We start from the raw sequence: 72089 nt of genomic DNA on the forward strand, positions 1-72089 counted from the left end.
ACGACATACTAATGGATTGTGGGGGGTGAGGAAGCAAAAGATTAGATGTCTGTCTCAGGGAATGGTAGAATTTTAGATCAATGATCTACTAAAGACAGGTACAAAACAGAAACCTACTAATGAAAAGAATGGACTGGGGAGATGGCTTAGTTGCGGAGCTCATGCCTTGTATGTATAAAGTTCTATCCCATCACCACACAAGGAAAGACAAAAATTCATACAAATTCATAAATAACAGATCAGTGACTTGATTTCTCTTTTCTTTTTTTTTAAATATTTATTTATTTATTCATTCCCTTTTGTTGCCCTTGTTGTTTTATTGTTGTAGTTGTTGTTGATGTCGTTGTTGTTGGATAGGACAGAGAGAAATGGAGAGAGGAGGGGAAGACAAAGAGGAGGAGAGAAAGATAGACACCTGCAGTCCTGTTTCACCACTTGTGAAGCTATTCCCCTGCAGGTGGGGAGCCGGGGGCTCAAACCAGGATCCTTACACTGGTCCTTGTGCTTAGCGCCACCTGCGCTTAACCTGCTGTGCTACCGCCCAACTCCCTGATTTCTCTTTTCATCTATCTCTATATCTGTATCTATATTCACAATAGCAAATGGTAACAGTAAATCTGCTGTAGGTATCAGAGAATCTGGGTGAACCTAGACAATGGAATTATTTTTTACCCCTGGGGTATTTGCTAATTGAGAAGAACTAACTGCTAGGTAAAGCAGTGTTTTGATTGTTTCTTGGGGAGGGTAAAGAAAACCTCTTGCATAATCTGCAGCATAGTTTGAGGTATCTATTGGCCTAAAAAAATCTGCCCATTGAACTGTACCAAAATGAACTCAGATTACTCATGTTGACTGCTTTCCAGTAGGTATAAATGAAAATTCTCTCTAGAGAAATATCAAATTACATAGGGCTGCAGTTTTATTTCTTACTATTTAAAAAACAAAACATAAAGAAATGACACATGAAGAAATCAGACTTCTTGGGGCAAGGTGGTGGTGCACCTGCTTGAGCATATATGTTAGAATGTGCAAAGATGGATGACTTCTGGAGGCGGGGTTATGGAGTAGTAGCAGCTGTTTCTCTCCTCTCCTCTCCCCGGTCAACTAGGAATACCAAAGGAGACCTGTTGCTAAAATTTGTTGGCTCTGGCCGGGCTGGCTTGCTTCACGTGGGTAACAGAGACGCGGAGACAACGGCTGGGCAGGGAAGCTGTATTTCTTTATTCAGGAACAACGATTCACAAACTAAGACAAACTAATCACCAAACAGAACTCTGCTGTCTCTTTGCAGCGGCGCAAGCACTCTTTCTTTTTCTCTGGAACTCAGGAACCCTCTCCCTTACTCTCGAACTCAGGAACTCTCTCTTACTCTGGCACTCTGGAACTCTCGTACTGGGGAACCCTCTGAAAACTCTGGCACTCTCGAACTCAGGAACCCTCTCCCTTACTCTCGAACTCAGAAACTCTCGCACTCTCGAACTCAGGAACTCAGGAACTCTGTCTCTCTGGCACTCTCTCTTACTCTGAAACCCTGAAACTCTCGAACTCAGGAACTCAGGAACTCTCGGACTCAGGAACCCTCTCTCGGGGTTTCTTGGGGCGGGGCCAAGCAGGCCCACGAAATTAACAGGACTCATCCAATTCTCTTGGCGGGGGAGGGCTAGAACAAACCAATGTAAAGCATACGACAATTCCCCCTTTTCTTTTTAACTAAATGACTATAGTATCAAGGGTGTGGGGTGAACAGAAACATATATAACAAAAACCAGCATGTTGCCAAGGGAAGGCCTGAGGGGGCCATATCTGAAAAAAAAAACATTTCTTGCCTCTGGGGGGCTACTTGCCTCGATGGGCAATTGCATGGGGGTGAGGAATGGCCTAGAGTCCCACAGGCAGCTGGCTGCAACTTACTTACTATGAAACAAAACTTGTTATTAGCATATCTACTGCACGATCCAACGTTTTTAATAGAGAAGGAATTTGAGACTTTTACATATCAACAACGTCTTTTAACCTTTTGTTACACCCATTCAAGATGGAGACACACCCTAGGTGTGGGCCGGAGAGGAAACCTCAGGCATGAGAATAATTAGCATAGCCATTGTGCGATCTACCATTTCTAATAGAGAAGGTAATGGAGAGTTTTACATATAAACAAGTCTATTTAACCTTTTGTTTAGCCTAACTTAGTCTTAACTAATTTTTACCTCAGACTTTAAATGTAAGTTAATTTTATCTTTATGAGAATTACATTGAAAACCTTTTTCATTTAACTTTGACTAGTAAGAATTTAGCCTTAAAGCTACTGTTTACCAAACTTTAAACATACACATAAACATGGTCATTAATACACAAGGAGAGAAACCTTTGTTACGAAGACATGTCATTTTAAACACAAATTTAAATCTATACTGTCTTAGTTGTTGGGGGGGGGGGTTCACCATCTTGAGGTGGCTTCCCGCGCAGCTTCACTTCTAGGAATTGCAGGTTGCGATCTCTGCACGAATCTCTGCGTACTCCAGCTTGTCTGTCTTCAGACCGGACCGGCAGCTGGAGATCTCGTGTGCCCAGTTTCGGCGGGGAGCCCGGGGGTCCGGGAGGCCCGGGATGGTTCCAGAATTCATAGAAAGAGGGCAGGCAGGCCATCTTTGTAGAAGGCGTGGGCCTAGGTGCCCAGGGGTGGCGGCCATGATAGGCCGCCGCGGTCCTGCCCCATGGCCCTGCCATGTCTGCTGCCCTGCTCGCAGTGGCCGAGCAGCGTGGAGGGATCACACGTCCAGTGCCCTGCTCCACGTGGTGGAGAGCCGGCTCCTGTGGGCTGGCCTCGGGCTCTAGCGTGTTGGCCTCGGGCTCCAGGGGCTCTTGTGTGCTGGCATAGGCCTCCTGCGGGCTGCAGGGCTGCGGGCTGCGGGGCTGCGGGCGCGGTGCACAGGGTTGTCTGGGCGCAGCCGGCTGGCTGGCTGTTTAACCAGGTGGAAACGGCAGCTCCGTGCCTTGCCTCCCACCCGCTGGCTCTTGCTGCTGGCTGTTCTGAGTTCGCCTGAGCGAGTGGAAATCACAGAGTGGTCCAGAGATAAATGTTCCAGAAACAGCAAAACAGTCTCATGAAGAAAGAGCAGAGGCCTTTGGAGATCTCTTCACAAGCAGAAGAGAAGGCCATAGTGCATAGGTAGCCAAATTGTCTTTACTTATCTGAGAGATGCGCAGGTCAGGTCCACGTGGGCGCCATTTGTTGTTAAAATTCCGAAGGCTCTTGCCGGGCCAGCTAGCTTCACGGGTGGGTAACAGAGACGCGGAGACAGTGGCTGGGCAGGGCAGCTGTATTTCTTTATTCAGGAACAAAGATTCACAAACTAAGACAAACTAATCACCAAACAGAACTCTGCTGTCTCTTTGCGGCGGCGCAAGCACTCTTTCTTTTACTCTTGAACCCAGGAACTCTCCCACTCTAGAACTCAGGAACTCAAGAACTCTCTGACTCAGGAACCCTCTCTCGGGGTTCCTTGGGACGGGGCCAAGCAGGCCCACGAAATTAACAGGACTCATCCAATTCTCTTGGCGGGGGAGGGCTAGAACAAACCAATGTAAAGCATACGACAGAGACCACTTGGGACCGCAACAAGACAGGACTAGAACAACTTCAGTAGCCCACCAAATCACCTGTGAGTGCACACATGTGTGGCTTGTGGACAGAGAGGAGCCTAGGGAGAGATTAAGTGGCTGGCATCCGTCCGGCAGTTTACCAGTTGAGACACCACCTCCAGTCTGTTTCAGCAACAAGACGGCTGAAGGGAGGAGAGGACTCCCCTGAGACTCACCAGATGCCACTATGAGTCTCCATTGCTATTGATCTCAGAATCTGGAGCAGTGGGGGAAGGCCCTGTGCTGAAACCAGGGGACAAGAACTAATGAGGAAACTCAGGAGAAGATCTATACCTTGGCCTAGCGGTGGGACTGTGAAAGTCTCTTTGCATAACCACTGGATTATCTCTGCCCCACCCTGCTTTATATTTTGGTCAGGAGGCAGTGATTAAGCTAAGAAGCCTACTTATAGTTAAAAGCCCTCAGGTTTCCATACCCTACAGGGAAGAAAAAGAACAAAAGGGGCTTTTAAGCCACTGAGCTCCAATTTAGGGATTAAAATACTATTGAAACAACTGTCAACTTCAACAACTGTGAACCCTTCAATTACCTTACTTAGACACAAGTCAATCCAGGCAAGAATGAACAATAATTTGAAAAGTACTGAGAGAGGGCCCTCATAACATACTATATAAAATGGTTAAACCAACAAGAAGAAATATTGGAGAAATGAACCAGGACAAGAGTCCAGCAAAAAGCCCCCAAAGGTTGAAGCACAAAATAATGAGGTCAACATCCAAACACTAGTTAAGGAAATAATCACAGGAGTGAGTAAAGAGTTTGAAAGAATTGTCATCAGAAATGCAGAAACAACAAATGAGACCCTGGAAGAAAACACTCATTCTCTCAAGGTTATTAGAGAGCTGAAAGCTGAAATAGCTGAGCTAAGAACACAACTAGCTGAATAAGCTAGCACAGTATCAGAACAGGATAACAAAACAGATGAACAGAGACAACTAAAAAAGAAGTAAGAGATCTCAAAAAGAGATTAAGAGATACTGAAAACAACAACAGAGACCTATGGGATGACTTCAAAAGAAATAATACACACATTATTGGCTTACCAGAGGAAGAAAGAGAGGGAGGATAAGAAAGTATTCTTCAGAATGCGCAAGGACCCAGGTTCAAGCCCCTGCCCCCACCTGTAGGGGGAAAGCTTTGCGAGTGGTGAAGCAGGCCTGCAGATGTCTCTCTGTCTCTCTCCCTATCACTCCCTTCCCTCTCGATTTCTGACAGTCTCTATCCAATAAATAAATATAATAAAATTTTTTAAAAAAAGAAATGACTTCTCAATCAGATTCCATAGAAAAATAGGCATTATTTTACACACAGTTCCTCTAAATATTGGAATTGTTAGACAAAGACTTTCCATTATTCTTTTTGTGTTCAAAGAGACAAAGTTTGGTTGGAGAACTAAAAATTTTAACAAAGACAATACTTTTAAAAACAATAATGTAGTCTGAACATAAGAAAATAGCTTTTCAGACTTCTCAGTATAATTCTGTATTATTCTGGACTTTGCAGCTATTACTCAGATGAAAATAACCTAATTGTATATAAAATAGGAAACATCTCAAAGTAGAGTGCCTTCATGTTTAAAATGTCAACAGCATTTCTATTTATTAATTTGATTTCACAGGAATGAAAGACAGTTGGTTACCTGGAAGATCACTTTATCTGAATTAGTTTACTTTATTGATCCACACAGCAGATATTGTGAGGACTTATTCACTGAAGTATTCCCTCAATGAATAGACACCAATAAAGGACCTTTCCAGGTCCGTGTTAGTAGAGTTTTAGGGATCTGCTTAGGAAAGGTTACCTAGGAGTGGTAATGTGTGAGCATGGCTCAGAAAGGAAGTGAAGGCAGGGAGTTAGAAGTTCATGAAAATCGACATTATGGATGTTATCTCTCTATCTGAGAGCTTCACCATGTAAGCTTCATCTCTCTCTCTCTCTCTCTCTCTCTCTCTCTCTCTCTCTCTCTCGTGTGCTCTCACTTTTCCAGAATAAAGCTTAAAACACTTGGAAATCATGCTTTCCTCCTTAATTCTTTGATTTAAGTATGATGAATCTATAATCATCGGGGAACTATCTTGGCCTTCTCTCCCCCCCAATACAGTGATGCTGGCAATTCAGAAGTCAGCCCATTTATAGGTTCCTTACCTTAGGTTATGCTTCTTCCTGGAGTTATAGCTAATGATGGATAGGTACAAGAATATAAAGCAAGGCCATTTCAGTCCAACAAACTGTAGGATTGTTAAAACAGTTTTAAAGGGGCCACATGGTGGCACACCTGGTTAAGCATTCATATTACAGTGCACAAGGACCTGGGTTCAAGTCCCTGGTCCCCACCTGCAGGGGAAAAACTTCATGAGTGGTGAAGCAGGGTTACAGGTGTCTGTCTCTCCCTTTCTCTTTCCCCCACCCCATTTCAATTATCTTTTTCTATATACAATAATAAATAAAAAATAAAGATATTAAAAGTTTTAAAAACTCTAAAAGTAATTTAAGCTCCGGTGTTCTTCACGAGGTCACCAGAACTTGATGTACGTCTACCATATAGTTCCATTCCCTCTAGAACTCTTCATTTGAAGACAGTGGAATAAACATTCTTCTTGAGTCCACATAAAACATTCTCAAGGACAGACCTTTTATGAAGCCACAGAGATTGCATCAATAAAGTCAGAAGCATGGAAATCATTCCAAGCAACTTCTCTGATTACAGTGGAATCGAATAATCAGCCATCACATGAAAGCCACAGGAACAACCCCCTCCCCAAATAAGAAGACTCAAAAGTATGATTCTTAACAACTATTGGTTCTAATAGGAAATTAAAAATGTTCTGCTCTGCAAGAAGTTCTAAAGGGATTTTAATGAAACAAACAAACATAAGTCCACTTCTACACTTACTAGCTTCTGTTCATTCACTTTCACAAGTGACAATCCAAGGTTACACCTTAAACAGTCTTCAAGCTAGACATGATTTTAGGATTTTTTTTTTTTCATTGTACTAAATCAGATTTCCTGGACTGAGGCACAGAATATATTTTATGCATGCCTCTCTCTTTTTTCTCCCTATTCCCATCTATCTCTTTGCAGTACTTTTTTTTTTATTAAGCCATCCTATCATCTTAAAATAGTCATTCTTTTCCTCCCCAAAATTTAAAACTCAGGTTTATCACTGGTTTATAGTATCATAATATTTTAGAAATGTAGCTATATAGATATTACACTGTACATGTGTTTATATATAACTCTCTGCTCCCACCACCAAAATTTCTGTACCTCCTGATCATGGAGAAACCTCCACCTCTACACTCTTCAATAACATTTCTTTTGTTTATACTAATGATACCATCATGTGCCTATTTGCTGTAATTAACTAGTTTCCAAAAGATGTAAGTAAGTGTGCATTGTTTAGCATGCTAGCATATTTTGTGATCAGCATCTCAAAATGCAGCCATTATAGAACTTGCTAATTAAGTTTATTGTAGTATAAGCTTTGGTTTCACCAAATTACCGCCAGGAGGCAGCAAAGAGTGCTAGTAATCAGATGGTTTGAATCAGCAGTCTATAGCTCTCAGTTTCTCCAAAAAAAAAAACTAGTGCTTTTAATGGCAGCACCTAAGGTGCAGAGAAGTTTACATGGTCTCTGTGTAAGGATGACATGCACATTCTGAAGCATTTTGTATATTAAAGCAGAGACAACAACAACAATAAAACAGATTTGGGAGTTATAGGAATATCCAATTGAAAGAGTAAGTGAACAGGTAAACTGATTTAAGAAAGGAGAAGAGTATGAAAGAAGCATTTGAGTCAGGAGAGAGAGTTTAAATATCAGTACTACAGGAATTAGTCCAATACTAGACCAATATGGAGTGAGTTTTCATGACACTGTCCTTTTGCCTATATGAAACTGTTACATATTAGTTCTTTGGCAGTAATAGGGCAAGGTAGAAGGATTTGGATCTAAGTGTCTACCTAGTGTGTTTGTGTGAGTATGCACATGAATGTGTGTGTACACTTGAGCATATGTGTATATGTGTACACACATAGGGAAGAGAATGTCATGTCACATATCTAAGCCAGAAAGTTCACAAAAAGTAAAAGTGACAAGGCAAGTAAGTATTGATCCATTATTACAAGGGCAGAGAGAGAACTCAACCAAGATAAGAGGGTCAGGTAGATAACCCGAGTTCTGAAACAGTCAAAACTCAAATCCAAAGGGTGAAAGAGCAGTCAATGAAGATGAAGAGGCCAGAAAAAGGGATCATGGCAATCTGTGCAGTAAGCATTCAAGAGTCATGCTGAGTTTTCACAGAATGAGGAGGAGCTCCAATGGGAAACTGGTTTTTATCTTCTTCCTAACTGGTTTCAGGTTGATTAAATCTGAGTCTGACACTGACAACAAAGACATACATGCAACTGGGAGAGGTTTGATTCTAAAGTACTTACAAACACAACTTATTATTATTATTATTATTTTACTAAATCAACAGTATAGGTTTGGAAACATGTTTCATGTTTCTCTAATTTATTAAAACTTTCGTAAAACCTTTTTAAATTGCAGAGTTTATGGTGGTACTGGTGATTGAATCTGGGGACTCAAAGCCTCAGGCATGCAAGTTGTTTTACATAATTATTGCTCTGTCTTCCCAACACTATCCCATAACTTCTTTATCCAGCTGATGGGCATTTAGGCTACTTCTACTTCTCAGCAATTGTGAGTAAAGTAACCCTTATGAACATAGGGGTGTGTTCTCTTTAAATTAGTGCTTTAATGTTCTTTGGATAAGTACATAAGAGTGTAGTGTAGGATCATAAGGTAATGCCATTTTTATTTGTTTGAGGAGTCTCCATACTACTTTTTTTTTTAATAGGGGCTAATTGTGGTTATCTAAGTAAGTAAGAAGGTGGAAGACAACTACTGAATGGTTTTGCTTATATGTGAAGTATAGAGAATTTAAATAAACTTGCAAAAAAAAAAGTTGCCAAACTGTCACTAAGACTGTGAAAACTATGGTGATAATCTTTGGGTTAGGGTAGGGTGGAGCTTGGGGGGGCACAGAATTGTGGTGTTGGGTGTAGTGTGGAACTATAGTAATCTTAGGATCCTGTAAACTATTATTAAATCACTAAAACGAACAAACAAAAACCACACTATTCTGTTGATCTTTCTCTTTTTAAATTCCTTCCTTTCTTTTTTTTTTTTTTTTTTTTCTTCCAGGTTTATCACTGGGGCTTGGTGCCTGCACTAGGAATCCAATGCTCCTGGAGGCTATTTTTCCCCCTTTTGTTGTCCTTGTTGTTTATCATTGTTGTTATTATTATTGTTGTTGTCATTGTTGTTGGATAGGGCAGAGAGAAATAGAGAGGGGAGGGGAAGACAGAGAGGGGGAGAGAAAGATAGATAGACACCTGCAGGCCTGCTTCACAGCTTGTGAAGCGACCCCCCCTGCAGGTGGGGAGCCAGGGGCTGGAACCAGGATCCTTAGCTGATTTTTGCGCTTTGTATGGTGTGTGCTACTGCCCAGCCCCCAAATGTTGGTTTTTCTTTCTTTTTTTTTTTTTTTTGAGGGGGGATAATTGACACATGGGTACAACTTACCGTCCTGTTGGTCTCTTGTGTGCACTGATTCTCAGTAGAATTGAAGAAGAGTTTGAAGTAGAAGGTGGAATAGGAGGCATAGGTTTCTGAGCTGAACTACCCCTCACTCCTTTTCTTGGTCTGCCATTGTCACATAGCTCATGTCTTCAAGCAGTCCATGCCCTTGAAGCACCTGATTCATTGCTTTAGTAAAACTGATTCACAGTAAGGAAAGTTTGAGGAGGGGAAGGGTGACTATAAATACACACAGATAGGTTGGCAAAAGGGAAGACAGAATTGCTAACTATGAAAAAAAAAATGCATGTTGTTTAATCTTTTTCCTGTTTGCACTATTTTCTTCCCCTTCCTGGAGGGTTTTTGCCTTGTGGTAGAAAATTCTTAGCACATAGTGAATTTTCCTCCCAAAACATAAACCAAATGTTTATGAGCTAGTCACATGAAGGCAGATTTTTTATTTTTTATTTTTGCTAAGTCTAAATACCATATGTGCAACAAAGATGGTTGTTTCTTTGTAATTTTGTTCAAGAAATCAGTTGAACTCTCTTCAATGGTGAAAATGAATAGAAACAAGTACTGAGATGTGATGGAATAACTGTTCTCCATTTGGGAGGGAAATATTATAGCATTCTACACAACAGACGTTTATGCCTGAGACTCAGAAGTCCCAGGTTCAATCCTTTGCACTACCATGAGCCAGAGGTGAACAGTGCTCTGGTAAACAAACAAACAAGGAAAAAGAAAAAAAATTGTGCTCAAATGTTCATGAAATTTGTAAATATGTAAATTTACTAGGGCAATGAATCTTTATAGATGTGGTTTAAGTTATGGGTTTTGAGATGGATAGAGTGTCCTGGATGGATTATCTGAAGTATTCCAGTGTAATCACAAGGGTCTTTATTGAGAAAGGAGGGCTACATTCCCAGAGGGAACAAAGTAGGAATTGATACAGCCAAAAACCACCGTTTTGTAGTGGGCTCTAGAAACTGGAAAAGGCAACCAACAGATTCTTTTCTTATGTCCAGAAAGAGCAGAGTCTTACATAAGCATTGATTTTTTAGCTCTATCAGATCTGTTTTTGGAGTTTTGACCACTAGAAGTGAAAGATAACTGTGTGCTATCTTACTGTCATTAGGTCTGTGAGAATGGTTATGAGAGCAATCACAAAGTATACACTTATAATGCTTCTAGAGTTGCAGACATTGTGGACAGTAACTTTACAGAAGAATTTGCAAGGGTAATATTTTATTCCAACTTTCTCTACTGAGATCTAAACCTCTTTGGGAAAGCTTTTACACATAATCATAACTGGGCAATTTAAAGGGATATGTCAAAAATAGACAAGTGTTCTGTTCTACCTTTTAATCCAACTACACACAAATCAGTTAATCTTGGGCAAATTCAGTGCCTTACTGTAAAACTTATCTGTGTACAACAGAAGTAAGAGGAGGGCCAATGAGCTGAAAGATAATCAATCTGCTTCCTCCGTCTTTGCTTCAGCGCTTCATACAGGAAATCTATTGCTGTGTCAAGTTCCAGAGAAGAGTTGCTTTTGTCCCAAGTTACTAACCGGGCGAAACCACACAAGGTTGAAGGGCTAGGCTAAGAAAAAAGAAGCAGTACGTAACTGATGGATTAAGAGAACCCCACACAGAGAAGTCAACTAGAGAGTTTCACCATGTCTACAGTTCCTTGTACACCTGTGTGGAGGGAAAGTACTGACTGAAGCGTAAGAAAAAAAAGAAAGAAAGAAAGAAAGAAAAGAAAAGAAAAAGAAAACCAGAAATGCCCTGCCATTGGAGAACTTCTGACCTACAGCTACTACTGACGATGACTGTCTTCTTAGTGCTTGGTAAGTTTAAATTGTCTTTGGGGCAATGAGACCGGTGAGAAACCTGGTCTCAGCTTTGCCCAAGTTCTTTTTCTTTTTTTTCCGGAGTGAGGCAAGTAGATTGTAGTTACAGTTGGGGGGGGGGGGAGGGTCGTGGTGGGAGGGGACTAATTCTAGTTTTATTTCAGTTTGTTAGCATTATTTTCCTCTTACTTATTTTGTCCTACTGTGGCGTACACATCTTTATAATTTGCTGCTCTGACCACTTCCTTATTTCCCCCTCCCCCTTATTTGAACGAGGCAGAATACAATAAATCATTTCCAGTAGCAATCCAAGTCATCTTGATTCTTGTTATCTTGTCATTTAGAAATAATCCCAACCAATTTTCATAGTGTAGATTCGAGAGTTTATTGCTTTTTTAAATTATCGATTGCACTTAACAACTGTAATATATTTATTTATAGCTTGGTGGTACATCTGTGGTGCATGTCTGTATTATTATCAAGATGTGTGGACTGGAAGAGACATGTTCTGGGTTAGATAACACATTCTTCAACATCCAGGTTCCTGTAGGAGTTGTAGAGATCGTGAGGTATTGTGGGGGTGTCCTGGTTTCATTGTTCAGAGTTGGTAGGAGTTGATGTAGGAGGTAGTTTTCAGGTTTCATTTTTAGTAACTGGGAGCAGCTGCAAGGGAACAAGGTCGTTGGTTTTAAATTTTATGGTTTGATAATTGAAGGAAGAAAAATCTATTTTCTCATACAAACAACTTTAAAATCTTGTCTGTCTTCTAGCAGAAATTCCAGTTTCCACATATTAATACTGTTATTGAACATATATAAAATAATCCTCCTATATTACTGTACCTGTATATGGAGAATTTTCACATACTTTCCCCCCTTTGATCTGTATAGCAGTGAAGTAGGTCTGGAAGATAGTTTTTCATTTCACGAAGATAGAAACTTGAGGCTTAGAGATTTGTTCAGGAGTATAACTACTACACGCAGACTCATATCAGTAACAATACACCTCAGTAAGCATCACTAAATATTTTAGTAGGTGATTTTCACTAGTCACTGTCCTTTTAAATGAGGAGCGCACACACTTTGTCATGTGCAAGGATCTGGGTTTGAGCCCCAGCTTCCTATCTGTAGGGGGGATTGTAGTGGGGAAAGCATGTCTACTGGTGTCTTTCTCTTTCTACCTCTCTGTCCCCTCTATCAAATAATAAAAATAGAAAGAAAGGAAAGAAGGGATAAAGGAAGAAAGAAAGAAAGAGAGAAAGAAAGAAAGAAAGAAAGAAAGAAAGAAAGAAAGAAAGAAAGAAAGGAAGAGAGAAAAGGAAAAATATAGCCACTGGGAGTGGTGGAATCATCATGCAGGCACAGAGCCTCAGCGATAAACTTGATGGTAAAAAAAAAAAAAAGAAAGAAAAGAAAAGAAAAAGAAAGAAAGCAAAGCAAAGCAAAGAAAATCAAATGATACAAATCTTTCTGCAGTTGAGATCTTATTGTAGAAAGTTCTCACAGAAATCTGTGTAGGACTCAGTGCGGTAGGAAAACCAGGCTGGCTAGGGGCTATGTATGTCAAGTTGCATTATGACTTTTAGGTTAAAAAAAAACAACAACCAAGATTAAAACAGTTGATAATTTTGAATTTGAGTGACTTAAAGATTTGAATTCCTCATTACAGTGTGCAAAGACCTGAATTCAAGTCTCTGGCCCCCACCTATAGGGGAAAAGCTTCACAAGTGGTGAAGTCGGGCTGCAGGTGTCTCTCTGTCTCTTTCCTTATCTATATCCCCCTCCTTCTCAGATTCTTTCTGTCTCTACCCAATAATAAATTAAAAAAATTAAAAAATATTTGAATCTTAAAATTGTTTATAAACACAGCTAGGAGATGCCACACATATCAAACCTCTGAAATGTGTGTTTGACAGCTATTAAAATGTTTAGATTGAGATAAAAAGGCAAATTATTTTATATGTTATGATTTGGCATGATAAATTATCCACTAAATAATTCAGATTCTTCTTAAGATAAATTTACAAATGCACAAGAGAGCAAATGACTTCAATGCTAAGCATGACTTTTGAAAAATCTTCATTTTTTTGTTTACTTGAATATAAATTTAAATGATGTTATAGTGTGCAGACAAGGTTTATTTTATTTTATTATTTATTATTCATTTTTTTAAACCAGATAACTACTCAGTTCTGGTTTATGATGCTGTGGGGGATTGAATCTGGGACTTTAGAGCCTTGGGTATGAAAGTCTTTACCATAGCTATTCTGCTATTTTTTCCCTCCCAAGGTTTATTTTTTTTAACTAATTTTTTTGCCTGTTCCCTACATGACTCCATCTCCCATCAGATTTTTGTTATCTTCCTTTCTGTTTCAGATAGAGCAAGGGAGAGAGGGGGAGGGAGCAAGAAAAGGAACTCCCCTGCTGCAGAGGCTCCTGTGGTGGTGGGGCTCTAACCTGGGTCTTTGAACATGGCTAAAGTGTGCATTCTATTGGTGAGCTATTTCCTGATCATCAGACAAAATTTATTAAAAGAACACACAAGGAGGGGGCTGGACGGTGGTGCACAGGGTTAAGCGTACATAGTTTGAAGCACAAGGACCTGCTCAAGGATCCGGGTTTGAGCCCTCAGCTCCCCACCTGCAGGGGGGTCGTTTTGCAAGTGGTGAAACAGGTCTGCAGAAGTCTATCTTTCTCTCTCCTTCTCTGTCTTCTCCTCGAGTCTCAATTTCTTTCTGCCCTATCAAAAAACAAACAAACAAACAAACAAACAAAACACAAGGGAAAAAAATAGAAATGCCTCAAACCTTCTAGTGCAGACCTAAGTTGTCCTACCCTACTCTTGGTCTTCATGTTTCACACTCCTTTCTCCCTGTGCCACTCATCTTTCCTATTTTTAATTTAGTCTGCCAGATTTTTCTTGTACTCAGATTATATTTTAATGTTTCAACTGTAATGATTCTATGTTTTATAAAAGTTACTGATGTTAAAATTATGAGTTACTGAAAAGGCATTCTCTACTTTTTCTCTTCTTAAGGCTGATTTTTTTTCTCACCACTTAGTATTATCTTCCCTCTAGGGGGCAGACAGTAACAAGAAGAGATAAAAATAAAGACAGGGTAATCTTGGTAACTTCAGCAGGTTTGCAAAAGATGGAAAAGGAGATTAGAAGCAATTGTGGAAAAAAAAAAAAAAGAAAAGAAAGAAGGTTTATGCTCAGTAATTTCAGTCCTGTTCTCCTTTTTTAGTTGTGATAGTTGTGGATTCAGATACAGTATTCTAGATGTATTATCCTCTTGTCTATGCTTATGCAATTAATAAATTAATCAAAACTCTGCCAGGAACACTGAATGTGTACTATGTATGTACATGTGTGAGTAAAGCATAAATTTATTATTGACCTAAATTAGACTGCTAAATCTAAAATCAAACATCTAGAGAATGTTTTAAGTCACTAATATGACATAATCTATGAATTAAATAAAAATCCAAAAATGGGATAAATTATAGTAGGTTGGAGTAGTTGCAGTCTTTAAGGCTCTTAAGCTGGACCTTGAATGACAGGCTTGCATAGATATGGGGAAGGTAAAGATATGAATTGGGAATGTGCAGCATCGACAAAAGTGAGGTAGTCTGGGCACAGAAGGAATTCCAGCTTGATGGAGCAGAAATTGTATGAATGTAGAAAACAAGTCAGGTTGAATTTTAGGAGTCCTTGATAGCTATTCCTGTGTAGTAGTCAGTGAGGGACCATCTGTGTTTTTTTTTGTTTTGTTTTGTTTTTTGTGAACAGGAAAACAACACAGTAACGCATTGATTTTGGAAAATGAAAATAGTAGCACCCCACTAAGTGCATTGGAAGTTAGCACAATATTTATTTTGAAGAAAGAGTCAAGGAGTCTTACATTAGGGCTTTCACTTTAAGAAGTCCCAGGGTACTATGAGAGACAGGTGGCAGAGAAGGGAAAAGAAGATGGGGAGTTCATTTTTTTTGTTCTCTCTCTCTGAGAGAAGACACACAGAAGGAAAATTTCTGTGTTTGGAATTATAGCACATAATCCAGGACTTGTGAGTCAGTCATGAAGTGGAAGGCCCTGAAGAGTTTATGGAAGAGAAACTTTGAATAAGTTCTTAAGGTCTTTCTTTCTTTCTTTCTTTCTTTCTTTCTTTCTTTCTTTCTTTCTTTCTTTTTTTCTTTCTCTTTCTCTCCCTTCCTTCCTTCCTTCCTTCCTTCCTTCCTTCCTTCCTTCCTTCCTTTTCTTTTTTGTCTTGGGTGCCAGGGACAATAATTATCTCTTTCCTCTCTATAGCAGAAAGCAAGATCCCCAAAGAGATACCAAGAGATACCAAGAGAGACAATCTCAGGAAACTACAAATATGAGGAGGAATCACCCTGAAACTGAGGGTTTAGATGAAAAAAAAAAAAAAAGAGAGATAGAAATGCTAATAGTGGGCGGGAGAGATAGCATAATAGTTACGCAAACAAACTCATGCCTGAGGCTCCTAAATCCCAAGTTCAATCCCCCACACCACCATAAGCCAAAGCTGAGCAGTGCTCTGGTGTTTCTCTCTGTCTCTCTCTCTTTCTGAATCTCTCTCTGTCAAAACAAACAAACAAACAAACAAAAAAGAAATGCTAATAGTTTGAACAAAGCAGTTAGGAGCTAGGAACAAATAAGGTAGTTCAATGTAAATAAATTGTCTTCTAGTAGAGAAGTCATGAGTACTTCAGTTAACGGTGCTAGTTAACTCAGTTGTCATTTGTTTTTACATTATATGTGAAAAGTCAATCCACAGAGTGATTAAAGTGCAGTGACTATGCGTATACATTTGCCTGTCTCCTCTTATAGTCCCACTCACACAGCTGACAACTCCTGAGGAGTTAGACAGAATGTGTGATGTTTATAGCTCCAAAGAATCAAATCTACCATCCTTACTTTAACAATTACGAAAACCAACAAAATATATAATTATAAAAAACAAATTTATATATGTACAATATCTATAATTCATAGCTTATTGTTTTCAGGGGAAAAAACCATCCTTCATGTGGTACCACTGAATAAACAACTTTGCAGTTTTCCTAGCTAGGATTTATATTCCTTGTCTGTGTAGAAAACAGACATCATCCTATGAAATCTTATTGCGTTTAGGAAAACAGTATAAGAACTGCTGGAGGATGTGAGGGCGATCTTGCTGCGACATCTGTCACCTAATTGATTGCCAGGGTTGATTCGGCTGATCTGGCTGGCTAGGTGGGTGTCCCCTTCCTCCCTCACCGCTCCATGTGTGACCCTCCAGAAACTGCGTGATCAGTGGAAGAGGACGGCCTTCCCCAAAAGAGACGGACCAGTCTTCAGTCGAGAGTAGCTGCGCTCCTCTGCTAGAACCTCCAAACAAGCTCTCAAGAACTCCTAGAAGCAGGACTGAAAGATTTTAGAAGCAGACGTTTTACTGAAAAATCCTCCATCCCTTTGAATACTGAGACTGTGGGTATTTTCTATACGACTCACATTCTGATAAGTGAGTCTTGAATGAAAAAATGTTTATTAGGGAAGACCCTTGGAAGAAATACCTGGAAGAAAGGGAGCAGGAGAAATTCATTATCAGTCTCAGCCATTAGTACTCTCACTCAACCCCATGGGAAGCTCTGGAGTTGAATTTCCTTAGAGAGGTTCTGGATTGAATCAAAAAGTCTGGTGGTTATAACTCTTTCTCATTTATTGAGTGTGAGTTGCCGTGGGGAGGTCTGACTTCGGACACAGTAACTCAAGTAATCGCTAATAGTGCTGAGAAATGAAGACTGTCAATAGTGTTGCTGTTAGCAGGAAAGACATTCTACGAAGGTGTTCCTGGTGCATATACTATGTCTATCACAGCTTCCATTCTTAATGCTCTCCACTTCTTCCTGAATTTATGAGTTTCTATGTAGTATTACATGGAAATAATGTCTTTTACCTTCAACTAGTAGTGTTGAAGAATTCTTTTATCTGAATATGCTTTTTCTATTATCTGAATATGCTTCATTCTTTTTTTTTTCTTCCATTGTTGTTGCTGCTGTTGTTGTTGGATAGGACAGAGAGAAATGGAGAGGAGGGGAAGACAGAGAGGGGGAAAGAAAGACACCTATAGCCCTGCTTCACTGCTTGCAAAGTGACCCCCCCCTGCGGGTGGGGGATCCTTAATCCTTTTCAAAACCCTTTTTTTTTTTCCTATAGTATAGACATATACACATATACATGTCTCCATTTTTTATTTTTAAACCTAACTTCAATGGAACATTGATACATGTCTAGATGTACCTTATGGCTTATCATATGCAATATAAAATACATCTATAATAATTTATCAAAGATTTTAAAATATTTATTTATTAATTTTTCTTTTTAAATATTTATTTATTTATTTCCTTTTGTTGTCCTTATTGTTTTTATTGTTGTTGTAGTTATTATTGTTGATGTCATTGTTGATTAGGATAGAGAGAAATGGAGAGAGGAGGGGGAGAGAAAGACAGACACCTGCAGACCTGCTTCTCCGCTTGTAAAGGGACTCCCCTGCAAGTGGGGAGCTCAAACCGGGATACTTATGCCAGTCCTTGTGCTTTGCACCACGTGTGCTTAACCCACTGTGCTACCACTCAACTCCCATTTTATTTATTTATTAATGAGAAAGATAGGAGGAGAGGAAGAACCAGACATCATTCTGGTACATGTACTGCCAGGGACTGAACTTCTCATGCTTGAGAGTCTAATGTTTTACTCACTGTGCCATCTCCAGGACCACATCAAAGATTTTTTTGAAGTACTTTACATTCTAAGTCAAACTCTTTATCCTTTGGGCATAGTTACTAAAGTTTTTTTTTTTTTTTTTTTTAATCTTAACAGTATCATACAGTGCTCTCAAGAACATCAGTGATGTGGATTTCTTAAAGAACTTTCCACCATTATCATTATTATATTTATTTATTTATTGCCATTAGGGTTATCACTGGGACTTGGTGCCAGCATAACCAATCCACTGCTCCAGATGGCTATTTTTTTTCTTTGATAGGACAGAGAAAAATTGAGGGGGGGGGAGATAGATAGATAAATAGATAGATAGACAGACATACACCTGTAACACTGCTTCAAAGCTCATGAAGCTCCCCTCCTGTAGGTAGGGATATGGGACTTAAACCTGAGATCTTACCCATGGAAATGTGTGCACTTAACCAGGAATGCTGCAAACTAGTCTCTTCACTTTTTTTGGGGGGGGGGATTTTATTTCAACCTATTGACACACACTTTGAAAAATCTAAAAATATTTACTTATGATGGGGGGGTATGGAGAGGGAGAGGTGGAAGAGATAGACAGCAGAGCTTGTACAAAGTTGTACTAAGGATGGAATTTACGCGCTCTGGGGCCCTTGGAATACAAGCCTGGACAGGTTGAGCAAACTCAAAGCCTTGCAGGTTTTGATACTGATACATTCTTGCTCTTTTACAAAGACTTAATAGGAAGACTTGCAGGTAACTTGTCCATCACATAGATTTCTACTTTACAATCATTTGCCAAATGAAATGTCTAGGACTTATTGTTATTTATGTATGCCATAAAGAATAAGACAATTTCCTCTTCTAGTCAATGCAAACCATACCACTTGAATGATGCCACTAGTTGTATTAGATGCCACTAGTTGTATTATTTATATAAGTATTAGATGCCACTAGTTCTAAGTATTAGATGCCACTAGTTGTATTATTTAAATAATAAGAAAGCTAAAATATGAAAAAACATGAATTTAGAATGAATGTTAAGTGGTACTTTCAAAATATATTTATTTTATAAGTGAAGTGAATTTTTTAAAATTTATTTTATTTATTTATTCCCTTTTGTTGCCCTTGTTGTTTTATTGTTGTAGTTATTATTGTTGTTGTCGTTGTTGGATAGGACAGAGAGAAATGGAGAGAGGAGGAGAAGACAGAGAGGAGGAGAGAAAGATAGACACCTGCAGACCTGCTTCACCGCCTGTGAAGCGACTCACCTGCAGGTGGGGAGCTGGGGTTCGAACCGGGATCCTTATGCCAGTCCTTGTGCTTTGCGCCACCTGCGCTTAACCCGCTGCGCTACAGCCTGACTCCCAAAGTGAATATTTTTTTTTAAGTGAACCCCAGAGAGGAATCCTACTTCTTACTTCCTTTGCAAACATTGATTATTTTCTGACACTTGCTATTAAAACTCAGTTTTTCCCCAGAATCATTCTGTTATGAGTGTCCTTCTGCCCATGTTCTCTCTCTTTTCTTGCCTGCTTTCTTTCTTTCTCCCTCTTTCTTTCTTTCTTGCTCCCTCCTCCCCCCTTCCCTCTTCCTCTTGCTTTAACCAAAGCTACAGCTCAGGTTTATGGTGTTACAGGGGACTAAACCTGGAGCCCTCAGTGTCTCAAGCTTGGATGTTGTCTTTTTGTATAGCCAGTATGCTATGTTCCCAGTCTACTCTTTTTTTTCCCTTCTTAATAGTGTGGATTAACTATTCCAGAGAGTTACAAATAAAACTGACTATATCTAGAAATTCTGAAATGTTGCTTTTTAAGAACACATGGCATCATCTCCTGCTTTTGTTCATGTTATTTATTTATTCCTATATCATTAGTTTACAACATTTGTATAGGCTCTAGACATAATAGTTTCTTACCACAGCAACTGGCAACATTATACTATGCCTTCTACCAATGCATATGCTTCATTCTTAAAGTATATTTTTGTTGCATTTGGAATTATTTTTACTTTCTTTAAAAAATTTAAAATATTTATCAGAAATAGTGAGATGAATTAGTTATGACAAGAAGTTAACATTCTGGTCCAGCTTCTGTGGAGAACAGTCTGGAGAACTCTCAGAAGGCTAGAAATGGGGGAGTCGGGCAGTAGCGCAGCAGGTTAAACGCACATGGCACAAAGTGCAAGGACTAGCCTAAGGATCCGGGTTCGAGCCCCCTGGCTCCCCACTTGCAGGGGAGTGAAGCAGGTCTGCAGGTGTCTATCTTTCTATCCCCCTCTCTATCTTCCTCTCCTCTCTCCATTTCTTTCTGTTCTATCCAATGACAACGACATCAATAACTACAACAATAAAACAACAATGGCTACAAAAGGGAATAAATAAATAAATATTAAAACAAAAAAAATAAGGCTAGAAATGGACCTAACCTATGATCCTGCAATTCCTCTCCTGGAGATATATCCTAAGGAACCCAAAAAACCCATCCAAAAAGATCTATGTACACATATGTTCTTAGCAGCACAATTTGTAATAGCCAAAACCTGGAAGCAACCCAGGTGTCCAACAATAGCTGAGTGGCTGAGCAAGTTGTGGTATATATACACAATGGAATACTACTCAGCTATTAAAAATGGTGACTTCACCATTTTCAGCCGATCTTGGATGGACTTTGAAATATTCATGATACATGAAATAAGTCAGAAACAGAAGGATGAATATGGGATGATCTCACTCTCAGGCAGAAGTTGAAAAACAAGATCAGAAGAGAAAACAATATGGAGATTGGGCGGTGGGAATTGTGTGGAGTTGTACCCCTCCTACCGTATGGTTTTGTTAATTAATCCTTTCTTAAATAAAAAAAATAATAAATTAAAAAAAAAGAAAGCCATATTCCTTTTTAGCAAAAGCTGATATGACAGTGCTTGACTTCTGGGGCAGATGTTCAGCTTCAGTAGCCCCCCAAAAAAGAAGAGAAAACACAAGTAAAACCTGAACTGGAATTGGCGTATTGCACCAAAGTAAAAGACTCTGGAGTGGGTAGTGGGGAAGATTACAGGTCCAAAAAGGATGACAGAGGACCTAGTGGGGACTGTATTGTTATATGGAAAACTGGGAAATGTTATGCATGTAAAAACTATTGTATTTATTGTCTGTCGAATGTAAAACATTAATTCCCTAATAAAGAAATTAAAAAAAGAAGTTAGCATTCAAACCACTATCCCTCTGAATATAATCTATTTTTTTCCCTCTGCTTTCAAGAGCTTCTCTTTGCTGCTAGTTTTCAGCATATATATCTATGTATTATTATTTTCATACTTGTCCTATTTGAGAATTACTAAGATTGTTGAATCTGTATATTTATGCTTTACAGTTAGTTTGGGAAATTTTTCAGCTGATTTCTTTTCAAATATTTTTAATTGCTGTTTTCTATGTTAGAGCTTTTTAAAAATATGTATTTATTTATTCCCTTTTGTTGCCCTTGTTGTTGTTTTTTATTGTTGTAGTTATTATTGTTGTTCTTGATGTCGTTGTTGGATAGGACAGAGAGAAACGGAGAGAAGAGGGGAAGACAGAGAGAGAGAAAGACAGACACCTGCTTCACCGCCTGTGAAGCGACTGCAGGTGGGGAGCCAGGGGCTCGAACCGGATCCTTACGCTGGTTCTTTTGTTATGTTAGAACTTTTGCTACATCATTATAGGTCCTTATGGTAACTGTGTTTACTTTTTCTTTCTTTTTTCTTTTTCTATTGATGTATTTTCAAGTTTGCTAACAATTTCCTTCTCATTTCCATTTATACTGTTTTTAAGTCATTGCAAACACATTTTCCTTTAGCTCAATGAACATAGTTAGTATCTATCTGTCAATAGGACCTTGTCTGATAATTCCAAATTCTGTGTCAGTTTGAGTTAAGTCTACCTTTTAATGTTCTTTCGATAGATAAAGAATGGGTCACATTCTTGTTTCTCTATGTGTCTGGTTTCATTTGGATTGTGACTATTGTATCATAGACTCTGAATTTTACTGTTACTCTGTTGATCCCTCCCTCTATCCCTGGATGCATTTAATTTGGTTTGTTTTAAACTTTAAACTATATTTTAGGAAAGCATCTTAGATTTCAGTCCTTTTACCTTTAGCTAATTCACATTAAGCATATTGTTATGTGTGTGACTTAGGGTAAGAGTTTATGCACAGGATTTGCAATTTTCTCTCTCACTTTTCAGAGACCAGGGTTGCTTCTAAACCAGTTGTTTCATCCTTCTGAAATATGTGGTTTTCTATTAGAATGTAGTCAAATCAACATATGCTATTTCTGCCTTTCCTCAGATTAATAGTAGGGAAAATGGGAGCTCACACTTCCAGATCTGAGTCTTTTCTTTATTGAAAGGATTGAAATACTACAAAAATCATTTTAGGGTGGGGGTATAGCATAATGGTTATGCAAAGAGACTTTCATGCCTGAGGCTCTCAAGTTCCAGGTTCAATCCCCCACACCACCATAAGTCAGAGGTGAGCAGTGCTCTGGTAAAAAAAAAAAAAAAAAAAAAAAGAATCATTTTACTTTTCCCAAGAACCCTGGCTTCAGAAATTAAAAAAAAAAAAAAAAAACTTTGTCCAGACTTTACCGCTGTTACCTGCTCATTTGTGAACTAGAGATGTATGACATTAACAAGAGGTATAGCATTTTTGGGTAGGAAGGACTTCAGAAATCTTCAAATTAAATAAATCCTAATTTTAATTTATTGACAAATAAGGCTCAGAAATGTTCAAGGAATGATTAAAAATGTTGCCCAATTTTTTATGGATGCATCAAGTTTGAAACTCTTCCATCACAGCAAAAATAAAGGAGGAGGGAGATGTTCCTAATGTGTAAGAGAAAAATCTATGCTTTTTAGGTGTCATGCCCCTGAACTGGCAGTTAAGACATAAAGCATTCCCTGTGGCAGTGATGTTGAAGAAGGAGATGAGGGGAAAATAGGAAATAGGTAGGTGGCAAGAGTTGAGGGGAACAATATTTCAGACAGGTTAAACAGCCTCAGAAAGACAGAGGAAGCTCAACAAAGATGAAATAATAAGGGTCTGAAATAATTCACTTGGATAGTGTGCTGCTTTGCCACATGTATAACTCTCTGGTGTTGTGGTCTTTTTCACTCTCTTTCTTTGCCTCTTTATCTAACAGTAAACATAATAATAAGGCAAAGAGAAGTCATCTGTGTAATGGCCCATTTGAGGTTCTGGGGGTGGATGAGAATGGGGAAGACATAAAGAGAAACACTAGGTAATACTTTGGTGACACCTGCAGTCATGTTCCCAAGAACAAAGGCAGATTTGCAAAAAAGACAGAAGAAAGCAGATAAGACATAAGGCTAATGCTGAAAGTCCAGAAAGGGGTTTCAGAAAGAGAGAGAAGAGGTTAATAATCTCAAATTTTGCCAGGCAACACAGGACCACTAGAACTGAAGAAAAGCCAGAAGTTTGATTCTGAGCTTTGATGCTAATCTTCAAAATTGGTGATTTGAATGTAGCCAAAAGGTTGCTAGTATGGAGGAGAGAGTGGGTGGGGGAGAAAATGAAGCTGTGGGCGCTAGACCACTCACTCTAGAAGTTCAGTGGCAAAGAAAGGAGAAAGAATCATAAGGAGAAAACATCTTTTAAAAATTATTATTAACACAGGGGAATCCTGGGTGTATTGAAAGGGTTTCATATGAGAACATTCAATACTTTGGTAAAGGTATTTTCCCAAACTATGCGTTAAGATGTTGAGTGATTTAAAAAAAAAAAGTTTTCCTTGTCATTTTGTTATTTTACCACAAAGTTCTTCCTTTTCTCAAAGAGTTAACTATTCTATAATGGGAGACTCTGGTTATATGATGCATATTGTGGTGCCAATGATTTTTTAAAATTACTTAGGGAGTAAATATTAGTAGATTAAAAATAATGAAATCCATAAAATCTAGTTACTTTGATTCTCCAAAAAATCTCTTGCTCTATACTTTATTAGCTCTTTCCTAGATGTTCCCTTGGAGATGTTCTAAACCTGTGATTTTAAATCAGTTGCCAGACAAAGCCCTCTATAAGGCCTAAGCATAGTGCCATCTCAAGCTATTACAAGACTATTCAGGTGATAGAGTCAGACAACTAGCTTGCAAAGTCTCTGGGGCCAAAGAAATAGCACAGAGGTAGTGCATCAAACTTTTATTTCGAAGACCCTCTAAGTCCAAGGTTAAATTTGATGCTTGTATATGTCAGAACTGAGCACTGCTATGATCCGTGTCTTTCTTTATTAATCTCTCTCATGAAAATAATGCTTTAATTATACTTTTATTTATATATTACTGTATACAGACAAAAATAGAGGAGGGAGGAGGAGGTAGAGAGGGAAAGAAACAGATAGACACCTGCAGTCCTGCTTCACCACTTGTAAAGCTGAAAATAATATTTAAAAAAAGATATTGATTCTAAGATTCAGAAACACAAACTTTGTCTAGTATCTTTCTTCAGAAACTTTCATTGTTTCCCATACTCAGCAGATGACTGCTCACCTTATGATTTTCCCATTACTCAGTGTGAATGTCTAATTTTTCAAGATAATGAGGTTTTTGAGGGTTGCCACTTTGCCTAACTCAGTCTACCACCCCCAGAGCTCTGCACAGCTACCTAATGCTTAGTGGGTACATTCAGAAAATGTTTCTCAACCTAAACTTCCTCAAAATGTACGTGTGTTCTTACAGCTACTTTCAGAGAGACTAAATAACAGGAATAGACCTCTACTTTGCTTTTGTCTCATCTGTTCTCAGTGCCTCCTTGCTTTATCAGTTGACTTTCTTCAATCTTGTTCCTTCTCTCTCATTCTTTCTGTTTACAGATGTACTGTTTTTTTTTTTTAGATGTACTATGTTCTTCTCTATTCTTACACATCCAGTCCTCCCAGCTGCATACATTGCCCCTTCTTTTTCTTAGACTTTGAAATGAAAGAACAAAGCCACTGTCTCATTCTCCCATACTTTCCGAGGCCAAAATTCTTGAAAGGCTGTCTGTAATTTGTTGACAATTTCTTCTTGACTCCTTTTAATCTGCTTCTTGACTTTTCCTGTACTAACAAAAAAAATTTTTTTTTAAAGATTAAAAACTTAACTTATTGTTTCTTGCAATGATTTTATTATTATTATTTTTTAAATTTTAAGTATTCATTTATTCCCTTTTGTTGCCCTTGTTGTTTTATTGTTGTAGTTATTATTGTTGTTGTTATTGATGTCATCGTTGTTGGATGGGACAGAGAGAAATGGAGAGAGGAGGGGAAGACAGAGAGGGGCAGAGAAAGAGAGACACCTGCAGACCTGCTTCACCACCTGTGAAGCGACTCTCCTGCAGGTGGGGAGCCGGGGGCTTGAACCAGGATCCTTATGCCGGTCCTTGTGCTTGGCACCACCTGCACTTAACTTGCTACACTACCGCCCAATTCCCTAATTTTATTATTTTTATATTTGAATCTTTGATTCATTTTACAGGTGAGAAAGGAATCTGGTTTTATTTATTTACCCTTCAGGTAGCCAGCTAATCCCCTTAACAACACTTATCAATGATAACTATCCTTTCCATAAGAATTTGAATGGCTAAAATTATCAAGATACTTCATTCTTATTCATGTGTGTAGAGGAAAGAGCTCACTGAGGTTCAGAACATCATCTATGTGAGATTATAGGAGTAATAAATGAAAGACACAGAATGCTAGTTGATTTTCTTACTCTAATTTTGGTGCTATTTCTATTTTTATCTATGCTACAATTTTGGGTTTCTACCCAATATTCTGTTTATTGAATAATTAATTAGATTTTTCTGCTACTAAATTAGTGATTTTACAAATGTAAATCACTTTCATGAATTAAAAGGTAAGAACACAAGACGTAACCCATGATTCTAGAGCCAGTTGTTCAACTTGTTATGTTAAAGTATTAAAAATAAAAAAATGCACAAAATGGAAATCATGATTTTTTAATATTTTTCTCATACTTATTTTCTTTTATATGTATATAAAATGCATCTTGCAGATTGTGTGACATTTGCACATCTCAAAGGAAAATTAAACAGTAAGATATCTATGTAATTTAAGAAATAGAGTACTGCTCTGGCCAAATAGCTCATTTGGATAATGTGCAATTTCTGCCATCTGTGCAATCCAGGTTTGAACCTGGTTCCCACCATATTGAAGGAAACTTTGGTTCTATGGGTGGTCTCTGCTTCTCTGTCTCTATCGAGAAAAATAAAAAGACAGATTATTATCAGTTCTTCTTCAATTACAACCCAACCTCCATCCCCGCCTTTGCTATAAGATTAGGTATTATTTTGTGATATAAGTATTTACTTTGAAGGGATAATCACTTGATTTTCTTTGCATTTTACCATGTATGCAGCCCTTCAATTGTTTTTGCACTGTGCATACTTGGATTAACCCTATATATTATTATTTTTTTTATAATGAGTGAATTTTTTCCTTACTTCCTTTCTTTCATTTCAGATGTACAGCATTGTAATTTCTCTCTCCCCCTCTCTCTCTCTCTCTCACCCCCTCCTCTCTCTCTCTCCCTCTCTCTCTCACACACACACACACACACACACACACACACACACACACACACACACTATAACCCCTATCTAACAACTGGTTCCCACATACAACTGACTCCCTGTATCCATTTTATCCATCTCTCATCCCTCTTCTCCTGTAACCACCATTCTGTTATCAGAATTGAAAATTTTGTTTTATTTATATTGTTTTTGTTCATACATTTTTACATTGCTATTATTATAAAGTTCACTTTATGCCTTTCTATATGCATGATGATTTGTTTTTGGTTAGTAAAACATATCAAAATTTAAAATTTTTGTATTGCCTCATATTTTATATTTATGTCGTCTCATTTTACATCTCTATGTTATTATTATCCTTTAACTTATTTTTGAAAATTTAATATTTTTAGTAATTTTGATTTTTGTTTCTATGCTTCCTGTTTATGTGATTTATCCACTATTTTTACTGTATGTTTACTTTTTCCAGTGAGGTTTTTGATTATGTATCTTTCCTTGATCTTAGTAAATACAATTTTTTTTTTTGGTTTAACAAAAATCTCTTTTAACATATTTGTAAGGTTAATTTAGTGGTGGTAAATTCCTTTTTGATTTTTATTGTTTATGAAATAATTTCTCTGATTCTGAATGTCAACTTTGCTTGGTATTGAAGGTTGAGAGTTTTTTCTTTTTTCTTTCCTCTTCTTCCATTTGAGTGTCTTGTCACTCTTTTCTGATCTCTAAAGTTCTTGTTGAAATATCTTTTTGTGTCAGGTAAGTGGTAAAATGTGACTATTTAGGGCTTGCAAGAAAAAGACTTAGAGGACAATCCCTGGAACTGCATAGTTCAGAGTCATCCTTTTCTTTGTTCATTCTCACTCATAAGTTAATAAATAAATAAAAAATAAATCTTTTAAGACATTCTATTTACTTTTATTTTGAGGCATGGAAACAGAGTGAAATCAAGATGGGAAGGTGAGGAATGTAGGTAGTTAAGTAGCTAGATAGGCACCTGAAGCTCTGCTTCACCACTCATGAAGCTTCCCCCCTGCAGGTGAGGACTGGGAACTTGAACCTGGGTTCTTGAGCATGGTAACTTTTGTGCTCTATTGGTGCACCACCACCTGGCTCTATAAATAATTTTTAAAAAAGTCTGTTTTAATCTATGTTTTTCTTTGTACATGAAAAACTTGCCATTGCTGCTTTTATGATCTCTTTAATTTTCATCACTTAATTATAATGTGATTTTGTGTGGGCTTATTTGCGTTTTCTCTTCTTTGGAGTTCTCGGAATCATTGTGTGAGTCTACTATAATAATAAATAATAGGTGAGATTTTATCCTTTCAGCCCTAGTCTGTCTTTAGATACTGGAGAAATGGAGAGAGGAGGGGAAGACAGAGAGGGAGAGAGAAAGATAGACACCTGAAGACCTGCTTCACGGCCTGTGAAGCGACTTCCCTGCAGGTGGGGAGCCGGGGGCTGGAACGGGGATCCTTCCGCTGGTCCTTGGGCTTTGCGCCGCCTGCGCTTAACTCGCTGCGCTACCTCCTGACTCCTTAGAACCAAATAATTTTAACAAAAGAACTAATTTATATTTTAATTATATGTCTCCCCCTACCCTCTTTATTTCTGGCCGTCTCCAATAAGTAAAGATAGTTTAAAAATAAAATAAAATAAAATTTATCATAAAACTAATGCACCAGTAGTCAGGTTGTTTAAGTAGAGAAAAAGATTAGATGTGTGTAGCTGCACATTTAAATAGATATTTGATGATTTCAGACTTACTATGTACTTAATACCTAACCTAAGCTCCTAAGCAATCCATGGGTGTTGGTGCCAAAAGCACCCAGGACGCAAAAGCCCCTGGGTAAGCTGACTCTGGATATGAATGTGAAGAATCAGTAACTTACTGAGACAGGGATATTTAGATCATATCCCCTAAATAAAATGCTAAATAAAGTTTCTTTTTTCTAATTATTTAGTTCAGGGATTTTCTGGCTACATGGACTTCTACAAGTTCCCAGGCCATAAATGAAAACTGGTGTGTTAGAGGTAGAACTGTAATTCTTCTGGGGTGGGGCGAGGAGGAGATAGCATAATGGTTATGTAAAGAGACTCTCATGCCTGAGGTTCTAGGTTTGGTCCTCTGCACCAACATGAATCAGAGCTGATTAGTGCTCTGATAAAAATAAATAAATAAATAAATAAATAAATAAAATTTCTTTATTTGAATGACAGTTTATCTTAATTTTAAGACCTTTGTAAGTGGAGACAATTTAAACCTCCACTCTAATTTGAATCTAATGATAACTCAAAAGTGTATTGGAAATAAAACTTTTATATCTAACGCATTCACAATATTGATTTTTGTAAAGCATAGTACAATAATTCATAAGTAGAAGGTCTTTGTTTTAATTTTTCTGAAATCAGAAGATTGATAGTTAAAGTTCCTGTACTACATTAACTTTACCATTAGAAAAAGTTATGTTCTTAGTTTAGCTAAACAAAAGTATTTCTGACAGTGGAATACAAATTTCTGGATCCTGTGTGATTAAAATTTCTTTCTCAAAGTTGCATTCATTTAAAATGAAGCTGTAAATCTCTAGGAGAAATATACTGTTTCATTTTTAGTGGGTTGTCTCCCTCAGTTAGAAATGTTCTATGAATATCTTTTCTAAGTTATTCCTCACTTACTGAGACTGTTTTTTCAGAGGGGAAAACTAGAGAATATGAATTCATTTAATTTTTTAAAACAAAAAGCAAAGAAGAAACAGAGTAAGAGTTTGCTTTGAAGTATTTTGACCTGTTAATAACCAGTGTTGTGGTTGAACTTGCCTTTATGGTTGTTATGAATACAATATACCCTTCAGGGATAGAAACAAGGAAACTCTGAAAAAAAATTTTTTTTCCCTTAAAACACTTGGAAACTACACAGCATCCATGGTCCACAATGAGGTCATGAGTAGAGAGAAAGTTCACAGGTCTGGGGTCTTGTTTTTATTGAGGTGGAAGGTAGAGTTTCATGGATTATTTTTTACTGGTGAATTAAAAATTTTAGATTGAAAATTCAAAGAACATCAAGACACAGAACAAGAAGGAGGGAGGAGGGAAAAGGGGAGAGAGGGAAGAGGAGGAGAAGGAGGAGAAGGAGGAGGAAGGAAAAAACACAAATGGTTCTAACAAACCAATTATCTAAATCAGCAAGGATCTATAAAATATATATATAGCGCCTCAGAGAGGGAGACAACCTTGTTCTTTTTCTGCACTTGTATCTGGTATTGTATTTGTACTAATAATCTTTGAAGTGGATGTCCAGGCAAAAAATTAAACCAGTAACCCAATAATTCGACTATAGAATTCAGACTTATACTCACTGTATTTTCCCAACCATTCCCTAATTCACGAAGTCCAGTTCTCCAGCTCTGTATTTGCTATGGTAAACTTGCAGACTTTTGAAACTTGTCAGTTTGAGGTACCAAGTGAAGAATAAAATAATTCTACTATTTGGCTCTCCTTATGTAAAATTCCAGGTGATTTCCATGTATGTCAATGTGTTGTGCTCCTTTTTAAAAATAATTGTAAATTATCAGATAGTATATGATTAAAAAAGATGAGATGTAAAAACCATAATAAGCAGTAATATTGACTTTGGATTAATTTAGTACTAACATAGGGGTTACATATCTGTAGGAAAATATCAAACTGAATATTAAAATAAACCTATAGTGTCTTCTTTCGGATATAAATGGGTCATCTTATAAGGACATAGTCAAATATTTTAGGCTACACTTTTGCCTTAAGGAATCTTTTAGATTAAAATTCATTGTATCAGACTCCTTACTGATTTCTCCCTTAAAACCCGTAGAATGAAAAGGCAAGAAGATCTTACTTCTTCTTTCCTATCTCCAGAAACAATAAGCATACCTAAACAACTGTACTTAACTATAGGATGATTCCTATTCTATTTTAGTTGACAAAAATTACTGAATCATGGGATCTTACTGAGAATGGTGAAATAACAGAAATGCTTATCTCTTAATATTTGAGTCAGTAGATCACACCAGACCAGGGTTTCACAATAGATGAAAAAGGTTTAATGTCGTAACAGAGCTCTATGTTGTTTATGAGAGCTTTCTTTTTTCCCCTCCTGGGAGGAAGTCTTTAGAGTATGAGTTTGCACAGTCATGACTAAATGATATACATTGCTCAGGTGCTTTCTCAGGCTTGATGATTTGGTAAAGGAAACTTCTGGTGCTCACAGTGAGTAAGAAGTTTCATTAGTAGTAAGTCACAAAGCAATCTTATTTTTACTGGTGATTTTGACTTGCATGGAAAGTTTTTTTTTTTTTTTTTAAACTGCTTTCACTCTTAAGGTTTTTTTTTTTTTGTATTTTGTGTTTATTCGTGTAGATCCAAGTGCTAATATAATGCATATAAAACCATATGTATCTGATATTATTTTGAATTAAACTTAGGAAGAGTTTATTTATGTACAATCCACTGTATTCATTTAAAAGGTACAGTTTGGGGAGGGGTCAGGTAGCGGCTCACCTGGCAGAGCACACATGACACTATGTGAGAGGAGACAGGTTTGAGCCCCTGGTCTCTGCCTGCGGGGGGTGGGGGTGGGGTGGGGGTTGGTAAGGATGTTCACAAGTAGTGGAATAGTGCTGCAGATGTCTCTTTTTTTCTGTCTCTCTATTCTCTTCTCTCTCTCTCTCACCTTTTATCAAGTAGAAGGAAAGGAAGAAAGAAGGAAAGAGATAAAGAAACAGAGAAAGAAAGAAAGAAAGAAAGAAAGGAAGGAAGGAAGGAAGGAAGGAAGAGATGGGGGGAACACTCACTGAAAATGGTGGAGCTGTGTAGCCACTGAGCCCTATCAGTAACCCTATTGGCCAAAAAGTACAATTTTTAAATTTTATGACTTTTCACAGTCACATATGCCTATTGATTATTACCACAAGCAAGATACAACATATTTCTATTCTTCCCAAAATATTTTCCATGTATATTTACAGTCCACTCTCATCTTTGATAATTTTTTTTTCAGATAGTGATAAGACACACACACACACACACACACACACACACACACACACACACACACACACACACACACACACGAAGAGAGTCAGATAGTCGCAGAGCTTCTCCTGGTGCTGTGGCACTCCTGTCTGGTGCTGAGGTATAGTCCTGGTTTGCTTTGCACAGCGAGGCAAGCATCTTACCTCTAGGGCTCTCTCTCGGGTCCCTGTCACCCTCTTCTTTTAAATTGATCTTTCAAATGGCTAAATTGTGAATGTTCTCATATTTTATGTGCTATCTTTTGTTAGGCACATACATTTAAAACCTGTGATTTGTCTTATCATTTTTCTTTATATTTTCCAAAGAGAAAAATTTTGAACTTTTGATTATATTTAGTTTATTAAATTTTATTTCCTGGTTTGTTCTTTTGTATGCTAAGAAATCTGTGTACATGCCTCAGTTTCAGAGGCTATCTATATGATCTTCTAGAAGCATTACAGTCAGATTTTTATATTTAAGTCAACAATACAATGTAAGCTATTTTTTTTGGTGTATATAGTATTAAGGATAAAAGTTCTTTTATATATGGGTACCTAGTATTTCTTTCATCAGTTATTGAAACAACTTCTCCTTTCTTAAATTTAGCAAGGTGTCCCTGAGATAACACAGTTATTATGTGAAAGATTTCCATGCCCAAGGCTTTGACGCTTCAAGTTCAATCCCTACATGACCAAGTTTCTAGAGCTAAGCAGTGCTCTGGTAAAGGTCGAAACCAGACACACAGAGGGATGGACGGTGGTGCACCTGGTTGAGTGCACATAGTACTAAGCGCAAAGAACCTGCACGAGAATCTGGGTTCAAGCCCCTGGCTCTCCACCTGCAGGTGGGTGCTTTACAAGTTGCAAAGCAAGTCTGCAGGTGTTCATCTTTCTCTCCCTCTCTCAACTATTCCCACTCAGATTCAGAATATATAAAACACCTGTGTCTATATACCATTTATAATTTTAAGTTTATGGAATTTCAATTTCTATGTTCTTTCAGTTTTTCTGTGTCCCCAAGGAGCACAGTGTAGCTTTGCTTTGCCAGTCTTCTTAGTATATCACTTAGGGCCTACCTAGTTCACTTTATCAGGAACTACTTGCACAAGAAAATTAGGCAACTGGAGCAGCTTACAAACTGGGTGACATGGCCAAATCATCTTATCAGGGTGAGACCATACTACTCTATCTGTAAAATGAGGAAACCATACCTTCAATATAAAGATGCTGAAATAACACATGGAAATTACAAAACAAATGTTTCCAGTGTATATACTCAAAACATGTTATTTTGAAAGAGCAGGCAGCAAATAAAATAAAATAAAATAAATAATGATAAAAAATAAAAGAACATTTCACTTAAGAAAATAATAGTCAACCTGGACATTAACCTCTTAGAGGGAAGAGGCTATTATTTGTTATGATGTTCCTGTGTCTAGGAATACGTTGACAATTAGCTGTTGCTCAAAAATGTAGACAAGCAATTCTCAGCTAAAGCTTGCCTATAAAAACTGAACTGAATGGACCATTCTGTATGTGGTGTAAGTTTAACACTACTTTGGAAAAACCTCTTTTGGCTCCATTAGCAGTATCCAAGCAGCACACCACTACTGAATTTGCTATACAGTAAAACTTTTTCTCTACAACTGAAGGAAGACCAAATGCTTATAAGTCTTATTGAAGAAAGACTTTGATTTGAGGATGAGAAGAAGTAAATGCTTTAATTTAAGTATAAAGACAAGATGTTAGTAAGAAACATTCTGGAAATAAAGTAGCACTTATACCAAACAGGCAGGAAGTTCAAGTCAAAAGTTCGTATTGGTGCAGAGTTTTCTGAAAGTTCTTTCTCCTGTTTGTTATTTTATATTTTCACTGGCAAATTTAACTCAAAAATGGTGCAAGAATGTGAATTTTAGTTGGGAGTTGTAATTATCAATACTAATGTGCTTCCTCCCTTTTTTTAAGAATGCGTAAGTGCAGGAATGGAGAATCCTGTTTCAACAAGCAACTCACTAACACAGCAAATGAACAGGCAACATCACAGTTCTGGTAATGTTTTCCTATTAGTGATAATTCTAATAAAAGAGTTCTTGGTGCTTATATAGTTTTTTACATTTTAGGTTCTTGCATTACATGTATTTATAGAAAATATTACTTAGATTCATCTATATAGTAGTGTGTTATGCTTCAAAGTGTTGATGTATTTTCATCCTGATTTAATAAAGTAAGAATTAATTTCTGCTGTATTTATTGGGGCCTCAGATATGTGCAATTCCACTGCTTTCAAGCCAATATTATTATTTTAAAAAATTTGGGGGGGGGGGTTCAGATACAACAGGAGATATCAGAGTACTGCACCACCATCCCTATTGCTATGGTATTTCTATGTAGTATCAGGGCTTGAAGCCTCGGGCCTGGCATAGGGTAAGATATGTATTTATTTACTGGGTGAGATATCTCCCAGACTCTCATTTGGAAATTATAATTTCAACTATAATTATTATAACTGAATTTAACTTTAAAATGTACTTATTTAGTATCTATTTCAAGAATGTGATAACTACACAAACCAATGAAATATTCATCTTTCCTTCAGTTTTTGAAATACAGATTATCTAACAAATTTTTTTTTAGAATTTCTTTTTTTTTTATTAATTTATTCGCTTTTTGGTGCCCTTGTTGTTTGTTTTTCTTTTTTATTGTTGTACTTATTATTGTTGTTGTTACTGATGTCATCATTGTTGGATAGGACAGAGAGAAATGGAGAGAGGAGGGGAAGACAGAGAGGGGGAGAGAAAGATAGATACCTGCAAACCTGCTTCACCGCCTGTGAAGCGACTCCCTTGCAGATGGGGAGCAGGGGGCTCCAACTGTAATCCTTATATCGGTCCTTGCGCTTTGCGCCACGTGTGCTTAACCCGCTGCACTACCGCCCGACTCCCTTATTTAACAAAATTTTTATTGTATTCAAAGTTATGTAAAAGTCTAGAGAGATTTGAAAAAAGCAGAACTTAGAAGGATGGACAGTGGAATACCCACTTGAGTGAATACTCATATACATGCTCACTGCAGGTGCCTCGCTTTCTCTTCCTCTCAGTCTTCCCTCTCTCCCTTCAACTTCTTTCTGTCTTATCTAAGAAAAATTTAAAAGGGAAAACATGGCTTCTGGGAGTAGTAGATTCATTATGCAAACAGTGGGGCCCAGCAATAACCCTGGTGGCTATTAAAAAAAAAAAGCAGAACTTAGTCTGTACTAGTGATTCATTTCCTATAACCCTGATGATCTTCCAAACTTTTGGTTGACACTATAGTTAACTTTTAGGAAAGTTTAGCACATATACTTGTTTTATTTATTTTTTTATTTTAAATTTTTTGCCTCCAGGGTTATTGCTGGGGCTCGGTGCCGACACTGCACATCCATTGATCCTGGAGGCCATTTTTTCCCCCGTTTTTTGTTGCCCTTGTTGCTCTTGTTGTCATCATTGTTATTGTTGTTATTGATGTCGTTGTTGTTGGATAAGACAGAGAGAAATAGAGAGAGGAGAGGAAGACAGAGAGGGGGAGAGAAAGATAGACATCTGCAGACCTGCTTCACCACCTGTGAAGCAACCCCCCTGCAGGTGGGGAGCCGGGGATTCCAACTGGGATCCTTACCCTGGTCTTTGCACTTCGTGCCATATGTGCTTAACCCGCTACCAGCACATATATTTGTATATAATATCTGTATCTAACATGTTATGTGCCTTATATTAAATCAAACAGAAAAATAATAATTTGGGGGTTTCAAATTATGTTTTTGTATGTACTACATATTTTTTCTAATTACACTTAATTATTCAACATATGGAAATAAAATTAGATACCAATCAACTGTAGAGTGAAATAAGTAGTGTGCTCTCAAATGAGCATACCACCACTGGGCCCAGAATAAAATAAGTAAAACAACTATGTAAATTGCATTTTAAGGGTGTAGACAATACATGAGTGTAGTTGGTTGAATGTTGGCGCCATCAAAAACAAGTGTCTACCTTGAATCTATCAGTAGTACTGTATTTGGAAAAAGATTTTTGAAGATGTTATTAAGTTTAGTCTTTGGAGATAAGATCACCCTGGAGACACCTGCATCCCTGCTTCAACAGTCCTGAAGCTTACAGGTGGAGATTGGGGGCTTGAACCTGGGTCCTTGCTCATTGTAATATGTGTGCTCAATGAGGTGTGCCAACACCTGGCCCCCATTCTTATTGTTTTTAAGTGACTGAGTTTATGGCTATATAGAATGACAGTCCTAAGAAACTAACATAATGAACAATGAAGCTTCTTTCATGCTATGCAATTTTTAAAAACATAGTTCCTATTTGTTTCAGCTTCTACATTTGTTCGTCATGAAAGTTTAATTAGATCTTTTAAGTCAGCAATGTAAAATTATATTTTTTCAGGGCCAGGCAATAGGGCACCAGGTTAAGTGAACATGGTAGGAAGCGCAAGGACTGGGCAAGGGCTCCCCACCTGCAGGGGGAGGGCCGCTTCACAAGTGGTGAAGCAGGTCTGTAGAGGTCTATCTTTCTCCCTCTCTATCTTCCCTTCCCTTATTCATTTCTCTTTGTTCTATCCAAAAAATTGGAAAAAAAAAATAGCCGCAAGAGCAGTGAATTTGTAGCGCAGGCACCGAGCGAGCCCCAGCAATAACCCTGGAGGCAATATACATATATTTTCAAATGTAGGAGAAAAATTAGAGAAAAATAATGGGACTATTTATTTATTTATTTATATCAGAGCACTGATTAACTTTAGCATATGGTGATGCTGGGGATTGAACCTGGGACCTTTGATGCTTCAGGCATGAAAGTCTTTTTTAGTAACTATTATGCTATCTCTCCAACCCTAATCCGGAGTTTTAAACATCTATTGTTCTACTTTGGTATATACAAAGCCTAAAGCAAAGTTTAAGGGGACACTTTCTATTTTTAGTGAAGACATGATAATTACTGTAAAATAGTCATTCTAAATGAGCTATGTGTCATCAACATAATAAACCTAAAGGATTCATATATGAGCAATTAAATAAGTTTGAAAAACATTTCTACAATTAAAAAAATACAGAAACCTATATGTCAACAACTATATTGTAAACCACTAAGCTCCCAGTACAAGGTGGGGAAATGGAGCAAGAGTATTTGTGAAAACAAGCATATGTTTTTCTTTACTAGAAACTGTTGTTTTATACACGGGTATGTTTCAGCTTGTGAGTTTATTTCTGTTATGAGAAGTGGCAGGGTTAACTTACTGTTTTCCCTTTTCAAAGTATTTGTTGGAAGGTGGTAGATTTTGACTGTAGAGAAGTTGGTATATGGATTTAGAGGCAGATTTCTGCATGCACTGTTTTTCTGGAATGCCTTTGAAAACTTCAGCCCATAGGGATGTCACTGACATTCAAAATGCTTGAAAAATTCATTCAAATAAATTATGAAGATACCAATTTATTTAACTCTTTCTCCTTCCTTCCTCCTTCCCTCCCTCTCTTCCTTCCCTCCCTCCCTCCCCTCTTTCTTTTTCTTTCTTCCTTTCTCTCTCTCTCTCTCTCTCTCTCTCTCTCTCTCTCTCTCTTTCTTTCCCTGAGCATTGCTCTGCCCGGCTTCAGGTGGTACAGGGAATTGAACCTGGGACTGTTGCACTGAGAGTCTCTTTGCATAGATATTATGCTATCTCCCCTGGTCAAGACCATGCTCTTCCTAACATAATTCAACTGCAGTGAAACATTGATTTAATTCTATTTGATAAGGACTAATAATGTAGCCTAATAATGTCATGATTTTCAGACATGAAGGCTAGAATGAGAAGCCACTGAGATGGAAACAGTTTAACAGTTCAGAGTAAGCAAAGCATTTACTGTGTCACAATAGGTGACAATCTATAGTGCATATGAGGTAAAATAAAGACTGGAAGAAAAAAACTTTAAGTATTCCTTTAAAAGATCTATTAAGGGAGTTGGGCTGTAGCACAGCAGGTTAAGTGCAGATGACGCAAAGCACAAGGACTGGCGTAAGGACCCTGGTTCAAGCCCTGGCTCCCCACCTGCACGGAGTTGCTTCACAAGTGGTGAAGCAGGTCTGCAGGTATCTGTCTTTCTCTCCCCCTCTCTGTCTACCCCCATCTCTCTCCATTTCTCTCTGTCCTATTCAACAATGACAACAACAACAATAATAATAACTACAATAAAACAAGGGCAACAAAAGGGAATAAATAAAGAAATATTTTTTAAAAAGATCTATTAAAGATGAGTTCTTCCAAGTTCCCATTTTTGTAGTAAGGAGTAGATCTCAGGACTGCAGAAGCCCAAAGACCCTTGTCCCTCTTCTGCTAGGGTGACCTTTGTCCATCATGACTGCTACATGCTGATTAACAGTCACTCTCAGGAAAGAAAAAAACATAGTAGTTTTCTCACTCAAAAGAGTTCTACCAGGTGACCTCAATACTTACCCCATTTTACATAAGGTGAGGAGTGGAAGAAAGTAAGAAAGGGAGGAAGGAATGAAGAAGTATGGGCTAGGAGAGAGGAAGGGAGATATTAGTTATACTAGTGATAGAATAGGATATTTGCTTAATTTGAGAGAGAGATTGGGGTAGTCAGTGTAGATTTAATCTATTTTTAAAAAGTAATGCCTTTGGATGAATGCTCAATAGATGCTTATTGTTTTATTTTCAACTGTGTTAAATGAAAGAAGTTAAAGCATACAAAACACTGTTCTTTGACTTACTTCAGAGCCAGCAAACTATAAACTCCAGGGACAAAATTGAGCCAACTAGGGGGGCACATGGTGGTGTACTGGGTTAAGTGCATGTAGCACAAGCATCCACTCAAGGATCCCATTTTGAGACCCTGCTCCCCACCTGCAGGGGGGTGTGTATCACTTGATGAACGGTTAAACAGGTCTGCAAGTGTTATCTTTCTCCCTGTCTATCTCCTCTCCCCTCTCAACTTCTCTTTGTCCTATCCAATAAAATAGAAACAAAACAAAACAAAACAAAACAAACAAACAAACAAAAAGGTCTCCAGGAGCAGTGGCTGTGTAGAGCGGGCACAGAGCCCCAGTGATAACCCTAGAGAAAAAAAAAAGATTCAACTGCACATTTTTCTAAATAGTGAAATGTATTGGAAGAAAACCATACCCTTTTGTTTATGTACTATATATGATTTTTTTTTTCTGCAACACCAGAGATGCATACTTACAACAGCAACTGTATGAACCACAAAGCCTCAAATGTTTATTCTTTGGTCCTTTGTAGAAAAAGTGTCCAATTCTGATGTTTCTCTTCCAGAACCCTACTTCACCTAACTTGTATCCTTTATTCCTAGTAATTTTTTCCTAGATTTTTTCCTCCCAGTGCTTCCAAAACTTAATAACATATTTATACAGAATATTTATTTATCAATATTTAGACATCAGGGATATTGCTGGGGCTCCAAGCCTACATGGTGCCACCACAATTCCTGGCGACCATTATATATATATATGTATTTTTTTAAATTTTATTATTTTTTTAAAAGATTTTTTAAGTTTTATTTCTGAGAAAGATAGGAGGAGAGAGAAAGAACCAGACATCACTCTGGCACATGTGCTGCTGGGAATCAAACTCGGGACCTCATGCTTGAGAATCCAAAGCCTTATCACTATGCCACCTCCTGGACCACATATTTATTTATTTTTGATAGAGGGTGAGGGACAGAAAGAGATAGAGACAAAGAGAAGAGACACCTTTAGTGTTGCTCAACTGCTTGCGAAGCTTCCCCATTACAGTGGGGACCTGGGGCATGAGCCTGGGTTCTTGTGCATGTTGATGTATGTATTCTGCTGGGTGAACCAACACCTGGCACTTTGGGTGATTTTCAAACATTAACCTATTTTTCTTCTTAATGATGGAGTTACATCTACTTTCAGTTTTGTAAGAATTTTTTGTATAATTTAATTATCATGAACTGTTTTTAAAATGTGATTTGTATAAGTTTTATGAGGAAATAGTAACATTATTTTTATTTAAATACATAAACTTCATTTCAATAATTTTATTTTCTAGATTCCATAGCTAGTTCATCTGTGAATACACAAGGGAGCAGTCAAACACCTCCTGCAGAAGGTAGTATTCCTTTTTTTGTCTTGTTTTAATTTAGAGATAAGTAATGAAGGGATGGAATGTTTAACTTCCTTAGAAATATAGTTGATGGTCTCAGGGACATCCTTGAATACTATTGAGGAATATGATAACCAGAATTTTTGGTATGAGGTGTCCTAACTTACCCTTCCTTTCCTCACACAAAACACAATTGAAAGTTGTGCAGTTTTCTCTGTCAGGCACTATACAAGGCTTTATGGGAAGCATGCAGATAAGCAAAAATGTCAGAGAACCCTCAAGATGTTTAGCCTTGTGGGGGAACTAAGAAAAGAGCACATAGAAACCAGAGTAGATAAGCACTCACATCAAGTGTACCAGGAGTCTAGAAGAGGAATTAGTTAAGTACCAAGGCTTGGAGAAAGCTTCAGAGAGGATTCATCATATGAATTGGAACTTAAAGGAAGAATAGTACTGATATTTAATAGACAAAGAGCTTTTCTGTAGGACATCTTGAAACAATGTGAGGAGAAACATAGAAATGCAATTTTGCTTGGTGTTTTCATTCGGGAGTATGGAAGCAATATAAATATGACAAAAAATTACACTGGAAAGACAAAACAAATACAAAGGCATGTAAACATTTTCTTGTGCTGTTTGGTGGCTAATCACCTAGTCTCAGCATGTCCCTGTCAAACACAGACACATGTCAATTTATTTAAATATATGGGCTTCTGCATTGGAAGACCCTTGCTGTCTTAATTTGAAACATGGAAAAAACAAGTCAACTGTATTTCTTTACAATAATGTATAGAAGCAAATTCTTACTGAATGAAGTTCATAGCTGATCTGTCTGGGAGCTCATTAGAGGGAAGGAAATCTCATATAAAAGCCAGATTTGAGTAGCTAGGGATTTTCAAGTCTGCTCTCACAGGTTTAGCACCTCTCTGGCACTACATATACCAGAGTGCTACTCTTGTCTCTTTTTTTCCTTTTCCCTATGCCTGTCTCTTGAAATAAGTAACAGAATAAATCTTAAAAAGAGAGGGGGCTATATTTGTAGTATCACCCATTAACTCATTCTCAATAAAATTCTTTTTAATTATATACTGAAGAAAACATTCTTTTTTCATTCTTGGTTTTACATGCCATAATACATCTTTAGGAGAATAAATACTTCCTAGCATTTCTTGTCACAGTATGGGATGGTTAAACTGAGTAAATTACAAATAACTTTTAAATTTATTGGTTTTTATGACTTTGTGATTTTCTAAATAAAAATTAAACAAGAATTTTAACTTGTATTATCTTAGTGTCATCTTAGACATTTTTACTGAAAGCACCCTAAAATTTCCCACATTCATATTTGTCCTGAAGTGCCAGTTTTAGGGTACTTCTAATGTTATTCATGTTTCCATTTTTATCAAAAATGTTGGAAGAGAAAAATTGCTTCGAGTATTCTCCTTATTTTATTTTTTCATTATTACATAGGAACAGAGAGACAGAATGACAGGGAAAGAGATTACAGCATTGAAGCTTCTTTCATTGTGGTGGGAGTTGAACTTGAATCTGGGTCATGCAACACACTATCCAAGTGAACTATTTTACTGACCCTGTTGTCTTTCTGAGGAATATGAGTTGTATAAAATCTGTTAGTTACTAAAATATTAGGTTAATTTACTTTTAAAAGCTTTTAAATTTTTTTTATTATCCTTATTTATTGGATAGAGACAGCAAGATATTGAGAGGAAAGGGGTGATAGGGAGGGAGACAGAGAGACAACTGCAATACTGCTTTGCCAATCACAAAACTTTCCCCCTGCAGGTGGGCACCAGGGGCTTAAACCTGGGTCCTTGTGCATTGTAACATGAGCACTCAACCAGGTGCGCTACCACCTGGCCCCTAAAAGTTTTATTTATTTATTTTTAATGATAAAAAGAGAGAGCAGATTACCCAGAGCACTGCTCAGTTCTGACATATAATTATGCTTGGAATTGACCTGGGGTTCCTGGAGAATCACCAAAATGTAAGTCTAGTGCTCCAATGCTGAGACATTTCCTGTTCTAATATTAGGCTTAGAATTTCATTTTTATCTTGACTTAGAATTTTGTTTTATTACCTTGTCTTATGGACAACAAATCTTAATTTATTTTAAAATACTTTAAAAAGGTTGTCATACACATACTATGTCTTATTTTCCTAATGATACACAATACAGTAGAAAGTTGATTAATCTTTGGTTGAGTTTAAATTCATGTATATGACATGAATATTAATTATTAAGTAAGTTTAACATTTCTGGAGTAAGTTCACCAGCAAAATAATGTTCTAGAACTTGTTATAACATGCTATGGATATATTCAACATATAAAGTTCTTTATCAAGCTTTTCTTTTATTACTCTGTGTGTGTGTGTGTCCAGCTACTACTTCACTGCTTGCACATTTGGATACGAAGGTTGTGCTCTCTTGTCCTCGAGTTACACTCACAAATTTAGTAGTAGCAACCTGGGAAATAACCATCAGAGATAAGCTTCCCTGCACGCTGGCCTACAGGAAAGATAAAAATGAGACCAACAAAAGTAATTGCACTGATGAGAGAATAACCTGGGCCTACAGACCTGATGAGAATCCTGCCCTTCTGATTCATCCAGTCACAGATGCTTATGAAGGTCGTTACATTTGTAACCTTGTAACAGCGGAGGGGAATTTCCAACACACATATCACCTTCAAGTGTTGGGTAAGAAACATCATAGACTATGGTATATCAGATAGCAAGCTTTGGTCTTTCAGATAACTGAAAAGCCTGGCTCTCTGAGTTTCAAATCCCTTGTGTTAGGACTGAGGCATTTTCTCTACATCTCTGCAGTGCCCCCTGAAGTCACCCTGTATCTACTTGAGAACAGAACTGCAGTGTGCCAGGCAGTTTCAAGGAAGCCGGCTGCACAGATCTCCTGGACTCCAGAGAGAGACTGCACCACTGAACCAGTAAATCGAGACAACCATACTGTGACTGTACAGAGTAAATGCTATTGGGCAGAAAGTAATGCATCTACTGTGATCTGCTCTGTCTCTCACTGGACTGGCAACAAAAGTCTGTTCATAGAGCTGGGCCAAGGTCAGTCATATTACTTTAAGAAGAAAAAAGGAAAGTGTGCAAAGAAATTTCATTCAAGGATTTTCTTTATACTCTCCAAGTTTCTCCTTCTCCCATTCTAAAAAGAAAGAGCAAAATTATATGGAAATTTGTTGAAAAATATCACATTATAGAATGTAATTTCTTTTTAATGTTTACATCTGTATTAGCAATAATTTGGCTTTTTTTTTTTTTAGTTTCATACAGGTGCACTTTAAGCGAATATTTAAAGTTTTAATTAAAGGACAAAGTCACTCAAATAAACTTAAACAGTTTTTATCATGGTAAAATCTTTAAAAAAATTTATTTATTCTCTTTTGTTGCCTTTGTGTTTTATTGTTATAGTTATTGATGTTGTTGTTGTTGGATAGGACAGAGAGAAATGGAGAAAGGAGGGGAAGACAGAGGGGGAGAGAAAGACACCGGCAGACCTGCTTCACCGCTTGTGAAGCGACTCCCTTGTAGGTGGGGAGCCGGGGGCTTGAACCAGGATCCTTAAGCTGGTCCTTGCACTTTGCACCGCGTGTGCTTAACCTGCTGCGCTACAGCCCGCCTCACAGTAAAAATCTTTCTCTGTGAGGTTTTACAGTGAAAATTTTGGATGTTATTTAATAAAATCTATGATTCAAATCATCACTACTCGTTTTTTCTACAAATTTCCTTTTTTCAGTAACTTTATTTTTCTTGGACTTGCAATTGCTTGACTTTTTTGTTTATTAAAATGCATATCATTGTCACTTAAAAAACTAGAAGACATCTTAGTACTTATTTCCATATGGCCAGCTTTATTTGGTGATCTGTCAGCTCCATCTTTTTTCTTTTTTAAAGAATTTATTTATTTATTCATGAGAAAGACAGGAGAGAGAAAGAACCAGACATCACACTGGTACATGTGCTGCCAGGGATTGAACTCTGGACCTCATGGTTGAAAATCCAATGCCTTATCCACTGCACCACCTCTCAGACCATGCCCTATCTTTTTTTCTTATGATATCTCACTTTGAGTAAATATTTTCATGCTTTTAGTCTAATCAGGTCTACTTGCTCACTAGTCCTGCTGATCAGCTGTTTTAAATACTCTTCTTCTCTATTTGATGATACATGTATTACATCTGAGTTCTTTCATCCTTCTAGAAGTCTGTTTTTCTTTGAATTTTTTGTTCTACACAGAAGACTTTCCTTATCTCTTTGACAACAAGTAAGCATTCAAAATTGAACTGATTGGAGCTCATCTTATCTGTGAGTAGGATAATCAATTAACTCCTATTAGAATGGAAGGATTGAAGTTTTTCTTTTCTTTCAGGTGGGGATTCCTATTTTGTCTTCTCTGAAGTTTTTCTTTTCCTCCCAAGAATGTTTAGACTCTGTAGAAAATGACTCTCTAGTCTTTTATCTGAGAGGTGTGGGGGAAGAGAGAAAGAAAGAGTGACAGGAGAGAAAGGGAGAGAGAGCACTCTAGTAGTTCTAGAAGCAGGGAGGAAGAGAGGAGAAAGAGAGAAACGTTTCAAAACTTGGACTTTCTGTGCATACCTCTCTGTCTAGTTTTTTTTTGTTGTTGTTGCTGTTGGGTTCAAAGAAACATCTTCTCCCACATTGTACACAGTAATACCTTATACAGGCAATATTACAGAACAATAATATAATCAGTGTTGAACACTACTGTACCTCACAAAACAGTAATTTAAGAGGAATATGATATGCCTAGTCTTGTGTAATTTAAGAATACTACAAATGTAACTGTTTTTACTTATCTAAATTGATAACATTCACAAGAATATAACTTTGTGCTTCTCTTGACTACAGTAGCAAGATAACCCAAGAGAAAAAATTACCTTTATCTCTGTGTTCTAATTCATCTCTACATTATCTCTGAATCTTAATTTTGTAGTCTCTCAATTATCTCTGGACTGTGCTTCCTCTTTGCTGCTGGTTGAAAGGTTTGTTATCATAGGGTAAGAGAGGTAGCCTATTTTTTAAAAATTTTGTTTATTTAGTAATGAGAGAGATAGGATGGGAAGAGAGAGAGAAAGAGAGAGGGGGGAGAGAGAGAGAGAGAGAGTCAACCAGGCACCACTCTGATACATGTCCTGCTACAGATCAAACTTCGGACTTCATGCTTCAGAGTCTAACATTTTATCCACTGTACCACCTCCCAGACCACTCGTACTTGTTCTAAATACAGACTTTTAAAGAAGCTCCAAACTGTTAACCCACACTTCAGCCCTCCCAGTCAGATTCCTTACACTCATTCCTGCTCTAAAATGTTTCTAGATATCTGTGGGTACTAAGATTTTTAACTTCTGCTCAAAATGATCTGCCATTCCTCCATTAATTTTATACCAGATTGAAATCTTTCGTCTACTCTTGTCTTCATGGTTCTTTTTGTTTTTCTCAACCCTAAACTTTAATACATTTCTGTACTGATTTTTTTTTTTTTTAAGAATGGAAAAACACATGTTTAAATTAAATTACCATTGTTGAATATCCATTTTTCTTCTTTTAAATCAATGACATTTGTATTCACTAAAGACTTGCAGGAACAAAATGCAGAAAGAGAAAAAGAATTTTTTTTTGGAAAAATACTTAATGTAAAAAGAAATAAGTATTTTAAGGTGATAATGTGTTTCTGGGAGAAAATGGGTTTAATAGTCTTTACTGAAAAGATAAATGGTATCCTGGTGATATGTGAAGTCTGACTACCCACTGTTGTAGCACGATAATCTCATTTGTAGACTCTCAGAATGGAAGGACCATCTAGTGCATCTACTTAACACTTAGTGTGGGTGTTGGGGTTTCTTTATGTCTTCCTTTCAGGTCAAGTCATCAGTCTCTTGTAGTACATATTCATGAAAGAGTGTTAATTTGAAAGACAGAGCTCCAAAAACAATGTAGATTTATTTTGTTTTTATAAATTCAGTGTAAATTTAGTATGCTTCAAAATCTTTTTTTTCAACCATTAGTATTTTTTTAAGTATCATTAGGTTACAAGATTTTTCATGATCTAGGAGTATAGTTTCATGTTTTTTCAAATGTATGTTACCACATCATGCCCACCACCAAATTACCAATATTTCTCCATCCCAGTTCACTGGACCCCCTTCACCTTTACCTTTCATCCCCCTTCCCCTCTGGTAACCTCTGTTTTATTTGTTCAAGGTTTTGGGATGGGGGGGGGGGAAAGATGAGTGAAGCCAAAGATTTTTCCTTTTTTTGTCCTTTTGACCTCTGTTTGCCAGCCCAAGAGTGGGTTACAGTACTCTTTTTTGGTGTCACCCTGACCACCCCTTGCTCTTCCTTTCCATGGATGCCCTAGATATCCTACCTTCTCTGGAGAATCCCAGGTTGAAAGCTGCTTCTTTTTGGAGCTCACACCAGGTATTGTCTCCAAGTCACCATCTTGCCTCCTTCTCGCCCTTTCTTTATATAGCTTGAGAGCTCATTTCTTTTTGGTGCTGAATAATAATCAGTTGTCTGGTGCCACAGTTGAATCATATGTTTCTGTGTTTCTGTTTGCAGGTAACAAGACAGACTTCATTAAAATTAGCATCCTCTCTATTTCTGCTGTTTTGCTTGTCGCAGGATCCATTTATCTGTTGAAAATTTGTGTCTGCAGGTATTGACTGAATTTATATTAACTAGAAAGAGGGTATTGATATAGAATTAATGGACTGAGTCAAATTAAAATTTTTGTATTAATATTTCTTTAAAAAATATTTATTCTCTTTTGTTGCCCTTGTTGTTTTACTGTTGTAGTTATTATTGTTGTTGTTATTGATGTTGTCATTGTTAGATAGGACAGAGAGAAATGGAGAGAGGAGGGGAAAACAGAGAGGGGGAGAGAAAGAAGACACATGCTCATCTGCTTCACCACTTGTGAAGTGACGCTCCTGCAGGTGAAGAGCCGGGGACTTGAACCAGGATCCTTACACAGGTCCTTGCGCTTTGCACCACCTGCGCTTAACCCACTGCACTACCGCCCAACTCCCAACTATTAATTTTTCTATAACCAAGATGAATGTCCTGAAGGTATTAGATGTAGCCTAATCTGAATTAGACAAGCATGTAAGCATAGCGAATTAGGCCTAGAAAAGGATCTTTGAAGAGACAGTGCATGCTAATTTCTTATTTTGGATCTGAATTCCAGTTTATTTAATTTAGCAAAAAGGATGCATGCTTACATTCCATTATATCAAGCATCTGTTGCATAATTTCACTTCCCTTTTAAGTCATGATCATCCTATTTGGTTGTATAACTATAAGGAACTTTCTCTACTCATTTCTGGTAGCTCATTTCTGAATTGTTTCTAACAAAACAAATCACAAATGTCAATAGAATAATGACCTGTTTTTCTACTTCTAATCTAAATTATGATATTTTATGCATTGAATTAATATTATTTTAATTTTACAGAAAATGTAAACGGAAGAAACTAGAAGTTGACTTTGAGCAGGTAAGGTGAGATTAAAAAAGATATTTTTGGGGAGTTGGGTTGTAGTGCAGTGGGGTAAGTGCAGGTGGCACAAAGCACAAGGACCCGCCTAAGGATTCCGGTTCAAGCCTCTGGCTCCCCACCTGCAGAGGAGTCCCTTCACAGGCAGTAAAGCAGGTCTGCAGGTGTCTATTTTTCTTTTCCCCTCTCTGTCTCCCCCTTCTCTCTCTATTTCTCTCTATTCTATCCAACAAGGACAACATCAATAATTACAACAATAATAACTGTAACAAGGGCAACAAAAGGGAATGAGTAAATAAATATTTTAAAAAAATTTTAAAAAGATATTTTCAAATTTTGAAGACATTTTTATCTGAACCTCTAGTCACTTAGTTTGTAATTTGCTTCAATAGTGTTTTATTGAAAGGGAAAAATTCTAGTTTTATAACACTAGTACTATGTGTAATGTATCTTTAAAAAATTTTTATTAGTGATTTAATATTAATGTACAAAATTACAAATCAACAGGGATGTAATTCCACACTGTTTTCACCACCAGAGTTCAAGATCCCCAATCCCTCAATTGTAAGCTACAGCAGTTTTCCCAAGGTTGTAAACTGTATTTCCCAAGGTTGTATTCTTTCTTTCTTTCTTTTTAAGTTCCTGAAGAAAATTCTTTCCATACTGTTCTTCAGGGCTTATTTATTTATTTATTTATTTATTTTTATTATTGGATAGAGACAGAGAGAAATTGAGAGGAGAGGGGGAGATAGAGAGGGAGAGAGACAGAGACACCTGCACCCCTGCTTCACCACTTGTGAAGCTTTCCCCCTGCAGGTGGGGACCAAGGGCTTAAACCTGGGTTCTTGTGCACTCTAATGTGTGTGTTTAACCAGGTGCACCAAAGCCTGGCCCCAGGTTGTATTATTTTTTACAACTATCTATCTATCTATCTATCTATCTATCTATCTATATTTATATATATATGGTCTCATCTTCACTTCCTTCCCAAGTTACACATAACCCTATTACTATGTCCAAATATTCTTCTCTTTTTCCTCTTCTCTCTCCAGGTCCTGGTGAAGTTGGGGTTCAGAGCCCTCTGACCCGCTTTCCCCTATCACTTCTCCCCCACTGGGAGTATGGTTCAAAATTATTTTAGGGAAGTTCACTTATTTTGTAAACTACCTAGCAAGTCCTATTTATATACCACCGAAGTCCATAGTTTTGTTTCTTGAATTGCATCCTACAAAAAACACCATGTTTGCCTCTTTTGCATTATAATTGGTGTTCTGTCTTCCATGAAATCACCTCTAATTCTTGAATTCCCTTTTAAAGTACCATTGTCATTTTTATCTTAACCAGGTTTTAATACTTATCCTACCCCCTTAATTTTTTTTTTTAACTTTTGATGTTATCTCTTTTTTTTATTTATTTAAGAAAGGAGACATTAACAAAACCATAGAATAAGAGAGGTACAATTCTGCACAATTCCTATAACCCGATCTCCACATCCCACCCCCTTCCCTGATAGCCTTCCCATTCTCTATCTCTCTGGGAGTATGGATCCAGGGTCGTTGTGGGTTGCAGAGGGTAGAAGGTCTGGCTTCTGTAATTGCTTCCCCGCTAAACATGGGCATTGACTGGTCAATCCATACTCCCAGTCTGTCTCTCTCTTTCCCTAGTAGGGTGGGGCTCTGAGGAAGTGGCGCTCCAGTACACATTGATGGGGTCGTCTGTCCAGGGAAGTCTGGTCAGCATCCAGAACCTGGTGGCTGAAAAGAGAGTTAACATACAAAGCCAAACAAATTGTTGAACAATCATGGACCTAAAAACTGTAATAGTGCAGATGAAGTGTTGGGGGTATTCCCTGCATGCTCTTGTGTACTTCTGCTTTCAGGTATATATTTTTCCCCTAGTTTATGGGCACGGGTGAACCTATGCTCTATCTCAGGGGACCTGGACTGTATCTAGGTTTGGGGACTTTATTGGGGAGTGGAACACCTGGAATGGAATTAGAAAATACTATGAAAGGAAAGGTCTCACCCGAGTGATGAAGCTGAAGGGTTGTCATCCCACACCTGAAGTCTCTGGTCACAGTCTGAAGTGAAGCATGCTGAGGTGGCACTCGTTGTGTTGATTAGGTTGCGATCCGCGGATGCAATATTGTTTGATTTGAATTGAGAGCAGCATGCAGAAAAGTGGGCCCCACCCTAAGGTTCCAGGACTGGGGGAAATATAGGCTCTATAGTGGAAATGTGAGGTTCCTGTTGTCTTACGGTTCAAGAAGACAATGGATAGTTATTGTTATCATCACATTATTTGGTGATAAGGTTAACTTTGGAAAGTCCCTTTGATAGGGTTTGGGGTATAGTACCCAGCATCTTGTATATAGCTGTGCTGTTGGTTGCTTCTGTTCTCCCTGGTCTAGGCTTTTGGGAGAGAACGTATCAAAGACAGCCTATGCATTAAAAAGACTCAGTCTATGTTTTAAGAAGTTCTAGACATATCATTAGTTTTTTTGCCTCTCATATTAATTAAATAGTGGTTTATATAATGTTTAAACTTTAATAGGATTGTACATAAACACCACTCCCACCACCAAAAGACTGTGTCCCATCCCCACAACCCACCCCTGCCCCCCTACCCTCTGCCGTGCCGGGAAGCCCAATGGCCACCCTTCCCTTCACTACAGTGTTTTTACATTGGTGCCCTGCTCTCGATTTAATCAGATCCTGCTTTTAGTTTCCCTTTCTGTTCTTCTTTCTCAACTTCTGTTCTTCTTCTAGCGTTTGCCCTTCTTCCGTAGCCAGTCAACAGAGTCAGGTTGAAAGCTGTCAGGAGCTGCTTGTTGCTGGCTTTGAAAGTGACTGGGATCCATGTGGATTCAGTCGGCTAGGAAGGATCGTCAGTTTCCCCAATGAATGGGTACTTACAGGATGCACCACGAGAAGGTCGATCCAATGCATCAACTTCTGTTGATGAGTGGGGACATCCCATACTCATCTTTATCTTTCTGACTTAGCTCACTTAACATAATTCCTTCTAGCTCTGTCCAAGATGGGTCAGATAAGGTGGGCTCATTGTTCTTAATAGCTGAATAGTAATCCGTTGTGTATATGTACCACAACTTTCTCAGCCACTCATCTGCTGTTGGGCACCTGGGTTCCTTCCAGGTTTTAGCTATTATGAATTGTGCTGCTATGAACATAGATGTATACACATCTTTTTGGTTGGGCATTATGGGATCCTTGGGGTATATCCCCAGGAGAGGAATTACTGGATCATATGGAAGGTCTATGTCTAGCCTTGTGAGAGTTCTCAGACTGCTCTCCAGAGAGGCTGGACCAATTTACATTCCCACCAGCAGTGTAGAAGGGTTCCTCTGTCCCCACAGCCTCTCCAACATTTGTTGCTGCTGTCCTTTTTGATGTATGTCATTCTCACAGGAGTGAGGTGGTATCGCAATGTTGTCTTTATTTGCAACTCTCTGACAATCAGTGACCTGGAACAGTTTTTCATATGTTTGTTAGCCTTTTGGATCTCCTCTGAAGTGAATGTCTTGTTCATATCCTCTGCCCATTTTTGGATGGGGTCATTTGCTTTTTTGGTTCTAAGTTTGCTGAGTTCTCTGTATATTTTGGTGATTAGTTTCTTGTCTGATGTTTGGCATGTGAAGATCTTCTTCCATTCTGTGAGGGGTCTCTTTGTGTGATAGTTTCTTTGGCTGTGCAGAAGCTTTTCAATTTGATGTAGTCCCATTGGTTTGTTTCTGCTTTAGTCTTCCTTGCAAATGGGTTTGATTCATCAAAGATGTCCTTGAGGTGTAGGTGGGAAAGTGTTTCACCAATGTTTTCCTCTAAGTATTTTGATAGTTTCCGGTCTGACATCCAGGTCTTTGATCCATTTGGAGTTGATTTTTGTTTCTGGTGAGATAAGGTGGTTCAATTTCATTCTTCTGCATGTTATAACCCAGTTTTCCCAGCACCATTTATTGAAGAGAGCCTCCTTCTTCCTTTTAATACTTTGGGCCCCCTTATCAAAGATTAGATGTCCATAGGTGTCCCCCTTAATTTTTATAGACATCAACCTATTAAACTTTTGTTCCTCTTCTTTCAAATGCTTTTCATATCATTTTATTCATCTCCATTCTTTTTTTTTTTTTTTTTTTTATTCCTCCAGGGTTATTGCTGGGCTCGGTGCCTGCACCATGAATCCATCGCTCCTGGAGGCCATTTTTCCCCCCTTTTGTTGCCCTTGTTGTTGTAGCCTCGTTGTGGTTATTATTGTTGCCATTGTTGATGTTGTTCATTGTTGGATAGGACAGAGAGAAATGGAGAGAGAAGGGGAAGATAGAGAGGGGGAGAGGAAGATAGACACCTGCAGACCTGCTTCACCACCTGTGAAGCGACTCCCCTAAAGGTGGGGAGCTGGGGGCTCGAACGGGATCCTTAGGCGGGTTCTTGCACTTTGCGCCGCATGCGCTTAACCCACTGCGCCACCACCCGACCCCCTCATCTCCATTCTTACTTTCACACAAAGCTTTATCATTTGACACAAAGCTTAAGCAAATAAATATTCTTATATAAAATATTAATAAGCCTTACTCTACTTTTATATAAACCCAGAGACAATAATAAGAGTACTCTTGGTATATTCATTCTAAGGCCATGGCACCTGTTAAAAACATGAGTAGTTTCTGTAATGATTTCTGGATTTTTAAAATTGATTTTAACTTTGAATTTTTTTAAAAAATTTTTTAGGATGAAATGCAGCCGTATGCTAGCTACACAGAGAAGAACAACCCACTCTATGATACTGCAAATAGGGTGAAGATATCTTAAACATTACAACGTGAAGCTGATGGAAAAGGTCTTCTCCATACTTAAAATTTACTGGAGATTTAGATTGAAATTGTAGAACAATTACTGTTTTGACTTTCTTAGCGTTTTAGAAGGGAAGGCCAGTTAACTTCTTGAAATTTCTTAGACGTCAGAGAGTCATTTTAAAGTATTTATATTTCTACCTTTACTCAGTTGATTTTTAAAAGAATCTTAAGGAATAGTAACTGGTATTCTGAAGAAATGATAAGTACAGAGAATCCACATGCTCATTATATAATTTTCAATTTGTTCATTATGGTAGGTAATGGAAATCAAGTTTTCTTGAGAAACAATGGTGAGGAGGAGAAATCAAGATATTAATGATAACATCCCATAATGCTCTTTGTACTTGTAAGAGTTAATAATACAGTATATCTTGGAAGTTTTCTATCAATGCAAGCAGAACTACCTCATTTTCATTTTTATAGCTGTATAAACTTCCATTGTATAGTTATGTCAGAATTACCCATAGCCCTACTGTTAAACACTTACATTGTTGTATTTTCTCATGCTAAACAATTCATTGCATAATGTGTCTTACAGATTTACTTCTTCGTATTTGTTTATATTTGTAAAACAATTCTCTTGAGTAGAATCACCAAACCACAGGGTTTGTACATTTATTGATTTGTTGAATAGCATTGATTTATATTTGCACCAACCATGTTTTAATGTCTTTCCATACATATCTGTTTTCATGTTAGCAAGATAAGATTTCACTCTTGATAATCAACCAGTTAGTCAATATGATTATAAATATACAATAATTATACTATTTAATAAAGCTGGGATGTTTCTCTGTCATGCTGTGGAAGAGAGAATGAGAGAACATGTGTGAGGACATTAGCTTCTCATAAACTCACATTTCTGTGGAGGGACTGATACCTATCATTGTGTAGGTGTGATAAACTAGCAATATGTCTTATGGTATACTTTTTTTTTTTTCTTCTTTCTTTCTTTTTTTTTTTTTTTTTTTAGGTAGAGGCAGATTGAGAGAATGAAAGAGACCATAGTGTCAAAGCCTCCTTCAAAGTGGTGGAGGTCAGGCTTAAACATAGATCGGGCAAACTGCAAAAGAGCACACTATCCAAATGAGCTATTTTGCTGGGCCTATGTTGTACACTTTATAGTGACATGTTATCAAATAACAAATGTTCATTGATGATGTCAGCATCTAAGTATGCATTGCAGGTACAAGTACCTACTACGTCTATATGCTAAGAAATGTCCATGGGATTAAATGACTCTCCCCTCCGTTTTTCTATAGAACTAGGTAGTGGGAATGCTTATTTGACATAATTTTAATATTATAAAATGTCTTTTATTTATGAAGTATCATGAAAAAATAAGAATAAAAAACATTAAAATTCTACATTATGGTAAAAAATTAAAGTCTTCATTCCTTAATTATATCATTAGTGTTAATATTATCCTTACCCCACAACTTTTGGCTATTCTTTGCTTTATTCATAAAAGAATTTTAAATCTTGCTTGGATATGAAACTGGTGTAATGAGACCTAGCACACAGCATTTTGACCAAACTAATTTTACCAGTACCAGGTAATTTTACCAGTACCTGGTAATTTTACCAGTATCAGATAAAGAGAGACAGGGAGGGAAAAGCAGAGAAAAAGGAAGATACACCACAGCACCATTCCACCATTTGTGGAACACCCCCTGGTGTATTCCCCTGGGTTTGAACCTGGGGCTTCATACATTGTAAGTCACATCCTAGAGGGTGAGTTATCATCCAGCTTTTTTGACATAACTTTAACTTGATTAAAATTCAGTTAAGTTTTTCATATAAATAGATGACACCAAGCAGAAATATTTTGTAATTTTTTATTATCTTTATTTATTTATTGGATAGAGACAGCCAGAAATCGAGAGGGGAAGGGATAATAGAGAGGGGAAGAGACAGAGAGACACCTGCAGCATTGTTTCACTGTTCTCAAAGCTTTCCTCATGCTGGTGAGGACTGGAGGCTTTAACTTGGGTCTTTACACATTGTAACATGTGTGCTCAGCCAGGAACACCACCACCCCACTCCCCAAGAAGTTATATATATGTGTTTTATTTATTAATGAGAAAGATAGGAGGAGAAAGAGACAGAACAAGACATCACTCTGGTACATGTATTGCTGGGGATTGAACTTGGGACCTCCTGCATGAGAGACTAATGCTTCACTGTGCCATCTCCTGGATCACAGCATGTAATATTTTGTAGAATTCGTTACCCACCCCTAGTTGGGATAAGACACATAATAAAGAAGAATCTGATTACATATTAATAAAAGAAAAAAAATTTACATCTGACTCGGTTATGTCAGACCTGTTGTGTTAAAGGACACCGTGTTTCAAGGTACTTTGTAAGTGCTAAATTATATTAAAGGAGATTATAATATTAAAATCTTCCACTACAAACCTGTTAACTGTGGTCTGATCACACAACCTTTGAAGGAAATTAACACATCTACTTCAGCTCTGCTGAATCTGAGGAATCTAGTGACAGAGCCAGCGGGATCAGGTCCTTAAGAAGCAAAGACAGACAGAAGATAGGAATCATAAGGTCACACACAGCATGCATGAATGTGAAACTAAGCTCCTGAAATGTTTGTTATGTTTGTGAGCCACTGCTAAATCAGTAGCAACTTTTTTTTTTTTAATTAAAAGGATAGAAAGCAGGATAGGGAAAACTTTGGGGCCCATGATGCTGATCTGAATGAAATGTGAAAAAGAGGGGTAGGGGTAGGATAGATGATGCTGAACAACTTTCAAAGTCTTGGCAAAAATCAACAAAACACTCCAGAACAAAGATTTACTCTATTTTTAATATATATATATATATTTTTTATAGGACAGGGAGAAATTGAGAGGGGAGGAGGAGATAGAGAGGGAGACAGAGGAGCTGGGTGGTAGTGCACCTGGTTGGGTGCACATGTTACAATATGCAAGGACCCAGGTTCAAGCCCCCAAACGACACCTGCAGAGGGAAAGCTTTGCAAGTGGTGAGGCAGTATTTCAGGTGTCTCTCTGTCTCTCCCTCTCTATCACTACCATCCCTCTTGATTTCTGGCTGTCACTATCCAATAAATAAATAAAGATAATAACATCTTTAAAAAAAAGAGGGAGAGAGACAGAGAGACACCTACAGCACTGTTTCACCACACATTAAGCCTCTCTTCCTTTTGCAGGTGGGGACTGGGGGCTCGAACCCAGGTTCTTGTGCATAGTAACATGTGTATCTACCAGGTGTGCCACCACTCAACCCTCAAAGATTTACTCTAAAATAATTAGAAATGGTCATGTCCTGATCACCTTTCAATCCTTGTCATTGGCGGAAGGAATATCAGCCTCAACTCAAATGCTAACATGGTTGGTTCCCAAAGACAGCCAGAGCCTATTAACTAATTTCATTCTTTGTAGCTGAATGTAAGTTTTTCCTTTTGCTGGGAAACCTGAACATCTCACTTCCTTGATGACTGATTAGTATAGGCTTTCACTGACTGGTAGTTAGTTGTTTGGTAGGGCTATTTTCAGTTTCCTGTGACATTTTAGTTTAGGCATAATTTTTTACAGTTTTTTAAAAATTTATTTTTAATGGTTTACTAATTAATGAGATGGAGAGGGAGGGGATAAAGATAGATAGAGGATACCAGAGCATCACTCTGGCATATGCAATGTCAAGGATCAAACTCTGAACCTCATGTTTGAGAGTCCAATGCTTTATTCATTGTGCCACCTCTAGAGTCGCTATAACTTTGAAATTTAATTTAATTATTAATATTTAAATAAAGAAGATATTTTTGACTTTTATTAACTTGTTAAGAACTTTAACCTTTTTGAGTTAGAATTTTTTTTTAAATTTTTTGTTATGAATAGTGTGTTACAAGATTGTATGATTACAATGTGTAGTTCCACACCACACACACCACCAAACTTCTGTATCCTTACCCTCCCACATCCCAAAGATAACCACCACGGGAGAACTTTAACTTTTTAAAAATAATTTGTTTATGACAGAGTGATAGACAAAGACAGCAAAGAGAGAAAGACCAGAGCCTGCTCCAATACAAGTGGTACTGGAAATCAAACTAGGGGCCTCATGCAGACAAGACTAATGCTATCCCCCCTAAATCAACATCCCAGTTAGAAAAACTTCAACTACTATTAATAGAATTTAAACCATGTAAATTTATTGTGTTCATTTACACATTTGGCAATATTTATACAATCTTATTTATATGTTCTATTATTTTATGTCTTGTGTTTTTCCCCCTAGCCCTGTGTTACTTTATTTTCACTTTGCTTTACTGAATTGGCTCATTTTCTTTCCTTACATATCAGGTTGTTTTAAAGTTATCCATTGTGATATATATTATGAGGAGTTATACTTAATTTATAAACAGATAAAAGAAGTTTGTTATCATATAATATGTTTAAACTGTACCATTTAAGTTCTGACATATTTTTATACCATTGAAGTCACCTGCACAGTCAAGATTTTGAATTTACTTACTATCTTCAAGTGGTATCTCTCTCCCACCCCCACCCCCTCTTCTTGGGTCTTTGTCACTCTGGGAAAGAAAACAGAGCATCAGAGTTTCCTCCAGTGTGGTAGAGGCTTGAACTTGGAGTGCATGCATGACAAACAGGCATGCTCTCTAGGGGAGTTACCTTGTCTCTCTCTCCCTAGCCCCCAAGAGTTTTCTTAAGCTTCCTTATACTCTAGCAAACTTTTGCTCTAGTCCCAGTCCAGGAAACTACTGGTCTACTTCCCATAAGTCTATGTTAATTTACACTTCTTAAATATGACCATATAATATACAGTCTTATTTCTTGATAGGGGTTGTCTGGTTTCTGTTCACTTACATAATTATCTTGAGATATGTCCAAATTTTCTTGCTAAACAAATGTTTCTTTATGTTTACATGCTATGGAGTATTCCTTCACCTGTTGATAGATATTTGGGTTGTTTCCATTTTTTAGGCTATTACATTATCATTTCTTCTCTGCCAGGACTCTGGACCAAAATTCTCTTTGGGGTGCAGAAGGTAGGAGATCTCAAAGCAGTAAAATTTAAAGGGTGTGGGCTCTTTCAGAGGCGGGGCTATAGAGCAGCAGCAATTGTGTTTCTCTCCTTTCCCAGGTCAGCTAGGAATATCAAAGGAGATCACCTAGGACCTCAACAAAACAGAACTAGAACGACTTTGGCAACCCACCAAATCACCAGTGAATTCAAACATGTGTGGCTCCTGGACCTAGAGGAGCCTAAGGAGAATTCCTGGGGTAAAAGCCGGTTTCTACTCCTGAGCGGCTGGTAACAGTCTGACAGTTTACAGCTACAGCAGTGGTGAGAGGGAAGTTCATAGCCATATAAGCACACATTAGGAAACAAGAAAAAGCACAAATAAACAACCTGACTGCACATCTTAAAGATGTAGAAGAAGAAGAACAAAGGAACCCTAAAGAAACCAGAAGGACAGCAATAACTAAAGTTGGGGCAGAAATAAATAACATTGAAAATAAGAAAACCATACAAAAGATCAACGAAAGTAAATGTTGGTTCTTCGAAAAAGTAAACAAATTAACAACATTTTAGCCATACCCAAAAAAAAAAAAAAAAAAGGGAGTAGACCCAAGTAAATCAGATACTAAATGAAAGAGGAGATATCACAACAGACACCGCAGAAATCCAACATAGCATGCGAGGCTTCTATGAACAACTATATGCCACCAAGCTAGAGAACCAGGAAGAAACTGACGATTTCCTTGATAGTTATGAACTTCCAAAATTAAATAAAGAGGAACTAGATAACATGAATAGGCCCATCACAGCCAATGAAATTGAAAACAGTTATCAAAAACCTTCCCAAGAATAAAAGTCCTGGACCAGATGGTTTTATAAATAAATTGTACAAAACCTTCAAAGAAGAGCTAATACCTCTGCTTTTAAAAGTCTTCCAGAATATTAAAGACACTGAAATACTCCCTGCCAGCTTCTATGAAGCCAACATCACTCTGATACCAAAAGCAGACAGGGACACAACCAAAAAAAGAAAACTACAGACCAATATCTCTGATGAACAGAGATGCTAAAATATTGAACAAAATTCTAGCCAACCAGATATAACAGTATATTAAAAAGATTGTTCACCATGACCAAGTGGGGTTTATCCCAGGCATGCAAGGTCAGTTTAATATACGTAAATCAATCATATGTTCCGCCACACCAATTAAAATAAGACCAAAACCCACATGGTCATATCAATAGATGCAGAGAAAGCCTTTGACAACATCCCTTTATGATCAAAACACTACAAAAATGGGAATGGAGGGAAAATTCCTGAAGATAGTGAAGTTTATATATAGCAGACCTACAGCCAACATCATACTCAGTGGTGAAAAACTGGAAGCATTTCCCCTCAGATCAGGTACTAGACAGGGCTGCCCACTATCACCATTATTATTCAACATCGTGTTGGAAGTTCTTGCCATATTAGTCAGACAGGAGCAAGGAATTAAAGGAATACAGATTGGAAGAGAAGAAGTCAAACTCTCCCTATTTGCAGATGACATGATAGTATACATAGAAAAACCTAAAGAATCCAGCAAGAAGCTTTTGGAAATCATCAGGCAATACAGTAAGGTGTCAGGCTACAAAAATAACATGCAAAGGTCAGTGGCATTACTCTATGAAAACATTAAGTTAGAAGAACATTAAATCCAGAAAGCAACTCCTTTTACTATACATTGATAAACAAAAAAAAAAAAAATCAGGCCAAGAATTAACAATGTTCCCCAAAGTCATATGTGATGTTTTCACTTTCCTATGACCTCTCCAATCTCTGCCATTTCCTTTTACTCTCCACATTGCTCATTCAGTTCTAGCCAATCTATTTTTCTCTTCCTCAAAGTTGACAACCCTCCTTTATCTTGGGGTTCCCCAGAAATGTGGCTAACTGTTGTTTTCGACGGGTTAGGTTGTTTTCGCCGGGCTGGCTTCACGGGCAGGTAACAGACGACCAGGGACTCATAGTTGAGCTGTAGGCAGTATCTCTTTATTCATGCAGGACGCAGCACAATCTAAGCCGAGCTGAGCTAAACTAAAGGTAAAGTACAGTACTACTCACAATGCTGTCTTTATATATACTTGCCAAGTAAGGTGGAAACAGGATGTGACATAGAGAGGGTGGAGAGAAAAGTGACTGGTGAAAATCAGAGTGTGACAAAGAAGGGATCAGGGTGTGACAAGGAGGGGGTGGAGCAGGTGAGAATCCTATCACTGAACCACAAATGCCCTGGAGGGAGGTGGAACTTGTTAACAGTGGTTATGTAAATAGAATAGTGTTAAGCAGGGGGGATTTAAACCAAATGAAACAGAAGGGGTCTCATGCATACCAACAATTCCCCCTTTCTTTTTAACTAATGGCCATTGTGGAGTGAACAGAAACGTATATCGTACAGGCGTTTTCAAAAGAACTGGCATAAGACATGGAAAACAAAATAGGCGAGCAGCAATAACCAGCGTGATGCCAAGGGGAGCTTTTCTTGCCTCAAAGGGCAAGGCCTAGCAGGCGAAAGGGCATTTCTTGCCTCTGGGAACGCTTCATGCCTCTGGGGGCATCTCTTGCCTCAAAGGGCGTTTCCTGCCTCTGTGGGCATCTCTTGCCTCTTGGGGCACTTCATGCCTCTGTGGGCATAACCTAATAAGGAGGGGGAGTTTTCTGCCTCTGGGACAGAGCCTGCAGGCGAGGGGACATGGTCTATAAAGTCTCAAGGCAATTGGCTGAAGTTAGTCTTTGAGAAACACAGCAGTGTGTACCAGTAAGTCCGATGGAAGTGTCAGTTCAAAGTAGATGACCACGGAAGAAAATGCCAGAGGATGAAATGCTGCACGTCTGTCTCGATGGGGAATGTCGGCCACCAGAATTCTGCTTTTCTGTAGAGAGTGAGCTTTGGAGTCTGTGAATCTGTTTCTTCAGGTCATGCCAGGTCACCTCATTGGTTTCCGGGGGTGTGTTGTAATCATTCCATCTTGTGGGCGATGTCAGAGAATAGGGGTCCAAATGGATTTCCAGAAATTTTAATTTGAGTAGATGCTTTTTCATGTGAAGACTTTACAGCTGAAATTCACTTATTTGTCAAACAAAACTTGTAGCAGATTAGAAGTTTACTATAATTGATAACTCCATTATAATTGGAAGTCCTTTCTAGTATGATTTTAAGGTTGTTTAAACAGTTTGAACTCAACAAAATGTGGAAAGATAAACAGAAGAACCATGGTTAGAAGCCTCAGGCATGAGAATAATTAAAATAATCATTCCACTATCTTCCCCACTCATAACTCATACAGTTTTCAGGATTAAACGTTTCAGATTTATGCCAAGACATAAAAAAATAAATCAAAGGAGGAAATAACAATTTTTTGGATTGTTTCTGGATGTTTCTAGAAATCATGGCTGCATCCAAAGGGATCAGGGTGTGACAAGGAGGGGGTGGAGCAGGTGAGAATCCTATCACTGAACCACAAATGCCCTGGAGGGAGGTGGAACTTGTTAACAGTGGTTATGTAAATAGAATAGTGTTAAGCAGGGGGGATTTAAACCAAATGAAACAGAAGGGGTCTCATGCATACCAACAGCTAACCTCTTTCAAAAGTCCCCTGAGCTGATGATGACCCTGTTTAAAATTACTATTAATTTCCATCCATAAGCCCTCATCTCTAGATTTTTCCCTTACTACATCAACTTCATTTCACAGTTTATGAATCTCTAACAGTATTCATGAACTATTTCTTATTGTGAGTATACTATGGGGGGGATTCATTCCATTGTTGGATGATTTATTCAAATGTTGTTTCACAATCAACCAGGAATTTGTATCCTACAGTCTACAATGCTGGTCACCATCTTGAAGAGTATTTTTAATTTATTTTTTATTTAAGAAAGGACAAATTAACAAAACCATAGGATAGGAGGGATACAACTCCACACAATTCCCACCACCCAATCTCCATATCCCATTCCCTCCCCTGATAGCTTTCCCATTCTCTTATCCCTCTGGGAGCATGGACCCAGGGTCGTTGTGGGTTACAGAAGGTGGAAGGTCTGGCTTCTGTAATTGCTTCCCTGCTGAACATGGACGTTGACTGGTCAGTCCATACTCTCAGTCTGCCTCTCTCTTTCCCTAGTAGGGTGGGTCTCTGGGGAAGCAGAACTCCAGGACACATTGGTGGGGTCTTCAGTCCAGGGAAGCCTGGCCGGCATCCTGATGGCATCTGGAACCTAGTGGCTGAAAAGAGAGTTAACATACAAAGCCAAACAAATTGTTGAGCAATCATGGACCCAAAGGTTGGAAGAGTGGAGAGGAAGTGTTGGGGGGGTACTCACTGCAAACTCTAGTGTACTTCTGCTTTCAGATATATATTTTGCACTTGTTTATGGATACGTGTGAACATATGTTCTCTCTCACAGAACCTGGTGTATATCTAGGTTTTGGGACTTTGTTAGAAAGTGAACCACCTGGGATGGAATTAGAGAATACTATGAAAGGAAAGGTCTCACCTGAGTAATGAAGCTGAAGGATTGTCATTCCACACCTGAAGTCTCTGGACACAGTCTGAGCTGAAGCATGTTGAGGTGGCAATCGTTGAGTTGATGAGGTCGCGATGAAGAGTATTATATAGGAATCTTTTATGCATTCTTTGTAACTTTGATTTAATTTTTTCACAGAGGCATACTTAAAAAAAATTTTTAAGGGGGTTGGGCGGTATCACAGGGGGTTAAGCCACTTGGTGCAAAGTGCAAGGACAGGTGTAAGAATCCGGGCTGGAGCCCCCGACTCCCCACTTGCAGGGAGGTCGCTTCACAAGGGGTGAAGCAGGTCTGCAGGTATCTTATCTTTCTCTCCCTCTCTCTGTCTCACCTCCTCTCTCCATTTCTCTAACAACAATGACATCAGTAACAACAACAACAATAAAACAAGGGCAGCAAAGGGGAAAAAATATACTCTAAGAGCAGTGGATTCATGGTGCAGGCACCGAACCTCAGCAATAAACCTGGAGGCAAGAAAAAAAAAGAGAGAAAAAAAGATTTTTAGTTGTATTTTTTTATTTCTTTGACAGACAGCCAGAAATTGAGAGAAAGGGGGAGATAGAGAGGAACAGAAACAGAGAGACACCTGCAGCCCTGCTTCACCATTTGTGAAGCTTTCCCCCTGCAGGTGGGGACTGGGGGCTTAAACCTGGATCCTTGTGCATTGCAACATGTGTGCCACCAACCAGCCCCTGGCATAGTTAAAATTTATAAACCTTCTCTAAATGGTAAATAAAGAAAATGAGTGAGATAATTCATATCACAGAATTAAAAAGTGTTGTATTTACATATTTTATGCTTTTTATTGAATTCCATAATTATGTAATATGCAGATTTTTCATTTCTAAGAATTTTAGGTTATTATTATTTTAAAATCTTTATTATTTTTATTTATTCATTGTATAGAGCCAGAAATTGAGAGGCAAGGGGAGATTGTGAGGGAGAGAGACAGAGAGACACCTGCAGCCTTGCTTCACCACTTCCAAAGTTTTGCCCCTGCAGGTGGGTACTGGGGGATTGAACCTGGGTCCTTGCACATTACAACATGTGCACTCAACCAGGTGTGCCACCACTTGGCCCCCAGACTTTTCATTTCTATATGTATAATTTTGGTGGTATCTTCTCACAATTCTCTAGATTTGAATAACAAATATATGGTGTGGTGTCTCTCAAATTTACTGTGTAAAATACATTGAACCCCACAAATTATAGCTATATCCTCCAGGTGGGGTTAAGCTAGTTAGAATTACCAGTTCTTTATAAAAATATATGTACATAGATTTTATTAGTGATTTCTGTATTGTATGTGGGAATGTGAGCATAGGTATACTCATACAGAGAGATGAGAAAACGAGTAATGAGTAGTCTAATTTCTGTTATGATATTCTTATTTTTTTATTCTAATTTTGATTTATTTAAACTAGGGGAAAACATATTTATATTAGCTCAAATGAAGAGTAAATATTATTGGGACACTAAATTAAGTAGGGCAAGATTATAAAAATGCCAATAACTCTAAACTGACTTCTTCTCTGCCTCTTTTCTTTTCTCCTTCCTTCCTTCCTTCCTTCCTTCCTCCCTTTCTTTCTTTTTTTCTTCTCTTCTCTTTTATTTCTTTCTTTCTTTTTTTTTTTTTTTTTTTTTTACCAGAGCACTGCTCAGCTCTGGCTTATGATGGTATGGAGGGCTGAATCTAGGACTTTGGAGTCTCAAGCATGAGAGTCTCTTTGCATAACCATTATGCTATCTACCTGCTTCCCTGTCGGAATAGCATAGCGAGAGGGAGAGATGACCCAGGGACTAAGCTCATGGTGGCAAAGCAATACAAATCTTTATTCATGTGAATGCCCCAGAGCCACGTGGAGCCAACCGTAATGGCTACCGTCAGCTTCCCCATCTGTATGCCCGCCCTCCTCCAGGTTGGGACATGGAAGAGACAAGATAACAACGGAAGTGGCTTGACAGTACCATACATGGTTAGGAGAGGGGTGGAGAAGAATGGAAGAGGCTGGAAAGTTAGGAACTTCCTTAGCAACTGTTGTGAGGGTTTTAACTGGTAGGATTAATAAAAATACCCTGGGGGAATTAGGAAGGAGACCTTTAGTCATTTGTAAGACAAAGCAGAAGATTGATATGTAGATAATAAAAGGATGGTCCATAGTAGCAGGGAATGTATGGTGCTTTGTGATCCCTGCCAAGCTCAACCACATCTGCACAATTTCCCAACCTCTCCCCCTTTCTTTTTATCTAATGGCCATAGTATCAGGAAACATAGAGTGGAACAGGCTTAAGGAATGCTAGCTCCGGTGGGAAGATGCAGGGTGTCTTTGTGGGGGAGAGAAGACTTACATGGCTGCCAACCTTTTGAGGTTTATGTGTCCACCTTTTTGCTCAACCCCTCCATAGAGAGAGAGACTCACCAGGTGAACTCACCTCTCAGGCCAAGTTCTGCCAGGCTCCACCACATCCCCACAACCTCTCTGCACCTCCCCCTATCTTTTTAACTAATGGACATATTTAAATGGCTCAATGTCTGCAAAAGACCCCATTTCTGACAGAGGAATAGCAGTGTAGGGGTGAACAGAAACCCTTTGGGCAGAAACCTAAATGATATCGTGCAGGCGTTTTCAAAAGAACTGGAATAAGACAGGGAGCAAGAGATAAGTAAGAGTAGCAAGGGCCAGCGTGAGGCTGAGGGGAGGCCTGGTGGGCTGAGAGGGCTGGGGCTGACAACAAAGGGGTGGGGCCTAACGGTGAAGGAACTTGAGGCCCGGCAGGCAAAGGGGGCTCAGGGCCTGAGAGGTGGAGGGACTTGTGGCCTTCCAGGCTAGGGAGTGTGGCCTGCAGGCGAAGGGGCATCTTTCTTTTTCATCTCCCTCTCTCCCTTCCTCTATGTCCTCATCTTTCATTCTCTCTCTTCTTTCTTAATTGAGGGATTAATATTTTACAATAAATACAATAGTTTGTACATGCATAACATTCTTCAATTTTCCACACAACAATATAACCCCTACTAGGTCCTCTGCCATCCTGTTCCAGGACCTGAACTCTTCCCCCCTCAACACACCCACCCCAGAGTCTTTTACTTTGGTGCAATGCACCAACCCCAGTCCAGGTTCTGCTGAATGTTTTCTCTTCTGATCTTGTTTTTCACATTCTGCCTGTGAGTGAGATCATCCCATATTCATCCTTCTGGTTCTGACTTATTTCACTTAACATGATTTCTTCAAGCTCCATCCAAGATGAGCTGAAAACGGTGAAATCACCATTTTTAATACCTGAGTACTATTCCATTGTGTATATAGATCACAACTTACTCAGCCACTCATCTATTATTGGACACCTGGGTTGATTCCAGGTTTTGGCTATTACAAATTGTGTTACTATGAGCGTGGGTATACACAAATTTTTTTGGATGGGTGTGTTTGGCTCCTTAGGATATATCCCCATGAGAGGAATTGCAGGGTCATAGGGTAGGTCCACTTCTAGCCTTCTGAAGAAGTTCTCCAGACTGTTCTCGACAGAGGTTGGACCAATGGAAATTCCCACCAGCAATGCAGGAGGGTTCCTTTGATGCTACAACCTCTCCAACATCTGTTGCTGCTACCTTTTCTGGAGTATAACCTCACAGGAGTGAAGTGGTATCTCATTATTGTCTTTATTTGCAATTCTCTAACAATCAATGATTTGGAGCATTTTTTTCATATGTTTCTGGGTCGTTTGTATCTCTTCTGTGGTGAATATTCTGTTCATGTCCTTTCCCCATTTTTGGATGGGGTCATCTCTCTTTCACCATTGCACTTCTCATCTCTGGTTTATGGTGTTGTGGGGACTTTAGAGCCTCAGGCATGCAAGTCTTTTTGCATAACCATCATACTATCTCTCTCACCCTTACTCTATGTTAATCTTGCCAGCTATGCAATATTTGTGTGAGCATAAGAGAAATCATGAATTTGACAGACTCTTATTCCACCCCATTTGAATCTGCATTCACCTTGGATTTGTCTGGATATTGGAAGAGGAGGAATGGGTCTATATGATGTCTATGCCCTTTTTTATCTTCAGGTTACCACTATGGCTTAATGTACCCGTAAATAATCTCTACTAAATATTATCATAGAGGTGGCCAGGGGTGGGGCACTGGGTTAAATGCGCATGGCGCTCAGCACAAGGGCCAACATAAGGATCTCGGTTTGAGCCTTGGTCCCCACCAGGAGGGAGGTAGCTTCACAAGTGGTGAAGCAGGTCTGCAGGTGTATATCTTTCTCTGCCCCCCCCCCCCGTCTTCTCCTCCTTTCTTGATTTCTCTCTGTCCTATCTAGAAGCAAGAACAACAATTACAGCAATGAGTACAACAACAACAAAATGGGAAAAATATATATTATGGTAGAAACAAGAAATGCAAAGTGCAATCTATGTCCTTGAAGAAATCTGCACTTTATTTAGTTAATTTGTTCTAGAATCACCAAATTTTGAAAAACTTCACTTAAACTTTTTTTTTTTCATATTAAGAAGTATGGAACTATGGATTGCTGTTTGATCATTTCTGTGACATCTCATGACTTTTAAGACTTAAAAGAGCAGTGATCAGTGTCAAGGTAGTGATCTTTGTGTGGAAAATAACATGTGGTTGAAAGAAACAGTTTTCTGTATAAAAATACAAATGGATTTTCACTTACAATCTCTTATCTAGTATTGCTAAGCAAAGAAAACAGGGATCACATTAGATTACAACTATAATTTTTCTTGATCCCTAACATTTTTTGACAGACAAGAGAAGAAGAATCTTTGGACTGTCTATTTTGTTTTAGCTTTATGCTAGTCAAAGTGTGGCTTGAAACCCCTTGCAGAAGGTCTTTAAGGTTGTTTCTATTTTCAAGATATTACTCAGATACTTGTTTTTCACTTTTTTTTCCTCAGTGGTGCACAAGAATTTTCTAGGTGCTATTTGGTACAAATTGTTTTTGTAATTTATGGAGTAAATACCTGTAAGTTTTTACATTTCCAGATTTTTCTAAGGTAATTTATATAGGATTATCAATGATTATTAAGACTATGAAGAAACCACAAAGTCAAAAAGCATAGGAATTGCTTCTATAACTCACAAACACATTCCAGAACCACTTAACAATAAATTATTTTTAGTTTGGGACTTCCACTTCAAAAAAGAAACAAAATTATAAAATATTAAATGTGAAAAAGTGGATAAAATTTATAAATTGTGTCCCCAGTCCCTATCTGCGGGGGGAAAGCTTTGGAAGTGGTGAATCAAGGCTGCAGGTGTCTCTGTCTCTTTCCCTCTCTGTCTCTCCCTTCCTCTTGACTTCCACCTGTCTCTATTCAATAAATTAATAAAGATAAAAAAAACTCTGCCAGTGAGTTGACAGTGAACTCTATATTTTCCACATAATTTGTCTGTGACTCTCAAGCTTCTTTAAAAATATTGTGCATATATGTAATTTTTGTTGTTGCTGCTATTTTTTTTAAATTTATTTCTTTATTAGGGAATTAATGTTTTACATTCAACAGTAAATACAATAGTTTGTACATGCATAACATTCCCCAGATTCCCATTTAACAATACAACCTCCACTATGTCATTCATATGTTGTTGCTATTTTTGAGGACTCATTCTCTTTAGGTTTTGTATTAGCTGCTTGCAAATAGGAAAATGTGTAAGTATTCGGGGGCTGGGTGCTAGCACAGTGGATTAAGTGCAAGTGGCACAAAGCGTACTCACAGGCTTAAGGATCCCGGTTTGAGCCCCCTGCTCCCCACCTGCAGGGGGGTTGCTTCATAGGCAGTGAAGCAGATCTGCAGGTGTCTTATCTTTCTCTCCCCCTCGATATCTTCCTCTCCTCTCTCCATCTCTCTCTGTCCTATCCTACAATTACAAAGGCAACAAAAAAGAAAGAAAATGTATAAGTGATCTATATATTTTCTTCTTAAACAAATATTTACTCATCAACTTTTTTCCCCTTGCGGTAGGCCAATGTTTTCAGAGAGAGAGAGAGAGAGACCAGAGCACTGCTTTACAGTGTTCAGTTTGATTTCTTTTCCTTTATTTTTTTAAAACTATATGTAATTGTTTTTTTTTTAAAAAAACCTAATCTACAAAAAGTCTTTTTTGATGTGCTGTATTGTTGTTTTCGCAGGGCTGGCTTCACGGGCGGGTAACAGACGACCAGGGACTCATGGCTGGGTTGTACGCAGTATCTCTTTATTCATGCAGGAGGCAGCACAATCTAAGCCGAGCTAAGCTAAACTAAACTAACTAACTATAAACAATCTTGTCTTTATAAATATACTAGCCCAGTAGGGTGGGAACAGGATGCGACGCAGAGAGGGTGGAGAGAAAAGTGACTGGTGAAAATTAGGGTATGACAAGGAGAGGGGGCGGAGCAGGTGAGAATTCTACTACTAAACCACCAATGCCCTGGAGGGAAGGTGGTGCTTGTTAACAGAGGTTATGTAAATAGAATGAAGTGGTTATGTAAATAGAATGCAGTGTTAAGCAGGGGGGATTTAAACCAAATGAAACAGAAGGGGTTTTTAGAAGCATACCAACACTGTATGATACATATCATATTTCATAAACTAAAAACCAAAATAAGAACACAGCACGCCAAATAGGAATGTAAATCCGTGTGTCTGTTTCAAACCATGAATAGTTTTCTCTATAAAAATACATTGGTTTTTCATTTACAATCTCTTATCTGGTATTGCTAAGTGAAAAAAACAGCTATCACATTAGAATAGTACTATATTTTGTTAAAAAATCATGAAATTATGCTAATTTCTAAATTAGATATGTAAGATGAGATTGTAAACTACTAAAGAGGATAATGCACTTGTACATTTTAAAACTGCAGTTTCAGACACAGTCTACAGACATTTAAAGAATCTTAACATTTTTACACTTGCTACCTCCCACATTCTAATTTGTTAGCTTATTATTATGTTTTGAAGGCTTAAAATATTTATATTCTGTTCTTCATATTTTCATCTAGATTTTGATACAATAGGTAGTTAGGGAGATCACTCTAAGATGTAGGACTAAGCTAAGATGGAAACCATCTAGCTGACGTTAAAGTCACCTGAGAGACAGGGGGCCTATCACAAGCAAGTTAAGGGTGCCTGCTCACTATCATCTGAGCTGAGCTGACCAATCACACAGTCCATACATATTTAAATGGATGACTCACAACCAAGAAGGAGGAAGTGACTAGTGAGAGGAAAACCCATAAAAACTCTAGGGTATCTGGACCTCAATGTAGGGTCTCTCTTTAGTCTGTTTGTCCCCAGCCATTTGGGAGTGTATTATCACTTGTTTTTCCCCACCCATCTTCCTCATGTTTTATAGCTAAGTAATACTATACCACGATTCATTCTACCTATGGAATTTATATCCTGAAAATTTTTTCTAAGACATGAACAAGAACTGAGCTGGCTTTTTGTTGACCAGTTTCTGGCAACAATGTCACTGCCTTGAATTTTTGCTGTTTTATAAGTAGTGAAATATGAGAGAGAACAGGGAAGTTTAAAAGAGTGATAATTTATATCTTTTTTTTTTTTTTTGGTATAACAGTATAGGTATGATGAAATGAAACCTATTGTAGTTCACTCTAGTTCATTATATGTATGTCCCTGTGTCTTGATATTCATAAAATGTGTGATATTGGTCTATTATCTGACAGTGTAACCATGGAGTTAATGTCAAGAATAATTTTCTGAGCAGGGAAAAAAGATTTTAAAAAATCCTCTCAGGAAAACAAAATCCTCTCACAACCAAATTCTTCATTATAGAAAACAGTTGGGTACTACTGATGGGACAATATATTTTTAAAATGTGAGGGGAGATACAGAAATGGTGGCATTCAAAAAAAGATAAGAAAAAACAAACTACCTCATGTGTGGTTCAGATGAAAATAAAGAGAGAATAGCGTATTCTAAGTCACGGTAAGTATGTTAACCACACTAGACCACACTGTGAAAACCCAGTACTCGATTTGTGCATATGTGTTATAGTTACATTCACATCATTAAAACTACTAATTAGAATGTTTGCTTTAGTGGTGAAAATGATAGCAATCATGCTGAATGGAAATTTGTGTGGGTAACAATTTCGAATTAAAATATGTACTTTAAAGAGGCAGGTAGAGACAGCATTAGAAAGGCTGCCCAGAAAACTGAGGGAAGTCACACTGAACCAAGCTAACCAAGGAGAGCTTGGGAAGCCCAAGATGTGTCAAAGCAGAAGCAGCTAGAGCTGTGCTTGATGAGAGATTGTAAAGTGTCCTAAAGTTACCTAAATGTGAACAGACTTTGAAATGTCTAACTTTTGAGGAGAAATGTCTAACTTTTGAGGAGATTATGACACAGTCAGATTACTGCCAGGAGCCATTTCTCTGCTTGATAGATGATAAGCTTTGAAACAATGGAAGCCCTCGAGACAAGTTTCATTTCCCCCTGGGCAGGCCATTTCCCCCTCAGGTAGACCATTTATCAGAAACAGTGACACAACACACAGTTGTGGTAGCAAACATGATTTCATCCATTGTATGTTGCAAGAAACATTCCCCCTTTGAAGATTGCTCCCCCTCCTCCTCCTCCAGCACTTCCCCCCTCCTTCCCCAAAGCCTTATAATGCCTGTGTTCACAATAAAATTTACAGCTTGATCAGAAACTTGTCTTGCTGTCATTCTTCGTGTCTCATGTTCCTCCATTTCAGGTCTTATTGGGTTCCTAGCCCCTGCTCACCGCCCTGCTGGCCGGGGCATTCTGGTGCCCGAGCGTGGGGCGAAGAAGCCTTCTGGACCTAGAAACTCCGCTGATCAAGAGGGTAGGCCTACCCGAATTCACTGAGTCACCGCGGCCAAGGGGGTAACTCAAAGACTCGCAGAGATCGCCACGGAAATACCCGACCGTGAGTCGCATCTGGAGGAGTGTTCACAGTGGCTGAGGTAAGCAAAACCATGGGACATGAATTTAGCAAACAAGATTTATTCATTAAAGGACTCAAGGAGTCACTCAAGACACGAGGAACTAGGGTTAAAAAGAAAGAATTAAAGAAGTTTTTAGATTATATTGGAAATATTTGCCCCTGCTTCCCCCAGGAAGGCACTATAGATGAGAAACGTTGGAGGAGAATTGGTGACTGTCTTAATGATTACTATCAGTCTTTTGGTCCTGAAAGTGTACCTGTTTCTGCCTTTTGTTACTGGAATTTAATTAATGGTATCTTAAAAATCTATAATAACCACCCTGATATTAAAAACCTTATTACAGAGGGTGAAAAGGTCGGTCCTCCGGCAACTTTCTCGTCCGCCGTCCAGGACAAAGACCCCATCTCCATGCCCTTCTGTGGTTATTGATCTTGATCCCCCAGTACCCAGTCAAAATAAAAGCCTCCCAGCACCTGATGAAAGTAAAAGCCCTGTCCCCCTCCCTACAGGTTCCACCTCACTCACTAAAGTTCCCTTTATTGACCCTCTTATTGCTAATTCACATGAGAATGAAACCCAGCATTCTTTCCCCCTCCTCTATCCAGTTTTACAAAAACCCCCCTCTCCTGAAGCACTTACCGCAGCGGAGGATGAGGCTTTGCTAGAAAAAGAGGCTGCCAAATACCACAATCCTGATTGGTGTCCTCCTCCCTTTAATCCCCCTCCCTATATCCATTCCCCCGCTCTCCAGCCTGACCCTCTCCTTGACAACCCCTCCGTCAGGAGGGCACGCTCAGGAGCCCTTACAGGAATTTCCACTCTCCGCAAGGTCCTTGCTGACCGGAGAGAGCAGCTTCAATTAATGAAAGAAATAGCTGCAGTTACAGAAGAACTTACATTTTTAACCTCACCTAAAAACCCAATCCCTAAAACTAAAGCTAAAACTAAACCATCCAAATCTAAACCAGTTTTGGCTTTCCCTGTTACTCGGAGCCAGGCTCAAACTGGCTAACCCTAACCCCTACGCTCTTCCTTGGCCAGACTGCCTCCCTACACCACTGCCCCTCCGTTTTGTGCTCTGGTCCTTGACTTGGCCAATAATACTGATTAGACCACCAAGGCTAAAACTCAACTAGCACGAAAAACAGCTTCCCTTAGAAAATTAGTAAAAAAAAAAAAAAAAGAGAACATTTACAATTAGTTAAAGAACTGTGGGCTCTTGATTTGGCATTATCTTAAAACTAGTCAGCCAAAAAAGATCCAGCTTTTTTCCCTCTACTCTCAGAAAGCTTAAAACCAGTTCTGAATGAGATCTTATCTGGCTAACAAGCTATTCCTTAGAGAAAGAATGAAATCAATCAAACAAGATGTTTTCTTTAACTGAAAAGCTATTAATCAGAAAACCAGTACACACTTTTGATAGAAATTTAATGATTTGTTTCTTTAAAACTGTAAAATGTACCTTAGCTCAGAAAAAGAACTTCCAAAGATTTTTCTCTGCGTGGCGGT

General features: G+C 38.2%; 1 protein-coding gene across 3 annotated transcripts; it reads left to right on the forward strand.

Annotated features, from left to right (window-relative positions):
- The first annotated feature begins 10752 nt into the window (after positions 1-10752).
- CD200R1 (CD200 receptor 1) lies at positions 10753-53449 on the forward strand. Of its 3 annotated transcripts, XR_009551658.1 has the most exons (9): positions 10753-11103; positions 33450-33533; positions 39558-39617; positions 42012-42329; positions 42459-42707; positions 46039-46100; positions 46242-46338; positions 47137-47176; positions 51919-52001. XR_009551658.1 is itself a non-coding variant. In XM_060198371.1 (8 exons), the coding sequence occupies exons 1-8, from the start codon at positions 11037-11039 to the stop codon at positions 51997-51999; spliced, it is 996 nt and encodes a 331-aa protein (XP_060054354.1). In that variant the 5' UTR covers positions 10754-11036; the 3' UTR covers positions 52000-53448. The 3 variants fall into 3 exon arrangements, 2 of the variants coding, with proteins under 2 accessions (XP_060054355.1, XP_060054354.1); XM_060198371.1 differs by lacking the exon at positions 46039-46100 and having other exon boundaries at positions 10754-11103; positions 51919-53448; XM_060198372.1 differs by lacking the exons at positions 39558-39617; positions 46039-46100 and having other exon boundaries at positions 51919-53449.
- Positions 53450-72089: the final 18640 nt, after the last annotated feature.

The sequence above is a fragment of the Erinaceus europaeus genome, chromosome 9 (assembly GCF_950295315.1).
Source record: "Erinaceus europaeus chromosome 9, mEriEur2.1, whole genome shotgun sequence".
Lineage (NCBI taxonomy): Eukaryota > Metazoa > Chordata > Mammalia > Eulipotyphla > Erinaceidae > Erinaceus > Erinaceus europaeus.

Coding starts and splice junctions, on each gene's coding strand:
- CD200R1 (XM_060198371.1), top strand. CDS start 11,037: ATGCCCTGCCATTGGAGAACTTCTGACCTACAGCTACTACTGACGATG. Junction 11,104..33,449: donor GACTGTCTTCTTAGTGCTTG/GTAAGTTTAAAT, acceptor CCTTTTTTTAAG/AATGCGTAAGTGCAGGAATG. Junction 42,708..46,241: donor GTTCATAGAGCTGGGCCAAG/GTCAGTCATATT, acceptor TTCTGTTTGCAG/GTAACAAGACAGACTTCATT.